The sequence below is a fragment of the Bidens hawaiensis genome, unplaced genomic scaffold (assembly GCF_021521415.1).
Source record: "Bidens hawaiensis isolate Kalapana, Puna unplaced genomic scaffold, B.hawaiensis_p1.1 tig00012785_1, whole genome shotgun sequence".
NCBI classification, from domain to species: Eukaryota; Viridiplantae; Streptophyta; class Magnoliopsida; order Asterales; family Asteraceae; genus Bidens; species Bidens hawaiensis.
Window position 1 is genome coordinate 383,156 of NW_027492061.1, and position 72,089 is coordinate 455,244.

At 35.8% G+C, this 72,089-nt stretch overlaps 1 pseudogene; it reads left to right on the top strand.

Moving 5' to 3' along the window:
• The first annotated feature begins 33,386 nt into the window (after nt 1–33,386).
• On the top strand, nt 33,387–34,769 carry LOC143542136 (BTB/POZ domain-containing protein At4g30940 pseudogene; annotated as a pseudogene).
• The last annotated feature ends 37,320 nt before the right edge of the window (nt 34,770–72,089 follow it).

Sequence of the window (72,089 nt, forward strand, 5' to 3'; positions counted from 1 at the left end):
ATTATGTAGATTTTGGGCAAAATTCCCGGGTTTTTGGAACTCATTTACTTATTTACGTTTTTCGCCGAATTATACTCTGTGATGCTTATTTTAATGAAAAGAATTGTTTATAAGTTTAACTATTTTTTCGAGTGTTTTGAATGATTACCAACTGTGGGGTTCCCGGGGTTCGAGGCCTTACAAGTTGATATCAGAGCCTTGGTTCGAGGGATCCGAGCATCCCCGAATGCTTGGACTCGGACTGTGAGAAAAGAGATCAGTATGCCCACCGCGAGTAGCTGCACGCCAAGAGGTAACTTTTAATTATTTAGTCATTCCTTTAAATTTAAAAGTTTCCGGTATGTGATTAACTGTTTAAGTGTTAGATAGAAGGCTAACGAGGTTAGGGGCAGGGGGTGGTTAGGACGTGCGGGTAAAGTAAACGACTAATTACACTTGATCAACGTCATTAGAAGTTTACCCTTACCTTATATGTTCTAATTACCGCTTGTACTTGACCGTGTTAAAATTCTGTCTTTGTAGGGATAAGTCATGGTTAATACTCGAGCTGCTAAGAGAGATGGTCCTAGTGTTCGCGACCATGGTCGTAAGCCACGTGCCGAAGCCGAGAGAGAGATTCCTACTCCCCAGCGGGAGAAGACCCCGATTCTTGAGGAGGGGGATAACCCCGCCTTAGATCCTGCTATGCGCGCGGCTATCGCCGAAGAGGTTTACCAAGTGCTCCATAGCGCCATTCCCGAGATCGTTGCTGAGGCCGTTAGGGCCATGGAAGATTCTTTGGTTGGTAAAGGTTCGGATAGAAGGAAGAAGGGTAAGGAGACACTGGTCGAGGAAGAGGAAGAGGTGTATGTACCGAGTGAGGATGAGGACGAGGTTCGGACTATTAGTGTATCTGTATGGGGACTTCAAAAAGTGTGACCCTCCTTCTTTCGATGGTACTAAGGATGCTTTGGCAGCTCATCAGTGGGTGAGAGAGATGGAGGCCGTTCTGCGGGTTAGTAAGTGTAATGGAGACGACATGGTCACTTATGCTACCTCCTCGTTTCGTTCCGAGGCACTATGTTGGTGGGATAATCTGGTGCAGGCTATGGGTGATAGATCGATTATGAGGATGACGTGGGATAGATTGAAGAAGTTGGTTCTTGATCAGTTCTGTCCTCCGCATGAATTGGATAAAATTGAACAGGAATTCTTGACCTTGGATGCGGGCAGTATGACACATCGGGAATACACCACAAAGTTTAACAAGATGGCTCGCTTATGTCCTGATCTGGTTACCCCTGAGGCAAAAAGGATTAAGAAGTATGTGAAGGGCCTCCCGGTGGATATTCGTAAGGGTGTGGTGACCACCGACATGAACTCCTTTCACTCGGTGGTTACCTTAGCATGTACATTGTATGATCAGAGGGAGAAGTTACCGCCGACCAAGGCTAGGAAGACTTGGAACACTAATTCATATGGTAAGCGGCCTGGGGGAAACAATTTTAGTTCGTCTGGCAAAAGGGTGAAGACTGAAACTTCTGAGCTTAGGAGGGATGCGGCATTCGGTAATTGCAAGAAGTGCGGCAAACTACACAAGGGGGAGTGTAAGAGTGGGTCCGGCACCTGCTTTCGTTGCGATAAGGTCGGCCACTCCCATTACAAGTGTCCGACTCTGACTTGTTTCCGCTGTAGGGGTTCTGGTCACTTGTCATCAAACTGTCCTACCAGTATGGTGGGGGGGTCCGGTCAGGGGACTTCCTCAAGAAGGAAGATGAAAAAGAACCCGAGGGCCAGGGCAAGGGCCTTCAACATCTCCAAGAAGGAAGCAAAAGAGGATGCGGATGTCGTTTCAGGTACTTTTTCCTTATTTAGCTTTCATTCCACCGTTATAATTTCTTGTTCCTTTGAAATCTTATGTGTTGACCGTGTAGCTAAGCAGTAGTATAATATCGTCCCAGGTACTTTTCTACTTGATGAGTTACAGGCGTCAGTTTTATTTGATTCGGGCGCCAGTAGGAGTTTTGTGTCTACCACTTTCTGTTCCTCGTTGAATAAATCACCCGAGCGCGTAGTCGATGTGTTTCAGGTTGAGGTTGCCGTAGGAAAATCCATGTCCGTGTCTAGGGCTATTCAGGGTTGTTCCATCGAGTTGTCTGGGTATAGATTTCCGTTGCGATTGTATTTGATGCCGCTTGGTTGTTTCGATATGGTGCTCGGGATGGATTGGCTCGCGAATGTTGATGCTCAGATCATTTGTGGTCAGAAACTCGTTCGTCTAAGGGCCCCGGATGGGACTCAAATTATGGTCTTCGGTGATCGGAATGTTGCGACACCACGTATTATATCCATGCTTAAGGCGGGAAAGTTGATGCAGCGGGGGTGCGGGGTGTATCTGGCGTATGCTATGAATGTGAATACCGAGGTGGCTACCGTCGGTGATGTTCCTATTGTTCGGGATTTCCCGGATGTATTTCCAGATGATTTGTCAGATGTGCTGCCGGATCGCGAGGTCTTGTTCCAGATAGACCTTGTACCGGGCGCCAAACCCGTTGCCCGAGCTCCTTACCGCCTAGCGCCGAACGAAATGAAGGAACTTATGGATTAGTTGGAAGACTTGCTCGATAAGGTCTTTATTCGACCGAGCATCTCGCCTTGGGGTGCCCCGATCTTGTTCATTAAGAAGAAGGACGGTAGCATGCGAATGTGCATTGACTACCGTGAGTTGAATAAGCTCACTGTTAAAAATTAGTACCCGCTCCCGAGGATCGACAACTTATTTAATCAGCTCCAAGGAGCTAGTTGGTTCTAGAAGATCGACCTTAGGTCCGGGTATCATCAGTTGAAGATTCGGGAGGAAGATATTCCTAAGACTGCTTTCTGCACTCGTTATGGACATTATGAATTTCTGGTGATGTCTTTCGGTTTGACCAACGCACCGGCTGCGTTCATGGATCTTATGAACCGGGTGTGTAGACCGATGCTCGATCGTTCGGTTATTGTGTTCATCGACGACATTCTTGTGTACTCTAAAAGTAAATCCGATCACGCCGATCATCTCGTGGAAGTGTTGGAGGCTCTGCGGAAGAACAAACTGTATGCGAAATTTTCTAAGTGTTCCTTCTGGTTGCGTGAGGTTCAATTCTTCGTTCATGTTATTAACCCGAGTGGTATTCTGGTTGACCCTGCAAAGGTGGAAGCCGTGAATGAATGGGAGTCTCCTAAGTCTCCATCTGAAATCCGTAGTTTTCTGGGTTTGGCGGGGTATTACCGCGGCTTTATTCCCGACTTTTCGAAAATTGCTTCTTCTCTAACCAGGTTGACTAAGAAGAGTGTTAAGTTCGTTTGGGGTACTGAGCAGGAGGAGGCTTTTCTCGAGTTAAAGAATCGGTTGACGCATGGCCCGATTTTAGCTCTACCTGATGGCACCGACGATCTGGTGGTTTATTCTGATGCCTCTTACCAGGGGCTTGGGTGTGTTCTGATGCAGCGAGGTCGAGTCATCGCGTATGCCTCGCGGCAATTAAAGCCTCACGAGGCGAATTATCCAACTCATGATTTGGAGCTTGCGGCCGTTGTGTTTGCGCTTAAGTTGTGGCGGCATTATTTGTACGGTGTTCCTTGCGTTATCTATACCGATCATAAGAGTTTAAAGTATTTCTTCAATCAAAAGGAACTGAATATGCGCCAGCGTCGATGGTTGGAATTGATTAAGGATTATGATTTGGAGATTATGTACCACCCAGGTAAGGCTAACGTGGTGGCTGACGCGTTGAGCCGGAAGGAGAGACCGAAGCCGATTCGTGTAAAATCTTACCAGCTTATCCTTAAACCCGATATTTTGAAGCAAATAGCCAGCGTTCAGATAGAGACTTTGCAGGTGGAATGGATTATGTCAGAACATGTTTGGGGTCAAGAGAAATTGTTGGAAGACGTCGGTGATGGGGTGAAATATAAGGATGGTCATTTATGGGTACCGAAGTTTGGGGGATTCAGAGATAAAATTTTGGATGAGGCACACAAGTCGCGCTATTCTATTCACCCGGGCGCGACCAAGATGTACCAAGACTTGAAGAAACATTATTGGTGGCCTACGATGAAGTTTGAGGTGGCTCAGTATGTGAGCAAGTGTTTGACATGTCTACAAGTTAAGGCCGAGCATCAGAAGCCGTTTGGGAAGCTTCAACCTTTAGAAATACATGAGTGGAAGTGGGAGCATCTTACTATGGATTTTGTGACTAAATTTCCTCGTACACCTAAGGGTAGTTATGATACCATTTGGGTAATTGTCGATAGGTTGACCAAGAGCGCACATTTCTTGCTGATCTGAGAGACTTTTAATTCCGAGCAGTTGGCCGATGTGTTTATTCGTGAGATCGTTTCCAGGCACAGGGTGCCGGTATCTATTGTTTCGGATAGGGATACGCGTTTTACCTCCAGGTTTTGGAAAAAGTTTCACGAGGAGATGGGTACCAAACTCTTTATCAGTACTGCCTATCACCCGCAGATGGATGGTCAATCTGAGAGGACCTTTCAGACTCTTGAGGATATGTTGCGGGCCTGTGTAATCGATTTTGGGGGCAGTTGGGATCGTCATTTACCGTTGATAGAGTTCTCGTATAATAGCAGTTATCACGCCACGATTGGGATGCCACCGTTTTAGATGCTGTATGGTAGGAGGTGTAGGACTCCAGTCTGCTGAGGTTCCATTGGACAGAAACAGTTGGGTAGTTTTGAGGTAGTTGAGGCCACGACCGAGAAGCTCGATAAAATTTAGGCGTTTATGAAGGCCGCTCAGGATCGTCAAAAGTCCTATGCGGACAAAAGGCGAAGGCCCGTTGTGTTCGAGGCTGGGGATCCGGTTATGTTAAAAGTTTCTCCTTGGAGGGGCATTATTCGTTTTCATAAGAGGGGGAAGCTTAGTCCAAGGTTCATTGGTCCGTTTCGTATAGTGTCCCGTGTTGGTGAGGTAGCGTATAGGTTGGAATTGCCTGATGAGATCGCGGGGATTCGTCCTACCTTCCATGTGTCCCACCTGAGGAAATGCTTAGCGGATGATGAGGCCCATGTGCCTCTTGATGAAATTGAGCTCGACAGTAAGCTGAACTACGTTGAGCAACCAATTGCTATTCTTGACCGTCAGGAGAGGCGTTTGAGGAATAAGGTGGTTAGACAGGTGAAGGTGCAGTGGAGGCACCATAGGGGTTCCGAGGCTACTTGGAAATCCGAAGATGAGATGATGAGACTGTATCCGCAGTTGTTCCTATCGCCTCGGGAATCGGGAACGAATCCCATTGTAAGGGGGGTGGACTTGTAACACCCGTCAAATTTCCGGTTTAATGATTTAGCGCGTGTAAAGTATGTATGACTCTCGGGACTTAACCGACGTTTCTCGAAAGCCTTTACGTCATCCCGGTACGTTAAAGAACCTAACTTTTCCTTCCATTTTTCCTTACACTTCAATCTGGAGGGACTAGAGTGTAATATATTATGTTATAACATAAACTAACCCTAGCCCCCCCCCCCCCCCCAATTATTGTGATCGGCAGTAAGAGGAGACCCAAATCCCTCCATTTTTCTTTTTTGCAGCCAATTCTAAGCCTTAGAAGTTCAATTCAAGGTATGTACTACGATTCCCCAAGCCTTTTACACGTTAATTGATACTTATATTGCGCGTATTGATCGAAAAACGTCTTGTTGTAGGCTAACCGGGTGGCTGCCCAATTGAGCTTTTCCAGGGCTGTTTTGAGTGAGGTTTTCGCATCAAAATCCCACTAGGTATGAAAAGTACATAATATTATAATTTCATGGCCAATGGAGGTGTTTAGGTCGGTCAATCGATTTTAGTTCGAAAACTAGGGTTTACCGGGTGTAGGATTGGCAATTGTTGAGTTTGATGCGTTAATCGATCGGATGACCGACCGAATCAGTTTGTACAGCCCTAGGGGAGTTTAAGGGCTGTGGGAAAATTAAATTTTTGATACTCGGGGCTGTTTTGGTTGGTGATTGGTCAATCGATTCGGCGGTGCGCGAATTTTCGTTTAAATGTTAAATTGAAAGTTGTAAAAAGAAACCGTCAACCTATCAACTCGGGTGACATAATTATGATGTAAGAAAAGGTTAAGATGGGAATTTGGTCCATTTGGGGCTGATTCGTTTGACAATTGGTTTTAAGATTTATTACGCGCGTATTCGACTCGATTTGATTACCGGCGGGTGAGTTGTGCATCATGGTTAGCCCCGGCCATAATCGTAGGGTGGATTTGGTTAGTTGAAAGTTTTAAGGGCTGAGGTAAAGTAATTGGGTTTGGGTTGGGCCTCGGCCCAAAGTATTGGGCCTTGGGCCAAGTTGTTGGGCCTTGGGCCAAGTTGTTGGGCCTAGGGCCAAAGTATTGAGCCTTGGGCCAAGTTGTTGGGCCTTGGGCCAAGTGTTGGGCCTTGGGCCAAAGTGTTGGGCTTGAACGGCCCATTAGGCAAGAGTGTTCTTACGGGCTAGTTTAGTAACGCGTTGTGTATAATTTACAAGCCCTTGCTTATGATTGTGCACTTAGGGATCTCCTAGCTCATTGCAGGTGTTCGATTGATTTCAGGTGAGTTCTCGATGCCCCGTTTAACTCTTTTTAAGTTTTGGGCTAGCATGCACACCTAAGCGATTTGCTTGATGAAATGTTTTAAACGATTTTACATAGGCTTGCTAGTATTGGTAGGCCTTGGAATGTTAAAGAATGTATGTATGTATGTATGTATGTATATATATATATACATATATATATATATATACATATATATATATATATATTTATATTAGAATGGCCAATATTTGGCGAATGTTGTAGTCGTCTCGACTACTGAATGTTGTGTGTGCCTACTTTGTGTTTGCATGCGCTGAATGTTACGTGTTTGGGTTGTACGTTTTCTCGGCCCTGAATGTTATTATAGAATGTTATATATATATATATATATATATAGGAATTCACGTATAGAGATGCTCATACGTAAGGATGATTATTTATTTGAATGTGGTGACCTAACCGATGTACTTTCGTTTACCGTTTTAAAACCGTTGGAATGATTATTAAGACTTTTGTTACTTATTTAAAACTTGAACTCACTCAGCTTAAGCTGACTTTGTGTGCATGTTAGTGTGAGTTTCAGGTTAGGAAGAGGATGCCTTATCGCTTGGACGTGCACGAAGCTACTTGGACGGTGAAGGGCATACGGGAATTGAAGATTTTATTATTAAACATTTATTTTTAAAAATTTTTTTATTTAAATATAATTGTGTATATTTTGGGCAAAATTCCCGGGTTTTGGGAACTTATTTACTTATTTACGTTTTCCGCCGAATTATACTTTGTGATGCTTATTTTAGTGAAAAGAATTGTTTTTAAGTTTAATTATTTTTACGAGTGTTTTGATTGATTACCAACTGTGGGGTTCCCGAGGTTCGGGGCCTTACATAATCAACTACTCGCTTGTCTACATCTGACTCATGTAAGTACCTGCAACATATAAATAATTTATCAACATAAGGTTGGTGAGAAAATACATAATTTAAATATTTAATACATAAAATAAATAAAATCAATTACCATGCGAATGCATCATCACAACAATTAACTTGTAAAAATAATATAAAAATCCGTTCATCATGACACTAGGTCAAGCTACTAGAATGGTGTAAGATCTTACTAATGAGGACGAGGATGAGGCCACCAACAATTAACGTTAAACGTTTAAGCACTTTACATGTTAACAAATAATTGAGCAATACACGAAAACGCATATAATAGATTTGTATTCGAGGTTGTGAAAACAATAATATTGAGTTTATCAATACATGGTGTCCCCAAAACATAAATAATTAGAAAGGGGATGTGATCTACTCACCTTAAAAATTGGCAAGCGAAAGAAGATAAGAATAAGGAAGAAACTGACTTAAACGAGCTGACCAAACCGAACTTGATGATTTCCTAAAAATTAGGTAAATAACAGAAAGTTAAAACAAAACCAAAACAAACCAAAATTAATAATAAAATCTGAGTTTAAACTTAAAATTAAAGAAAATGAACATTAAACGAGTGTTCGTTTCGTAACCGGTCTGAATTTTGTTATGAGGCCAAATTTGGATCCAACACGTCCAAAACTTAATTATAAACATAAAATATTGAAAATTCAGAAGCTAATTCGTGTCAATTCTTAGTGTAATTGAATAGCCTCAATTTAGTTTCCAACATAAGCCCTAGATTTATTTTGAACAAACTTAACATGAAATCCCTTAATTCCTTTGAAATTGATTGAGGGCTTTCATCTAGGGTTTATAAAAAATCATAACAACCAAAACTTACCCACTAATTGAAAGAGAAACTAGTTGATTATGATTAATGAGACCTGTTTAACTTTATGTGGTTAACTCTTGAAGAACACTTATATTTAAGCTTAAATTCGTGATAGGGATTGAGAGCAGATGAGTTTTGTGGCAAGAAATAATAAGAACTTTCGTTAGTTTATATAGAAAACGAATCTAGTTCTTGTTTATCAAGAATTATGATATAACCCAAATTGAATTAAACATATGATAAGATAAACACAAACTAGAGATAAAACTTGATGTATTCGGGATAAAGATTGTTGATTTGAGATAGGATTTCATCTAGGAACATTCTAGCAACTTGAATTTAAATTGAAACATGTTTAGGATAGAGTTTAGATGATAAACGAGTTGAAACGAACCCAAACGAGCTGAAAATCAAAGTTAAACGAGCTGATGCGCAGCTGCAGCAACAATGATTAATAAATACACGAACTAAAATACACTTTTATTAATAAATCAATACCCGAATTATAGTACGGTTCGGGTACAACGAAAACGAAAAAACAAATGTTACATTTATCATCTTCCATTTTAGTGCAAAAAATCTATATTCAAGGGACATTTTCAAAATTTTTTTAATTTCTAATTTTTTTTATCATAAATTAAACTCTTGTGTCTCATCCTCACACTTAAAATTTGTATTGTCCCCAATGAAGGAACGGAAACACGACTCAAAAATTAAAATAAAACCCTAAAAACATAAAACTTAAAAAAATTAAAACCTAAAAATAAATAAAAATACAGCATACTATGAAAAAGACTTAGCTGGTAATATGCGAGACTGTTAATATGCCAGTATTTTTCCATGAGTGCCCTCCTTATCGAACGCTCTCGATACTCGTAGCTCGTTCTCTATTACAAACGGGCACGGCCACTCCTTTCATCATATCTAAGTAACATCATAAACAAACAAAATATCTAGAAAATAAAGTCACTTAAGAGTTTTTAAGTCACCAACACCCACCCGTCATCACAACCAAACAATTCAGAATATAAGTATTTGTACAGGCCGTTTAGAAAAAAAAACATCAACAAAAGGAAATAAAACATAAAGATACACTCCCACTCCTGCTGCATCCCCACATTTTTCTTCATCACTCTCCTCCTATTCTTCCTCACTACTCGGCACATAGTATGGCTCCACATTCTTAAACCCGCTGGTCCCCAACTCATCTGGCTGCCGAAGAAAGGAAATAATATCTAAACTCAACCCAATCAACATGTATCTCAAATTATCCTCATGTCTCCTATGACCATCACGCATGATCTGCCTCAAATCATTACTTTGCTCTGTCACATACCCCCTCATCTGATTGAAACTCATCTCCATCCGGTCATATAATGAATCTAATGCAAGTGGTTCCGGACGGGGCTCCCCCAATGGGGACTGCAGAGCCGGCCACTATGAACGATGTAAAGGCCTCTAATGGTTAGTTACGATAGCAGCCTGCATAGCCGCAGTGGCCTCGGATTCCTCCAGTGGATTAAACTGTGGACCTGCTCTTACCTCGGCCCAAGCAAGTGGATCACTCATTTTCAGAATACCAGCCAACCTTAACTCTTGAATCCCCATAACCTGAACCGGTGGCCCCAAATTCATGTACTCGGGCTTATACTTATTAAACACCATGTAACTCTGAGAAATCAACGTCACATATGGACTCATATCAAGATTTGAACGCGGGCCACCCCTTCTATATCTGTGAAATAACTAAGCTAAAACACTCGTTAGATTAGCTAGCCTCTGCTGAACCATAACCAATAAACAGAAAAGATCAATCCAATTGATCTTATTCTCTCCTGAACCTCTTCCAACCAATGTAGCAGTTAATATCTTATGAATATAACGAAGAACCGAATATAGAATATCTAAACTCAACATGCAACCTTAAACCAGTGAACTTGCTACCCCAAAACTCAACCAATCAGTGTTAATTAAACTTATCGGTTCCGGGCACTTAAATGCACCCCTCAAACTTGTATGAAAATCCGGTGACTCAACCTCTTCCCTCGTGTAAAACTGACTTGCCACACCGAATTCAACTATGGTCATCTGGTGAATCTCTATAGCAACGAAAATGAGACCGCATTACTTTCCCCAAAATTTCCTTCTTTGTACTTAAAAGTGCACAAACAATCCATTGTCAACTCTTTGTATTGCAGGCCCTACAACACAACATCGCCATTAACTTTGGTCCCAACAATCCTTCAATTCATTCCCTTTGACCGATAGCATTCAACAAGTTTGAATCAATTGTCCTGAACATCAACAAATCTGTACTTATCAAATCCTCTAACCTTCCATACTCTTCAGTATTCGTAGAAAATTAAAGCAACATGCAACATCTGAGTTATTTAATATTGTTGGAACAACCTCTTTTGTATGATAATTTATTCTTCTTCTTTTCGGCCTAGCGATCACTTAATCTGCCGGCCCGCCTTGTGGACATGGAACCGGTCGTCTTCTACGCTTAGCAACTCCACTTGAGGATCCTTCACCTAACATCCTAAAACACACAGGAAACAAACAAGGAGAATTATTAGTCTACAAAGTGAAAAAAAAAATCTTTTTTAATTTTTTAACTATATATATATATATATATTAATAAAATAAAATCTAAAAAACAAAACTTTAAAAAAAATTATAAAACCACGGAATTCTGGTTACAAATTTTATGGACCGAAACAGCGTAATCCCAAATCAACCCAACGACCAAATACACTCGATAATACCCAAACCAGCCCATCTGCAACCTATAAATTCACTCACACTACAACCCATTCCAACCGCAACCTTAAACATCTACCCAAACAACATATCTAACAATCTAAACAAGACCCGACAACCAACTACTACATTGACTCAAAATTAAAACCTAAACTACAACTAAAATTATAGAACATGAAAAATAGTACAAGAAATCATACATGATAATAGATAACACAAAGGAATACTAAAGCAAAATAGTTAATTTTGGAGTCCTGTGTAACGGTTCATTCATGTGACATTCGTCAATTTTCGATTCATGTTTGTATTTGTAAACCCAACGCGTTAGGTCGTTTCGATGTATTGTATTATTTGTTTATCATTAATAGAAGCGTTCCCGACATTTCATACTCAACGTTCGTTCATTTATTTCTATATACAATACGTTCTTCCAATTTAATTATGAAATCCCGAACTTTATCGTTAATCAAGCTTATGGGTTAAAAATGTAATTATCCAAAATCATAAACATTCAACATAAGATATAACAACTACAAGTGCGAGGACCATTTCCGTTATTTAGAGTTCAAGTTAGTATTATAAGAAGTTACAAAGTCCAAGGGCTAAACTGTAAATTTATTTAAATTATAATAATATAAAAATCAAAACCCAACCCTTTCCCCCTGATCCCGTCTTTCCGGCCAGCCGCCACCGGAACGGCGCCGGAAGTCCCAAAACAACCCCAAAACCTCAAACTTTGACCCGAAACTGTTGATTAACGCGTTATATCGTCAATATTATAGTATGTCCAACTAACTAATTGTGTATTAACGTCCTAAAATCCGTTATTTGCGTTCGTGATATCCGCCGAAATTTTAGGAAAATCAATCAACCAAATTAATGCATACACACTTCGATTCGTGGTATAAATAGAACCCAAAACTTCATAACAATTTGTTCATTCTTCTTAATCCCCCTCTAATACGCGGATTTTCTTTAATTGGAAGACTTCTCTATTTTATTTTCTGGCAACCGGGTTTCGGTCAAAATAACACATTCTAAGGTAATTGTTTTGTGCATATTAACATCGTTGAATCAATTAACGAAACCCCCAAAGTAATTTTAAAAATCAATGAACAGAAACCTTGATTTGAAATTAGGGTTCATAATGAAGAAGATGAACCTAGGATATTATATTTATATATCGGATTTCATTACTTAATCGAATAGCTTATCTGGTCCAGTGGTTAGCGTCTGATCTTGTTAAACATGAGACCCGGGTCGAACCCGGGTCACGCATGCTTTTCTTCTTTTTTTGTTAACCTGTTATTATTATTAATCCAAAACCATTAGAAACTTTTAATGTATTTAAATAATGGAAACCATAACCTTAACGGATATGAGACGCAGACCAGGTGGTTAACACCGTAAACCTGTATCACCGAGACCCTGGTTCGAAACCCGGGTCAAACATATTCTTTTGATTATTAATTAATTCAGTTTATTATTAATCAATTAACCATTTTAATCATTTAAAAATCATAATAAATTTATAAAAACTTTTTTTAAACTAAATAAAAACTTTTTTTTTAAAACCCAAGTTTCTCGTTTTCTAAACCATTATTAAAAATTGCTTATTAATTGTAACGTAAACTTTAATTTTCTAAAAATCATTTCGTTAAAGAAATAATTATAATTACGACTTATAAACGATAGTTCAAGCATTTCGGAAGTATAAACTCCATATTCTCGCCGTTAAGCTATTTACATCTTATTAATAAACAAGTTACCGTTAAACATAAATAATAATAAAATAATAACTAATTTCTAAAATTATTCATACAATTAGTCAACCGTAAACTCCCGTTGGAATAGTCGTTAAAAGTCGTGTTTATTCTTATAGTTCGTACGGATTGACCGCTTCGGTTTCCTTTGACGCCGTTGAGTTATTCTTAATCCTTTTTACTTCAATTACTAAGGTGAGTTTTCACAACCCCTTTTTAAATGTTTTATGTTTTGGGGTAGCATATGTATCCATTATAAAATTCAAGTATTATTACTTCGATTACTTACAAACTATAATTCAATCATGGACTTGTGTGCTTATTTGTTTAATTTTTATATACGTGGAATTCAAGTGGTTGTCTCATTAAGTATGATCATACGCCCCCCTTTGCACTCAGGTCCATTTGTATCGAGTGAAAAAGGGACCTCATTATCCGAGTACGTTGGTAGCCCCAACTGGAAAGGACCTTCGTTTGTTCTTTACACTCAAGTCCATTGCATCGAGTGTAAAGAACCCTTATGTGCTTTTCACAAGTTTTCATGGAATTGTATGGATTTTACATAGTATTTAAACTGTGGAAATCTCACCAGCTATATGTATAGCTGACCCTATTTTATACATATGTTACAGGTGCCGTGATTAGAGGATGAAGGACTAGAAGACGCTTAGAATACCTAGGTTATTTTATAAACGAGACATTTGTTTTTATTATGATTTGATTTCAATTTATATTCTTACTTGAACTTGTGTTACATGATGCTTTAACGAATTAATGTTATTATGGTCACAAAATAGTGTCACGTGTGTTTGAACAATCTGTATGTCACACTCGGGCGTTTCCACTTAAGCCGGGGTGTTACAATTCAACGATTTTAAAAGTGAAATCTGGAAGTGTGAAGGATTATGGGATGATTTGGGTGGATAATGGTGGTTTAATTTGATGAATGAAGGTATTTTAATGGAGATTTAGTGAGGAAAGGGCTAGGTTTTCGTGGATGGAGAAGAGGGAATGAGCATTGTGCAGATCTGGCGTTTTAAAACAAACCTTGCTAGATTCTGGTCTTCGCCGTGTCACGCGACCGTATAACGTGATTGATTCGGGGTTAAAGCGGGGCGTCGCATCACGCGACCGTATTTAGAAAGTTCGCCGTGCGACGCGACGTACTCATGGGTTTGACATTTGGTTTAATTTCTAGATGTCACGCGGCCATGGGGGCTTTCCTTCCTCGTGTGACACGATGAGGGGATTTTTCCAAAGAGTTTCAAAATTTTTAGGCCTTTCATGCCTTAGAATTTTTTAAAAAGATTTCAAGCCCCCCAAAAACCTTTCCCACTACATTTCTAATTATGATACTTACATGGAACTTCGCTTTCTTGATGATTCCTTCTCTTCTCCATGATGATGATGATTTCCTACAAAAGACTCAAAGACAAAAAATAAAATAACAAAACTACGAAAAACTTATTGTTAGTAACCCGACAAAAACTAAAAAAATAATAAAAATAAATATGGTACAAGAATAAAAACTTTACACTTGAGTTTTCACTCAAGAATCTAATTTGGTATGAGGTGATGGTTCGAGAGGAGTTACCTCCATCTCGGTCGAATCTAAAGGCCCTTCTAGATAGTGCTTCAAGCGATGATTATTCACCTTCCATACATTTTCTCTTCGGATTCTCCAAGTCCACCACACCAGACAGAAAAATCTCCTTCACCACATATGGCCCGGTCCATTTTGATTTCAACGTGCCCACAAACAACTTCATTGAAAATTAAATAACAACACCTTATCTCCCTTCTTAAACTCCTTACCCCCTTACAACCTCTGGTCATGCAATATCTTTGTTTCCTTTTTGATGTTCAATGACCGAGCATATGTCGTATCCCGAAGCTCCTCCAACTTATGAATCAAAAATATCTCTTCCTATCAACTTTGGTAAGGTCTAAATTAACGGTTTATATGGCCCAAAGAGCATGGTTTTCTAACTTTGCGGGGAGATGACAAGCTTTACCGTAAACAACCATGAAGGGCGTGGTTCCTAAAGTTTTCTTTATATGCGGTTTAGAATGTCCACAACGCACCATCTAACTTACCAAACCAATCCTTCTGACTGTTCCCTACGGCCTTATCCAGAATTCTCTTCACTCCTCAATTATCATTTTTGACTTGACCGTTCAATTTTAAGGATGGTACGCGGTGGACACACGATGAGTGACTCCATAGCGTGCTATTGCCTTTTCCATGAAGGCGTTGAAAAAGTGACTGCCATGGTCACTAATGATAGTTCTCGGGGTACTAGAATGAGTTACCAACTTCTTAAGAAATTTCACGACTACTTGGGTATCATTAGTGGATAAAGCTTGGGCTTCAACCCACTTAGAGACATAGTCAATCGCCACACATATATACCAATTCCCACTAGAGGCGGGGAACGGTTCCATGAAATCAATGCCCCAAACATCGAATATTTCAAGAAATTGGATTGGGTCTTGGGGCATTTCATTTTTGGAGGAAATATTGTCGGTATGTTGGCACGCGTCGAATTTCCTAAAAAACTCTAGAGCATCCTTTACAACCATTAGCCATTAAAACCCACAATCAAACACTTTCCGCATGTTCACATGAGGACCATGGTGACCTCCCATCAAACACTCATGAACATGCCTAAGGATCTCTAAACCTTCCTTTCTCGTTTCACACCTCCTAAATATCCTATTTCCCCTACCTTAAAGAGAAACGGGTCATCCCACACATATCGATTAACATCCTGGAAGAACTTCCTCTTATGTTGAGTAGTCATCCCCTTCAACACAGCTCCACTAGCCAAACAATTTGCCAAATCAGTGAACCATGGCATACCTTGCTTCTCCGCATCCACAAAATCAATCGACTCATGAGGGAATGTATCTCATATCACCTCCTCATAAATCTCCTCCCTCTTCGAGTCCTCTAATTCAGAAAGATGATCTGCTGCAACATTCTTTGCTCCTTTATTATCTTTAATCTCTATGTCAAACTCGAAAAGAAGGAGAATCCACCACATGAAACGAGGTTTGGCGTCTTTCTTTGGGAAGAGAACATGCAACACGGAATGATTGATGAATATGGTGGTTTTCGAAAGCACGAGATAGGAACAAAATTTATCAAACGCAAATATGACGGCTAAGAGCTCCTTCTTGGTAGTAATGTAGTTATTCTAAGCATCATTGAGTGTTTTGCTAGCATAAGAGATCTGATGAAAGTGTTTATCCCGTCATTTCCCCAAAAACGCTCCGACTGATAGTGGCTAGCGTCGCACATGAGCTCAAAGGACAAGCTCCAACTGGGTGACACAAGAATGGGGAAACTAACGAGTTTCTCTTTCAAGAACGTGAACGTTTTGAGACACTCCTCATCGTAGACAAAAGGGATGTCTTTCTCTAGGAGTCGGGTCATGGGGCGGGTGATTTTGAAAAAATCCATAATGAAATGCCTATAGAAGCCCGCATGACCAAGAAAACAGCGGATAGCCTTAACACTCGATGGTGGTGAAGTCTACTAATGGTATCTATCTTAGCCCTATCCACCTCTATACCATCCCTAAAGATCTTACGCCTAAGAACTATCCCCTCCATCACTATAAAATTAAGCATCAACTTCGTCTCTACACGCCTCTTCAACATCCTCTCAAGATTAGACAAACACTGATCAAAGAGTTACCATAAACCGAAAAATCATCCATAAAAACCTCCACGGATGTCTTTATCATATTCTGATATATGGCAACCATGCAACGCTGTGAGGTATTCGGAGCGTTACATAACCCAAACGGCATGCGGCGATACGCATAAGTGCCATAAGGGCATGTAAAGTTCATCTTTTCTTGATCCTCTAGTGCGATGGGGATCTGAAGGAACCTAGAAAGTCATCGAGGAAACAGTAAAACTACTGCCCCGCTAGACGCTCCAACATCTTATCGATAAATGGTAGAGGAAAATAGTCTTTCCGGGTGGCTTCGTTTAATATAAAATAATCAATACGCACACGCCAACCAGTGACCGTACACGAAGGAATAAGCTCGTTCTTCTCATTCATCACAACTGTCATACCTCCTTTCTTTGGGACGACTTGGGTTGGGCTCACCCAAGGAGAATCGGAAATATGGTAGATCATCTCGGCATCCATCAACTTCAACATCTCCTTCTTCACCATTTCCTGCATGTTTGGGTTAAGATGCCTTTGGGGTTGCACCACTGGTTTATATTCATCCTCCATAAAAAATCGGTGAGTACAATAGGCAGGACTTATGCCCTGAATATGTGAAATTCTCCATGTAGTCGCTCCCTTATGGAACCTCAACACCTCAAGCAACTTTGACTTCTCCTCCCCCGTCAACTTAGAGGAAACAATTACAGGCAAACTAGAACCCTCTCCTAGATAGGCATACTCTAAATGTGAAGGAAGTACCTTAAGCTTTAACTAAACGGGTGTCTCTATGGGAAGTGCATCTCTCTCACAACTAACCTCACTCACCTCCATCACCTCGAGAAACCATGGCATATCCTCCAACTCATCCTCCTCTAGCTCGTCAACAACTCCACCTCCAACAAGATCAACTCCATAGATGTAATCAAGACATGCATCCACACCCGAAATAAATGAGTTACGAAAATACACGGAATGGCATGGACCACTGAAGTCATTTTGATCACTAGGATGTTGCATAGACCTCGCAACATCATATGTGATGTTTTCATCGCCTACACGAAGTGTAATCTTCCCGTCAAAGACATCAATGAGTGCCTTCGCTATACGTAAGAATGGACAAACTAGAATAATGGAGACCCTCTCGTCAGCCTCCATATTGAGAACAACAAAATTTACGAGGAAAACAAATTTGTAGACTTTAACCAGCTGATTTTCTATGATTCCCCACGAATACTTAACTGAGCGGTCGGCCAAGGATAAAGACATGCGGGTAGAAGTGAGTTCACCTAGGTCTAGCTTTTCGTATAGAGATAACGGCATGAGATTAAAGCTAGCTCTTAGATTCGCCAACGCCTGGCTCATGGTGTCACTACCGAATAAACATGGACTAGTGAAAACGCCTGGATCCGACAACTTTTCTGGTAGCCTATTCAGAACTACCATAGAACAATCTCCATTCACTGGAATGGTCGAGAGCTCCCCCAGTCTATCCTTTTGTTTAAGAAGATCTTTCAAAACTGGCCATATTTGGGCAAATGTTGGAGAGCCTTGATGAAAAGGAGGTTGATTTGGAGCTATTTGAACATGTTAAGTAAGTTTCCGTATTCCCTAGCGAATTTATGATTCTTAACGCGGGCGGCATACGGAACACGAGAATGATCTGTAAGTGATAGCGGCCTAACTTCTATTGGTCTCTTCTCCACACTTCCTTCCACTTGGGGATTACTGGTTTGTGCGATACTTGCTTGGCCTAGCCTGGTTTGCACCCTCCCAGGAGTCTCCATCTCAAGCTCCTCATATACCAACTCCTCTTCATTCTCAACTTCTTCTCTTCTTAACTCGGGGCCTAAGACTCTACTGCTGCGTGTGATGACTGCTTTTAACTGAGCGGCTGGATTAGGCTGAGTGGAACCCGAAAACTGACCTTGAAGTCTCTCGTCTAAACGCTAGGCTATGTCACCAACGGATCTCTGAAGGTTAGGAAGTAATAACTGATGATTTTTCAAGAGTAGATCATGATAGGATAAAGTTATTTGGTTGGCTTGATCCTTAACAACTAGTTGTGACAACAACTCTTCTATTTTCTCTAGCCCACTACTCGAACCCTTTCCACTACTCAAATTTTTATTATTCTGACCCCCACTATCGAACTGACCGTACCCCCAGTTAGAATTGTAATGGGATTGGAAACCAGGGGCTCCATTGGAGGAACGACAATTTGAGTTATTATTATTAGGGTTTTTATAATTGATCCAACTTAAATTGTTATTATAACTACCATTAAACGCCTTTAGAAACCTATTTTGACCAGCTATGAACTCCACCTCCTTTTGATTTATCAACTAACACTCTAAAGTACCATGTCCCCTCTACACAACTCACATTTGTCTACCTTAGCTTTGAGCTCTTTCATCACTCGGGCCAGGTTTTCTAGAGCAGCAGCCACACTAGTATCCAGTGTGACCTGGTGCACACCTTGAATGGATGAGGGTGCACTAGTGACAAGAGTAGAATTCCCATCGAATTGATTTTATGCACATTCTTCTTCCCCATAAGATGACCTCCTGCTGACGTATCGAATTGGGCTTTAGTTTCACAATTTAGGCCTCTATATAATTTTTCAACGAGAGCCCGTAGAGTGAGACCATGGTGAGGCCATCGAGATAGCAAATTTTGGAATCGCTTCCACGCTTAGTAGTAGGGCTCGTCTGGCTCCACGTGGTAAGGTTTATCGAACTGGCTCGTTCATGCGGGTTATAACCGTTAAAAATAGGATTCGAGTACTGTTAACATGTCGGGTACATAACCAGCACGTCAACCCTGCTAAGATTCATATTTTTAAAGTGTGTTTCAAAATTAGTGGCGTTAATGTGGACATGACATTAGGCTATTCACGAACCGAGCCTAACCGAACGCATGCTTGCTCAACTAGGTTTGGTTTGAAAACGAGCCGAAACGAGCAAATTGAATTTAAAAAACGAGTGATATTTTTATTCTTGAACTTGGTTTGCTTTGAAACCGAGCGGCTTGGTTTGGTTTGATTTTGCTTGATGTCATACAAAGTTTTCAATTTTAAATTTTTAAAACTCCAAAATATCATTAATTCACGACTTTCAACTCTAAAATGTCTAAAATTCAAAGTTAACAAGAAAACATATATAAAACGAGCGGCTAAGGTTTAAATTTGAACTTTGAAGTCAACACAAAAAAAAGGAAAATTTTAAAAAATAGTATATTTTTATATATATATATAAAAAATATATATAATTAATAAATAGAAAATAACTCAACCAAAACGAACCGAACCGAGCGAGGCTTTGCTCGTGCTTGGCTTGTTTTAAAACTGAACTGAACAGCTCATTTTCACATCGAGCCAAATAAAACGAGCAATTTTCGAACGAAAGCGACCAAATGTCGAACGACAAGCAGTTTGGACATCCCTAAATGACATGTGCCAAGTAATCTGTGCTAAATAAACAGGATTTTATTAAAGTGTATACAAATATATTAAATAAACACAAGCTTCTTTAAATTTTTGTTTACTTTTCATTTTGTTATTATTATTATATTTTTATTTTTTTATTTTAATGAAGGGAGGAAAGCAAAATGATTTGAGGAGTCCATTCCTCACTTGGAATGCAAGATATATCCAAACAACTTTCTCCCTCCTAACTAACCTAATCAAGTGCAAGATATATCCAAACAACTTTCTCCCTCCTAACTAACCTAATCAAGTGCATGGTACTCTTTCATTTTCAATGTTTATTTCAAGTATATAATATTTGAACAAATATATATATAGGCTAAGTATAAAATGAAAACTCACTTAAGTTGTAAAAACTCTAGAAACTCATTCTCAACCATATGTTTTTAATTAATGTTTAAATCTTGTGGTTCACAATTAAAATGAATAAAAAATGTAAATATAAATATAACTTTTTCTCTCTCCTGAAAACATATATAAAAATTAGTAAAAAAATGTTAAAAAATAGCAAAACATTTTTTTTATGTTTCGATGTTTTGTATTAAATGTTACAACATATATTACATGTAACAAAAAAAAAACGATGTTACATAGGGTTTTCGCGGGTTTTCACAACTCAAATGGGTTTTCGTTTTAATCTTACCCTATATATATATATATAGGGGAGGGTTAACGTACAAATGAAATTAACGTGCTAAACATGAAAATCAAGTAGAGTAATTATATATTCAAGTAGAGTAATTATGTAATTACACTATAGAGTAATTACGTAATTACTCTATGATGTAATTACATAATTACTCTACTTGTATATATAATTACTCTACTTGATTCTCACGTTTAGCACGTTAATTTCATTTGTATTTTATCCAAACCCTATATATATATATATATACATATATATATATATATATAGGGGAGATTTCAAATGAGAACCCCTTTGAGTTTTAAAAACTCGAAAGAACTTAGTGTAACAATTATTTTTTTTCGAATTTTTTTTTACACATACGTAATATATGTAGGTTACATATACGTAAAAAAAATTACATATTTTTTTACGCACCGAGTCGACTTATTACATATGTGTAACGGACGTTTAAAGTTGTGTAATCACTGCACATAGTTATTCTCTCTCCTCTTTGACTTTTTTGCCAGATTTAATCTCAACCACATATTCTAATCCATTTAATTAAATGTGTGGCCTAGAATGGAGTTTTTAAGACTCAACATGGTTCTCAAAAAATCCCTCTCATATATATATATATATATATATATATATATATATATATATATATATATACAAAAGAGCACATATGAGTCGCACATTTTTAAATTAAAAGGTGGAATTTCAATTGAAATACATACAAAATTTTCTTCAATTGCATTCAAATTTTTCATCACTTTATTTGGAAAAAAGAATTAGTAGGGAGGAGAAAACCTCAAACCCGATGAGTAAAACCTGATACATTTAGAATGAGTAGGCAATCAAATTTAAGATGCATATTACAAAATGTCTACGACAAGTAAGGTAGTAAGTGATACCTAATTACCCATCCAATAATCATCCACATATCTCTTTACCAAGATAATATCAAAATATAACATAAAAATATAGTAAAGTATTTTGAATAATAGCAACAAAAATTATCAAAAAATATAATTAATATAATTTTTAAAAAGGTAATTAAGTATTTGAAATTTCAAATAAGTTTTAAAAAGTGTTTAAAGTTAAGTTTCTCGAATTTTTAATGTATAACATATTGAATTAGTATGGTAATGTTTGACACTTCGTGTATCAGTTGCATGTTATGTTGTATTGGTGTGTGTGTGTTTTTTACTATTATTATTATTTCTTTTACATTGTCAATATTCTAAGCCTACGTGCATGCACATAATATAATTAATGTAAATATGATGTTCGTTACTTTATGAACATAGTTATAAATTGAAATTAAAGAAATGTTATTTGTATTGTTATCTCTTGCTTATCGTTAGGTACATGACATTTATTTCCTTTGTTTTTTAGGATAAGAATAATTGACTTTTGATCAAACTTCTTTGATATTTATAGCAATCTTAGAAAGCATACACTTTAGCTAATTAATTTCAAATACAAAATTAAAAACAATCATGATTTTTTTTTATATATCCGGAGAGGGTACGATTTAAATCAAATTTATTGTAATTCATCTGCTTATATTTTAAGTTAGTGTATAACACCATAAAACTTCCGTTAATGTTTTGACAAATATCTACCTATACTATTAAAACAATCAGTTTTAGAGCCCGTGTCACACACGAGATAATTTAAATTATAAAATTACAAATAAAGTAAATAATTACATAGCATAAATAAAAATATATATTACATCTATGCTTGTATCTATACTATGTGTACATAAATTGATTTTATTTATATCAAAAAACGATTTTTTAAATAAACTTAATAAAAAAATGCACATGCAAAAACATACCCGAGAATGCTTCTTTCTATTGAAAATTTTATTCTTAATGTCATATATGTAAAATTGAAAGAATTTTGGTTATGAACCAATTTCGAAATAAAACTTCTCATACGATAGTAGTTCTAACCACTCAGCCTAAATACAAAAAGGGCGTTACCTTTATTGTTATATTTATCAATTTACCACCCATAAAAGGAAGTGAGAACATTAAATTGTAACGACGGATGTTCTTCAAGAACTATGGTAGCGTTTGGTATGCAGGAATGACAGTAGGAATGGAATGATTCATTACGTGGGAATGAAAAAAGTGGTGTTTGGTTGCTTAATGGAATGGAATCATCCATTACACATGGAATCTCATTCCATCAAAACCATTCATTCCCACCCCCTTCTTTTTTTTCATTTCATTCCTTCTTTACCCTACTTTCTCAAAAACACTACCACCTAACAACCACCACCACCATTACCATTGGCACCACCACCAACTCCGCCTCCACCACCACCGCCGCCGCCACCATTTTCGTCGCCGGAGCTACTACCATCGCCATTATAGGGTTTTTTTTTTGGTTAAAAAGTATTTTGAGATAGGAGTGTTCTTATTATTTGTATTTCATTTCTATAATTTTTTTGGATACCAAACAATAAAAATTAATAATTGATTTCATTCCTATAGGTTAACCAAACAAGACAAATGAATGGTAATGATCCATTTCATTCCCTTGTCCATTCCATTCCTTCTCTCATTCCATTCCCCCTTCATTCCATTACCTCCAACCAAACATACCCTATGTTTTTCTGAACTATACCATAAAAAAATTTTGATAAGTTTCAGAGGGCTTCTCCACTTTGTCATAATGACGACATAAAAATAACATGTTAACTCGTTCAATTTTGTGAATATTATGTTTCATTTGAGCATAGTTTTGCATGACATGCTTCCCATATAATGTTCCGATCACCATTGAAGGAAAAGTTAATATTGACATAAATATTTCAAATTTGATAAAAGTTAAAAGCATTGATAGCATGGGGGTGGCATGTCGAAAGTGTTCGTCATCTTTTCTTAAATTTTAATATTCGAGGGAAAAATAGTCAATTTGTCAAATCTCGAATCTTTTGATTATTTCAAAAAATGCCCTTAAAAATAAATTTGAAACCCGAATCATATTTGAAATTCTAACTTTCATTCTTTTGACATTTTCAAGTCAACACTTTGAACTCATAACAAACTTGACGATAAATCTATTTTCATTCTCAAACTTTTAAAAATACTCAAAATTTTCATTTTTCACCCATAACAAATTTTGACATAAATGTAGTTAACTTGTACCAAACAATCTATTTACCTACTTTTGACCCATAAATTCAAATTAAAATTCCACAAAAAACCCAAAACAATCGTTGATAAAAAAAACTAAGAAATTAAGTATGATATACTTTGTTATGTCTGAAAGTGATTCGTATATAATATCCTTACATTTTAACATATATATAGTTTACTAAATTAACCGAAAAAATAAATGGATAGATTTAAAGCATATATTTATAATTTATAAATTTATATGACAATTTACAATAATAATAATAATAATAATAATAGATTAATGGATTGATTTTTAAAAAAAAATTAATCAACTTTTAAGCATATATTCATAATTTAATAATTAAAAAATTACTTTGTAAAATGAAAGCATATTTGAGTTTTTGTTTTTCTTTACAATCTTCTACAATATACATATTACAATATGTTAATAATAACATTTGAAATTATATTCTTTTCAATCTTTGGGAAACATGATTTGTTGTTAATTTTTGAAATTCACCAAGTATTTTGATATGTATAGTAAAATAATATGTTAATATTTATATTTATAAAAATATATAGATATAATATAAATAGAGTATAAAAGAAAAATCAATAATTAGTGATCTATTACATATATATTTTTGGAGGGAAAAAATTGTGAGAGTTAACCAAAAGATGACAAGTGTACGCAATTATTTTACTTTATTAGAATAGGTAGATAGACTTTTTGAACAAATGGTTTTTTCTTATTGGTCAGTCTCTATTATTTTCATATATACTAAGGCCTTCTAAGAATTTTTTGATATTAAAATATTTCAAAACTAAATTATTATATTTTTTCAATAAACCTTTTTGTTTCCTTTATAATCAATTAAGCACTTAATGACAATATTAATATGGACCCGTTTTTTTATTTCAAAATCATAATTCTATTTCTCTCATGTCGCTATAATAAGAAACTGGATTTCAGAAATCTCTATATCAAATAGTGTTTAGAATGGATAATCAATTTAGGTTTCACGAATCGTCACCAACAAACAACCCTAAAGCGATTTAGAGTTTAAAATAGCCAACTTCTCAAACCTGGATTCAACTTTCGTTCCAATTGCTTCCCACCGTCAACACGAATTGTCGCTCTATACTATTACAAAATCGAATGCATTTCAGGTATGAACTCTAATCGATGAATATTAAGAATTCCTATAATTTCTTAGTAATATAATAATTTCAAAAATAAATAAATATTAAATTATGATCATTGAGGATGTCTTGATTTAAGGAAATAGTTTAATATGATAATATCATTTGAATAAGTTTGACCACTATTTATTTTGCCAACTATTTTACTTGGTAGTCAAATGTTTTAATGGCCACATCAATTGGAATCATTCGGTTTCAATTCTTTAAAGACATATGTATAACTCACCAGTCATCTCCCTCAAGTAAAGTTAACCCTGATTTCAATATGGCCGTTCAAAATCCAATAGATTATGCAGATGTTGTTCTCCCTATGGTATTAGATTTGTGAATAGTGTCTCTGTTGTTTGTTAATCTAAGTTTTACTTTATTTAGGGTTTAATAAATCGGTTGATTGTGTTTCGCGCAAGATTTTGATTTCGATCTTTGTGTTCATTGTTTGATCATCATGGTAAGGTTTGATTTTTATTCGTTTATTAATGTTCTCTGTCTAAATATTTGATTTTTAGGGTTTTTGAATTTATATACAAGTGTGTTAAAACTCTTCTTTGCTTTATGTTGATTATTTCTGGTTTTTGCAAGCCTATCGCTCATACAAGGTACAATCTTATTCCTCTTTAGTATTGTTTGTGAATTTAATGATTAAGTGTACGTTTGTTTGTGAAATTAATGATTGAGTGCAGGTTTACTTAGTCATGCTAAAGTATCAAATTCCCAACCAAAATACTTTGATAGTATTGACCAAAATAACACGTTTAGACAAAATGCTCTATTTTAATGTATTTACATCGTTTGACCTTGAAAAATCGAATAATCATAAAACAATAAAATTTGTTTGTTATTGATTTTTAAAAGTAAACATTCATAGTGTAATAAAATGAAATTTAGTTACTTTATAAATACGAAAACGTATACACACGGAGTAAACTATATAAAGTTTGTTGAGAACTAAAATACTATGGAACATGATCAAGTTTTATCAGTGTAAGTTTTATTATTATGAGCAAAACCTTTTTATTAGTTCATTTAATCATTGTTATTTATTTCAAATATTCTAACAACCAGATATAATTTAGTACTTGTAATTGTGGCTGCAGTCTGAAGTACTATGCCATATATGAAAGCAAAGATATCATTTTTAGGTTTCATATATTTTATGCATTTCTAAGTGTTCATACATTTTGTTTTGAAGATAAGGGGTTTACAACATTCTCATTAATCTAAAATTAAATTTTAATAATGAATTTTATTATGTTGACCAATAATTATTAATTTGGCCTATAGTTATGCTTTCTATATATGTGAAGCTCTTTGAATTTAAGCTTTTGCATTTGATTTTGACTAATAATTATATTTCAAATAAGACTTTAATTATATAATATATTTTTTTTTAAATTAGACTTTCTATATTTGTGAACTAGGTTAGTGTAACATCCCGAAATTTCTAAAGTAATATTTATTATATTATTTTGTCGGGTGAAATAAACGAGTTAGTGGAACGATAATAATAATAGCAAAATATGAAGACTTAGTAGGATAATTAGATGGGATTAGATATGGACCAAAAGGAAATATGGGCCTTCGGTCCATGGGCTTAAGGGAGTATAAATACCCCCTTAAACCCCAATCCTTTCCATTCCATCCATTTATCCATCCTAATCTCTACACACTCCAAAACACACACAACCCGAACCAAGATCCAAAGGCGAGGACCCGAGCTCGTTGGTGCTAGATCGTCGTGACGAACCAAAGCAACAAGACCAGCGTGTTCGTAGTTCGACTCATTTACGGTACGTTTATATCGAGAACTTGTTCGTTTAGGTTTGGATTAGTATAGAAATGATAGATCTGTGTTTGTATGGTAAAAACGAATCCAACAAAGCTAAACTTACTGAAAATGGATATGATTTGATGGGTTAATCGATTGATAAAAGAACCCGTAACCTATATGCCTAAATCGCACCCTTTAAACATCGATGTTAGGTCGATTTGATGGTTGGGGTTTGTAGGCGCTGGTCAGACGATTCCGTGGATACCTAAATCGAGTTATTTGGTTAAGAAACGAAGATGATTAAGGGATTTAAGGACGAACAGTACCTGCAGCTGGACAACTTCGCCTGCAAGCGAAGTTCGCCTGATGAACTTCGCCTGCAAAGCTAAGTTCGCCTGATGAAAACTTCGCTGCAAAGCTAAGTTCGCCTGATGACAACTTCGCCTGCAAAGCTAAGTTCGCCTGATGAACTTCGCCTGCAAAGCTAAGTTCGTCTGATGACAACTTCGCCTACGGCCAAGTTCGCCTAACTGGTAACTTCGCCTAAGGCCAAGTTCGCCTAATTGGTAACTTCGCCTAAGGCCAAGTTCGCCTAATTGATAACTTCGCCTACGGCCAAGTTCGCCTGACTGATAACTTCGCCTAAAGCTAAGTTCGCTTAAGGTTTAACTTCGCCTAAAGTTAAGTTCGATTAGAAAATAAATTAAAAACGATAAGTAAAAGTAAGCTAATACTAGGCCACCAGATTAAATCAGGCGAGTATTGATACGTGTAACTTATACAGTCAGCCGAGCTCAATTAAAGAAGGGATTTACAACTATCGGAGGAAGAAGCAGAGTTCAGGTGAGTTTCTAGCCCCATTCCTTGTTATGTTTTCGGGGCTGTGTGCATACTCGATGTGTTGTTAATACATTTATCCTAAGTGATAAGTGTAAGCCATATGTGATATATGTGATGGATATGAATGATTGCTTGTCGGTACGCGAACGATCTTCGGATATTGCGCGTACTGTCAGGTTAAAAATAAAGGTACGAATATTATATATCGAAGATGTATGAACATTACAAATGAATACTTGTCGGGGCGTGAACGATCTTCGGATATTGCACGTATCGACAAGGGGTATGGTTGTTAAATGAATGATGTAAAGAATGCCTAGAGTGTTCTTAAGCTATAATGTAATTATTGTATATGTGAAGTATGTGTATACAGGTACACGAATGGTATGTGAGTTCTACGTTCGACATAGTAAGTTAGGATGGCAAATCCCTCTAGCTTCTGTCGGACATAGACTCGGCTGGTGATGGCGTAGTTAAGGACTGCGGGCCTTATACGTAATGTAGACGATAGATGTAAACGTAGATAGGGACGGTGGGCCTTATACGTGTTACAGATAATAGACGACAACGTAGTTAAGGACTGCGGACCTTATACGTATTATAGATAGGCATCAGCATAGGAAAGGACTGTGGACCTTATACGTGCTGTATTTGTATTGTGGTAGCATAGGGGAGGACTGCGGACCTCGTACGTGCTATGGTTTAGGTTGCAACATAGGGAAGGACTGTGGACCTTGTACGTGTTGTGGATGTAGGATGGCATAGGAAAGGACTGTGGACCTTATACGTGCTGTATTTGTATTGTGGTAGCATAGGGGAGGACTGCGGACCTCGTACGTGCTATGGTTTAGGTTGCAACATAGGGAAGGACTGTGGACCTTGTACGTGTTGTGGATGTAGGATGGTATAGGGAATGACTGCGGACCTTGCACGTACCATAAATGGTGAACATAGGTAAGGACTGCGGACCTTTTACGTGTTCACGACCTTGAGTACAGGTATAGACGGCGGACTATGAACGTACTCTCGGTAGACTGAGGTTAGTGATTGTAGATATGTATGTATGTATGGTAGTAAGTATGTATGTAGAACAGAAGGGTAACTAGTTAAGTATGGATATGTATCTTCGGATATGTATGTATGTGTATGTATTGTATGGCGTCCGATTAACTAGAACTCACTCAGCGTAGCTGACTTTTAGTATGCACGCATGTGAGTAGAATGAGACAGCTAGCTTGAGCGGGCACATGGTAGGCGAATAGGAGACTGGCATCTGAAGACTCAAGATGTTTTAATGTAATTGACGTTTATTTTAAAAGACAAGAATGTTTAATTAAGGCAAGTTTTGGATTGTTGTAACGTTTCATGAAAGTTTTTATATTCCGCGAAAGTTTTAATGAACTCTGATTTGTAAGAACTGTGTTTATGAGTAAATCCGACGCTAAAGTAAGGCTACCGGGTTCGGGGCCTTACAGTTAGTATCCCGTGTAATACACGGGCTGAATAAAGAATATAACATAAATACAAAAGATGTTTATATACGTGTTATAATTTAGGAATGTATAAAAATTTCTTATATATGAAATTAAATATTATATTATATATAAATTTGAAAAAATATTAAATACAAAAATTGTTCATAAACCTTCAAAAATATCTCATTGTACACAACATATATGGTTTTCCCATATTAATAATCAATGGTATGAAATGATAACTTTAAGGTTTTAAAATAGTAAAATAAATCAAGAGTCAAACCAAGTTTAATTAAATTTTCACAGAAGACAAATTTTGGGTATTTAGATGTACACATGCTTGAAAAAAAAACACAGTTAATAGTTTAGGCATATGTTAGTTGATTTACGCAAATCAAAATGATATTTATAATCATAATATTTAGAAATAAAGTATTTAAAAAATTAGTTTAAAAAACGTAATAAATAAATAAACATTAAACGTTTTTTTTTATTTATGAAATTCACCATTAAATGAGAGTAATATCTGGAATTTTAATAATAATAATTAATGTAACATATTAATTTAATAGATTTAAATAGGGTTTAATTTTGGAAAATAACTTATGTGTCATCCTATGTGGACACTTTAGAAAGATGCCATGTGTCTATGTTATTTTGCTTTAATATATTAGTAAGATATGTAAATCCATTTAAACTTAAGTTTTTTCAAATCATTTTGAAACTGTTAATATGTATTTTTATACATATTAGTGAACTTCATTTTCATATTGTTTTATTTTGGATTATCATCATGTTCATATTCTTAAATGTCAAAATGAAAATATCACCTCATGATGCAAAACCTAAAATCAATTGTTAATATTCAAGTTTTGTATTCTATATGGTTTACTAAAGCCATTGCAAAACATATCCTACATTGTTATATTCAGAAAAAGCTTAAAATTAAGATCCTTTTTTGACTTTTCTTAAAATGATTTTTAGAAAGAATTTAACTTTTTAAAAGATTAGACTCTTTACCTTTCCATAATTCTTAGCACATAATTGTTAACCGTTTTTTTATTCAAACAATTTTTTTAAACAATTTATATATTTTTCTTATTTATCAAAATCAAATACTTATTTTGTATTAATTATATTTAATAAGGTTTTGACCTTTCCTTAAGATAGGTGTTCAAATTGTTTGTATTAGTTCATATTTGTTTTAAGTTAAGTAGTCAGTGAGTAACATCCATTCATTTTTATTTTTCTTCTCTAATTAATTACTTTGTAAATTTTGACATAAAGAATTCTTGTTTGTTTTGTTTATTCCTGCAGGTTGCGGTATGGGTTGTTGGGTATAGACTGCGTTTTTTTTAATTCAATTCAGTATTGTATTCTAATATATGGTGCTTAGGTAAATGTTAGTAACGATTTGGTAAATCTTATATGTAACCAAATCTGAATTCTTACTCTTATAGTTTATTGAGTGATCATAACGAAAACATAAAAATGATGGAGTGCCAATTCTTTTATTTTGTCCGAGACATTGGTTCAATGTTTAATTTTGTTTAGCTTGGTCTACGTTTGATGAGTTAATAATTTTTTGAACACTTGAACTGATCAAGTTTATGGTTAGGCTACATAACACAATTCATGACATAACTTTTCATCTATGATAAATTTTTTTATTTCAACATATTTATATAAAATAATCCGTTACATTTCTTCAAATATAAATATGTGTGTGCGTATGTGTTTAATTAACGATTTTTATATTTCCGCCTGTATAGTATACGAGTTAATAACCTAGTATTTCTTTATATCTCAATGACACTTTTAATTAAAACAAAACTAGCTCATGTATTTGCCGTTCCGAAATAGGAATTAAAAAAAAAAAGTAATGTTTTTAACACCACCTAACCTTGGTAGCATGACCAACGTCGCGCCGTGCCACACACGATCTTTTCAATATAAAATTTTAGTGGACGAGTATTGTGAACTTTTTCTTTTTTAATGTTTTAACGTTTTCTTCGATAATTTTATTTCGTAAACTTGATGTTCGATAAATTTTATTAATTCAATGTATCAAAGCTAATTTTATTTTATAACGACGACTTTCTTTTTGTGATTAGGCAACCGTACTTTTTAATTTGAAGAGTTCCGTTGTCCCATTCTAGTTAGACTATGTTGTTTTAACCGGGCACACGTTAACTACGAAGTTTGGCTTGGGCATTCTTTCGGAAAACCATACTGTCGGCTGCCACTTAACAATCATTTTGTCATCACAATAACAGAACTTTCTAACGTAACATATGGTGAGTTGAAAACCCAAATAAGCTCGGGATTTTAATATAAACCATATATAATTTGAATGAAATATATGTATCAAAAATAAATGGCTATGAAGAATTCAAATTTCAAATATATAAACTACAAGCCTATATATAATTTGAATGATGAAAAGGACTATATATTAAATTAAACTTTTAATTGATAAAGTAAAAATGTCTAGTGTTCCCACTGAAAGCTCTTCTTTCTTTTTTAGTTATTTAAAAATTGGCATATGGCATCCGTCGAGTTAATTTAATAGTTAAGGCTATTAGGCTGGTTGGATAAAAACCTATTAAATTGACATTAAATAAAAATAAAGCTATATATTTGATATTTTTTTTATGAATGACGGCCTTGCATTAATCGAGACTAGCAACTACTAGTCCTTAAAAAGCAAAAATAAATAACTTACATGTTTTACATGTTCAGTGTATCAAATTTACATCAACTATTTACTTACCTGCTATTTTCTTCGATCTTGAGACCTCTCATAAGAAACTTTGTATTTTTGTGTTCTCTTCTGTTTTGACTAAAATTTAACAAGTGTAATTCCAAGATTAAATTCGTTATTTGAGGTAGTATGCTTATAACAAATATGATAATTAATATAAAAGTGACACATGTAGTTAGAAGGAAAGCCCTTGATCAATTTAAGATCTCCGACATAAAACCTTAAAAGACGACTAATCGTTCACCTGTCTTAGAAATATTACTAAGTGAAAACGACATACAACTCGAGAGCAGAAGAAGATCGTAGCTAGGGTTACAGAACGAGTGTATTTCAAGTGTGTGAAGCGAACTTAACGATCATTTCTGTCTCATTATATAACAAAATGAAATGAACTAATATCCCGAAATATGCGGTCTCAATCTTGTTTAACACTCCTAGCCGTTGTAGCCATTCCACACGCGAGTCATTCCAGTCAACTAGAAAGTAATAAATGGTGACTACATCCATAGCCGTTACCTATATTGACAAGTCAAAAACAAAAGAGAAAATATTGTTTAGTTGTTAATAATAGTATTCAGGATAACGTATTCTGTGAGGATCAATGATACGTGTTTACTCCACAATTAGGTTAAAACTTAAAACTATGATTAGGTTTATTAACCAATATATAATCATTTTCTTTTATCACACATAGGGATGACAATGGGTCGGGGTTAAGGTATTCTCAAATCCATACCCGATTATTAAAGCTTGTCTCAGACTTGTCAGGTATTTGTCGAATTACTCGGTTATATAATCGGGTAAAAGGGATATGCTATCGGGTTATCGGTTTAAGTCGGACACACGTTTAACCGTCCCCAATCCACAAAAATTTCAAAAGTAATCCTAAACTTGTGTGATACCCTAATAAATATTTTGAGTTTTCTAATCAGGTTCGGGCCATCCTTAATCACACATCCACACAGGTACTTGTTACATTTCTTAAGCTCATGTCCGGTAGCATTTATTTGCATCATATTTCCTTGTTTTTTTTTTTATTTTTATTTTTAAGTTATTAATTTGTAGGATGAACTTTAACAATGTTTAGTGATTTTAAAGTAAAGACAAATAATTGGGGCCAGTGTTTGTTTTGGGTTGAGTAGAGAATAAAATACCTAAAAGAGCTTCCAGGGACAAAAGGGGAATTAGCAGGATAACAAATCCATCAAAATAAATATCAAAAACAAGTCAAATTGATTCTGTTATATATATTTCAATTCCCTCGAAATTCTCTCCACCTATTACTCCATTTCCATCTTCATTTCATGTTCAAAAACCCACGTCTTTGATCAATACCCATATGCCAGTTTCTCACAATATTCATCATCTCAATCTCAGTTAGTCAAACCCTTCACTTCTGCCCTCTTTAACCTTCAAAAGTGATCGAATCGTTTGACTTCTACCCTACGAAATCTGGGTTTTAATTATTATTATTATTATTATTATTATTAGCCGTTATTACACTTCCCCTGTTTCCAATTTTGAACTTTTGGAAAAAATTGATTGATTTATGGCCATTCAAAAAGACAGGGTGAGATTTAACGTTGGTGGTAAGATCTTCGAAACCACCGCCACAACGCTTGCAATCTCCGGCCGTAATTCCTACTTCGCCGCCTTGTTTGATGAAAACTGGGACCTGCAACCCAATCCCGCCGGCGAATACTTCATTGACCGGAACCCAGATTGCTTTTCAATCCTGTTGGATTTATTACGAACAGGCGAGCTTTACATTCCACCACACGTACCGGAAAAACTTGTATACCGAGAAGCCCTGTTTTACGGCCTTACGGACCATGTCCGATCGGCCAAATGGGGTCAATTCGACGGCAACCGTCTCCAGCTCTTGAAATCCGTCACCGGCCGGGCGCCCGGTGACGGCACCGCCATCCGGGCCTCACCGGACGGCGGGTGTTGTGTTGCACATGGAAGTATGGTTCATATTTATGATTGGATGCTTGAAGAGCACCCTCCGATTAACCTTGATTATCAGCGGGTTAATGATGCGTGTTGGGTTGACCCGACCGGGCTCGTGATCAGCACGTGTGAGCGGCTGGGGCGTGGGCAAGGCGGGATGGGGTTGTTTAATTCGACCACCGGGGATTTAAGGTATAAGTTTAGTGTCACGCATGATGGCGTGGTTAAAAGTTATACCGCGGGTGCGTTGAGTTTTAACGATGGTTATAAGTTGTTTTCGAGTTGTAAAGGGAGAAGTAACGAGTATGGTGTCGGTGTTTGGGACCAAAACACGGGCCAGCAAGTTGACTTTTTTTACGAGCCGCCTGGATGGTCGCTTGGAGACGCGGATAAGCTGCAACGGTTAAATGGTTCGAATTGTTTGTTGGTAGCCACATTGTTTCCTAGAAAGGACAATTGTTACATTAGTTTGCTTGACTTTAGGTCAAAGTCAATGGTTTGGTCTTGGTCTGACATGTGGTCTCCCGCCAATGGCGATGACCGGCGGGTTCGGGATGCTATAGCCATGGAAGAAAATAACTCGATATGCGTGGTCAATGAGTTTGAGGATTTAGGGTTTATGGACTTGAGGCGTGACTCGGGTTCGGTTAGATGGAGCTCAAGGAGCCGGTTAATGAAAGGGAAAATGCCCGATGAGCCTTGTTACCCGAAACTAGCGTTGCACGAGGGTCAGCTGTTTTCGTCTATGAATGACAGTATTTCCGTGTTTTGTGGGTCTGATTGGGTTCTAACCACGAGGTTTAGACGGAGTTTTGGTGGCTCGATTTGTGATTTCTCGATCGGAGGCGATCGGCTTTTTGCTTTGCATAGTGAAGAAAATGTGTTTGATGTTTGGGAAACCCCCCCTCCAAGTATTGTGTGAATTTGTTGTTCGGGTGTTTATGTTTTCTTTTTTTTCAATATATTAAGTTATAGTTATTAGTTGATAATCATAGAGAATTATATATGATTCAATCTTTTTGTTTACTCTTACATATCCAAGTTACCTAAAACAATAGTAGTTTAAATATGATGATTGATGAGTTAGTATTTTTTTTGGATGATATTTGCTTCTTTTTATCCAATCTTCTTTTTGAGCATCCACTTTTTGTAAGGGGATTCTTGGCCATGTGGTTGTTAACTGACTCTAGGACTTGAATTGGTGACTCCGTTGTAAATTAAGAAGCGCATTTATTAGGATATAATTATATATCATATGGCTTCTGATACCTTCACTCTTAAATTAAGAAGCGCATTTATTAGGATATGTGGACGTTTGAGGATTGGACACTGCAGAAACATGTTACCCTAAACTAGAATATAAAATATTATTGCAACTACTTGTACTTGTGAAACACTCAATTGTACCTTCACCTTCTTCACCAATCTCCCATCATGCCAATTATGTTGTGTGACCACTAAGGGTGTAGATAATCCTGGCTGAGTCGAACTCGGCTGACTCTTTTAGTTCGTCTAGCTAATGAGAGCGTGAGCCGTTTATTATTTATTAATTAAATTATATTCTTTTGATCTATTTGTGTTTCTAAACTACTTTTATGTCTTTCTACATTATAATTAATACATAATATATATGATTTAATTACTTTTATCATAATTTTATATTCAAAATTACTATTCTATTATATATAAATTTAATATATTAAATAAAAATTATATAAATAATATGTTTGTTTTGGAAGTGAAGCTCAAACTTATTTTTAAACAGAATTATTCTAAGGATCAAGTTTGGGCTCGATTCAAAAATGAATTCTAATAGCTCACGAGCCAGCTCAACCGATTACATCCTTACTTCTATTGGTTCTTCTTATCATTTACATTCTCGGGTTTAAAATACAAGAAAAAAATGATAAGATTGGATAAGAAAAGAAAAGAAAATAAATTATATTCTTGAAAGAAATTTTCAAGTTAAAATAAAAGAAAATAAAAGAAAGTGTTAATTACATTCTTGAATTAGATAGAAAAGAAAAGATAAGAAAAAAAATTGTAACTTTGTAATTATGTTCTTATTCTTGAGTTAAATAGAAAGGAAAAGATGGGTAAATTAGTAATAAATAAACTTTTCCTTCACAATCCGGCCATATTTGGCAGGAAAGTTTTGAAAGAAAAAAGGTCTAACTTTTCTTTCCATTCTCTTTCTTTTTCTTTAATAAAAAAACTCAAGAATAAAACAAGAAAAAATTTCTTATTTTTTCTTTTCTAAACCTTTAAATAAAAAACTCAAGAATGCATCTGGTTCTTCCAAATAACTTATAAAACCCGAATCTCTATTAAATTTTTTATAAAGATTAAAATTCTTGAAATTAGACTTTTTAAAACTTTCGGGGAGAACCAACTAGCTCTGGGTTCGAGTGGCATTTCACCCCTAACTACAACTCATCCACTGATTCTTCAACATCAGTCGGTTCGGACCTCCACTTAGTTTCATCCATGCTTCATCCTGATCATGGATAAATCACCCAGGTTCAGGTCCATAACCGGTTTACATCCTCACTTCTATTGGTTCTTCTTATCATTTAAATTACAATACTTATGCTTCACTCTAGATGTGTTCCACAGAATAAAGTTACCAGCTTTTTGCCTTTTAAGAGTTAAATCCTTATCCATGACTCGTACATAATGCATTATGGATTTGTACTTTGCCGGTAAAAGAGGGTCAGTTCTAAAGAGCATATGCTCCAAGATTTAGAAAAAAAAAAGTCTCATAAACCTTTTCCCAAATTCTAAAAATTAAAATTCCCTAATCCAAATGACTTATACCATATGCATTATAACTTGTACAGTGGTCCCATAAGCCATTTAAGATCATGTGCTTCAAAGTTTTAAGAATCTTGGGTAACTATCTATAACCACTAAACCCTGCACAGCAGATGGAGTAAAACACTCGCTAAAACCACTGACCCTTGTCTTGTTTGATGTTTCACCTGAATCTGGTTCTATTTTATAATCTATTAATCATTAATTAACTTTCGAAAATTGCATCGTTTGACCGAGTTTTAAATAAAGATAGTTCTAGTAAGGGGATCATCGGGGCCAAACATGAATAACTATATTTAAAAGGTTATGGTTCCAACAACGATTGACAGAAACATGAGATTAAGGATTTATTAAACTAGATGGTTGCAGGCAGCTTGCATTTGTCCAACTAATATATGTTTGGGATCATGTATAAATTGGGCCGGTTGGTAGATTCAATTCTTGTAAGACAAAAGGGACGATTTTTTTTAATAAAAAACTTCCTAATGAAACTTCTTTGAAAGGGAAATACATAAATTAAATTTACATATGAGATGATGTTAAATTTGGTTTGACCATCTTATATTAAATTAACTCTATCTATCTATCTATAATATATATATAAACGAAGACACTAAAATCCTACGTGTCGCGATGTGGTCGTTCCCCCCTTTTATGAAAGCCACCAGATTGCTTGATTTTTAAATGGAGGGCTCTCATTGATTTAACGCAAATTCATGGGTATGGGTCTTACCAAAACCAGATAGCTCTTAAACGGGTTATAACATCTCATTAAATTAAAAATTAACCTTACCAATTATATGATATGAAAATCCTATAAAATAGAGATATACTAAAATTTAATATCCAATTTAAAAAGAAAAAGATATTATTTATAATTAATAAACAATTTTATAGTAAAAAACATAAGCGGGTCATGGGTCACAAACTCCAGATAGCTTTTTGGGTTATAGCATATCATTTATTTATAAAACCCTTTTATCATCAAACCCTTAGTATGTTATTAACTTTTTTATAATAAAGAAAATTAAAATCCAAAGAATAAATATTAAAAAACAAAAAATGTAAAGCAACAATTCTCTCAAGCCATCAGATTGTTTTATTTGTAAATGAAGATTTCTCATGCATTTGACCCGAATTCAAGGGTAAAGGTCTCACCAAACCTAGATAGCTCTTAAACGGGTTATAACATCTCACTATATTAAAAATTCATCTCATCAAATGATTGATATGAAAATCCTATAAAATATGGATATACTAAAAATTAATATCCTATTTTATTTAAAAAAAAGATATTATTTATAATTAAAAAACAATTTTATAATAAAGAAAATAAACAGGTAATGGGTATCACCAAACCCAGATAGCTTTTAAACCGGATTATAACATATCATTTAATTTGTGAAACCATTTTATCATCAAACCTCAAGTATATTAATTATTAACTTTCTTACAATAAATAAAATTAAAATCCAAATATACATATATAAATATTAAAAGCGAATAATGTAAAACAACCCCCGTAATACGGGGGATAAAATCTAGTAATATATATAAATGAAACCCCTAAAATCCTACGTGTCGCGACGTGGTCGCTCCCCCTTTTATTGAAGCCACCAGATTGCTTGATTTTTAAATGGAGGTCTCTCATTGATTTAACCCAAATTCATGGATATGGGTCTTACCAAACCCAGATAGCTCTTAAACGGGTTATAACATCTCATTAAATTAAAAATTAATCTTACCAATCATTTGATATGAAAATCCTATAAAATAGGGATATACTAAAATTTAAGATTCAATATAAAAAGAAAAAGATATTATTTATAATTAATAAATAATTTTATAGTAAAAAACATAAGCGGGTCATGGGTCACCAAATGGGGATAGCTTTTAAACGAGTTATAACATATCATTTATTTAGGAAACCCTTTCATCATCAAACCCTAAGTATATTATTTACTTTTTTACAATAAAGAAAATTAAAATCCAAAAAATAAATATTAAAAAAAGAAAAATGTAAAACAACCATTCTCTCAAGCCATCAGATTGCTTTATTTGTAAATGAAGGTTTCTCACGCATTTAACCCGAATTCACGGGTAAAGGTCTCACCAAATTCATATAGCTCTTAAACGGGTTATAACATCTCATTATACTAAAAATTAATCTCATCAAATATTTTTGATATGAAAATCCTATAAAATAGGGATATACTAAAAATTAATATCCTATTTTATTTAAAAAAAAGATATTATTATAATTAAGAAATAATTTTATAATAAGGAAAATAAACGGGTAATGGGTATCACCAAACCCAGATAGTTTTTAAACCGGATTATAACATACCATTTATTTGTGAACCATTTTATCATCAAAACTCAAGTATATTAATTATTAAATTTCTTATAATAAATAAAATTAAAATTAAAATCTAAATATATATATATATATATATATATATATATATATATATATTAAAAAGAAATAATGTAAAGCAACCCTCGTAATATTGGGGGATAAAATCTAGTATAATATATTAGTTAATTGTAAATCTTAGATCAACCAATCTGGCATCGATTCTAATCCAACTCCAATACAAATGAAAATTAAATAATAACAAAAAGAATGCAACTATTACAAATAGCCCAACCCATTAATAATGTGTAAAAATTTATAAATAGGCGGGTTTTAGATGTTGCTATTCTAGAAATATATCATGTATTGTTATGATCAAATGCATCTCTAGTTTCATTGATTAATGCTTGAAGAGTTCAAGTTCGTGATGGATCTCGAATACAGGACAACAACCACCCCCCCTTTTTTTTTATCAAAATCCAGAATAATTCTCGTTATTACATGCTCCGAAGTGAGTGCCATATCAGCATGGGGTAGTTTTGTGTGAGCATTCCTTGACGCATATTGCAAGGACATCACATATAATAAATTAATACTTAGAAGCTGAAAAATAAATAAACGTAAGAGAGAAACTCATTCTTATTCACATCTGAATCATCACATATACAACGTGCATATTGTCATATGAAACCAAAACTCTCAATATGGTCATAATGTTTACACTAACGATAATTTATAACACTTCCTCAGACATATCACCGTTTGGCGTTTATTATAAAGATAAAATCATGCATCAGAATGATATTAAATGGGTACTTCAAGACCTTGAAGGTAAACTGATACTTGTTGATCAATTATATGTATTGTCTCATTAAAACCTAACTAAGAAAAACCCAATAGGACAAAATTTAGTTAAGATAATAAGAGTACAACGTATATAATGCTCTCTCTCTCTCAAACTAATAAAAATATTCAATATGTAGAATCTGATATTCTATAATAGGTGCTTGACTTAATCTTTGTTATAGCATTCTTTGATCTAAATTATGCAAGCCGCTTGTCTTCATTGGTGATTTTTGTGTCCATGATTTGTTCTAAATCACATGTTTCTAATATGATCTTTAGTTGCCTGCATTCTTGACCAGTATTATTATTCTTGTAATTTAGTCATGATTTGATAATGTTGTTGTTGTGACTTGTGGTTTGCTTTGTCGACCTCTAAGAAAATGTTATATAGACGTATGTGAACATGTACCTTATTGGAATTATATTTTATTTTTATGTACATAAAATCTATAGTCACCATAAGCATACCTAATAAGATAAGGCTTATCATTCTTTTTTTAAATGAGGCAATATTCTCGTGTCTTGTAAATATGTCAGAATATTTGTTTTATTTTGTGTTTAGTGTGTGTTGAGTTTGAACTACATTTCTATTGCATATGTACTAAGAATGAAATATCATTTCAAATATCTTAGTGCACCGATCACATTTAAGTACGGTATTTCTAGATCAAGTACTTCTTCACTCTTTTCTTGGGATGGTAAGGATCTTTGTGTACGTTTATTGATTGGGCTACCATCAGTGTGCTTATCAAATAAATATTGTACATATCAACATGTGTTAACATCACTTACAGAGAAAAGTTAGATTCGTCTGAGGACTTGTTAGTGCAAGAAATGCGATAAGAGATCCCAACACTAAATAAAGTAATTAATGGTCAAAATAAACGATGACATATTTATGGGGGTTTTATATTTTCTTTCAGAATTGTATTAGCATCTTCTAGGGCAACTACATCTTCTGAGGTCTTATTAATAACCTTTCATCAGATTTTATCAATAACATCATTTAGATGGTTTGTATGTAACCTCTTTTGCAGTTTTATCAATAGCATCTTCTGGATATTTTGCATGTAACTTCTTCTATGATTTTATCAATAACGTATTCTGGATGTTTGGCGTCATGTAAGCTTTTATGGGGTTTAGTAATACTATCTTCTGAATGTTTTGCATGCAAAATCTCTGTTGGGGTTACACCGACTGCATTATGACAAGACCCAAGCTCCAGTGTGGAAGCGTGAATAATCGGTATTAACGGAGGAACTCGGATCTGAGCAAGGGTCGAATCGTATTCACTCTTGAAAGGGGTTTTGGACGGATGAGTGGTGTTTAGGAGAGAGCCTGAATTGATTACAATGAACAATAAACTGGATGAACAAATATATGTAATCGAAACATAAACATAAAGATGTGGCAGCATGATTTCATTAGTCAAAGATTGTCACAAGGAGCACTCACACATACACACATACATACAATAAGAGCAGCAACCTTCGGGAGAGCTCATCCCGGAGGCGAAGGCTCTCTCATAGGGATAAAACCCTAGATCTCACAAAATACACAATACACTCATACTAGACAAATTAACAAATACATCTATTTATACTAGTCTAGCATGACTTGGTCTTCAAGCCATCCACCCTTGGTTGAAACCAAAAATATAATTTATTTTTCACCCATAATAATAATAATTCGATGCGTCGGTCTAAAATATAAGTCCCAACAATCTCGCCCTTAGACCGATGCCATCGAATTTCTTCCATGATCACCTCAAACACCCGTTGTCTTTCGTTGAAATTCTCCCCCTCACGTTAAGCTTCTCCCATTGTTCATTTCGAATCATCTCTCTTATATCACTTTTGGATACAGTTGTATAGGCATATGAACGAGGCTTTTGAACTTCAAAAATCAACTTCAAGTAGCAAGGTCATCACAAAAAGAAATAAACTCAATGTGATCATCAAATAATCTTCCATTCTTCAAGCCCGTTTCTTCCTTGTAACTCATCTTCAAACCATTCCCCGAATCAAGATAGCATTCAAGTCAACCATAACCCGTTCTTGATTGTCAAGTGACTGTTTTCATAGGAGGTTAAACTCTACTGATCATCCGTTCACCATGTTACTAGTGATGACTCTATCTTCTCAACCATACTTGGAAATCTGAAAACTCACAAACAATGAAACATCTCTAAAGAATCTTGGATTATTGATCTTGATCAACTTTTCCTTAACTTGAGTCTTTTCACTTGATTTGAAGCAAGCAATTTGCAATAAAATTCAAGAATTTTTACTCCCCCAATTTCGTTGCAATTATCTTTAAAAATTGTGTCTTCAAATCAAGTGTGTGTGAAACAATCTTGACCATCCTTATCAAGATTGTTGATTCTGTAATAAATAAAGATAAACAAAACATTATGTTGGTTGACACTCATAAGTGATTAAATCCGTAAGCTTGGTCAACGCTTGTTCTTGTAAAGCTCTTTGATGAAGTCATGAAAAATTGATAAGGCTTGAGTTCCTTTTACTTGTTGATGATTGGATAAAATTTACCAAAATAACCCTGGTATATATCTTCTGTAAAGATCAGCTTGGTCAAACGGTCAACGGCACCAAATATTTCAAAAGTTTCTTCAAAACTTGTAATTCATTCACGAGCATGGATTATCTGTTCACGAGAACACATAAGTCCTTTAAATCCTTTCACGAGCATACTCATTTTTTTATATCCTAGCATGCTCGAGAGCAAAGGTGTGCTTGAGAAAAACACTTGTACTTTTTCGTCTTTACTCGAGCATGGTTAGTGTGCTCGAAAGAGAAAAACACTTGTATTTTTCTTGTCTTTACTCGAGCATGGTTAGTGTACTCGAAAGAGAAAAACACTTGTATTTTTTTTTGTCTTTACTTGAGCATGGTTAGTGTGCTCGAAAGAGAAAAACACTTGTATTTTTCTTATCTTTACCAGAGCATGCTCAGGAGCAAAGGTGTGCTCGAAGAAGGTTTTCTCGAGTAAAACAAAGTGTGCCCAAGACCAAAAGATAGATTGTTTTGCGATAAACAAAGATGTTCTCGGGGTTCATGTGCTCGAATCCAAACTTGATGTGCTCGATATAAGATATGCTCGAGATAAGCTATAAGATATGCTTGAGATAAGCTATGCTCGAAGCAACACTTAGTCATTTTATATACTCAAGACCATTCTTATATGCTCGAAACATCCAGACTTCTTTCCGCATCATCAATCATTGATTTTCCAATGCAGAACCTGCTTGAATACTCACTTTGCAGCTTCCATCTGCTGCTACAAACAATGATTATATTGCTCCTAGTACATATTCATTCTTGACTTTTACATATTAGATTGTACCAGTAGCAATATTTTTCAATATTACCATTTACTTTTTGAGCAACACATTTATATCAGAAACAAATAATAAACACAGAAAACCCTTATCTTTCAGATCGAGAAGCCAGCTTCGGAATGTGAAAATAATCGTTGTAGCAATATCCCAGTTATCTCGATATCAACCATCTATCTTCATGTAAGGCCCTGAACCCCGGGAACCCCACAGTTGGTAATCATTCAAAACACTCGTAAAAATAATTAAACTTAAAAACAATTCTTTTCATTAAAATAAGCATCATAGAGTATAATTCGGCGAAAAACGTAAATAACAAAATAAGTTCCCAAAACCAACATAATTATCTTTAGTAAAAATTTTTAAAAATAAAATCTTCAAATCCCGTATGCCCTTCACCGTCCAAGTAGCTTCGTGCATGTCCAAGCGATAAGGCATCCTCTTCCTAACCTGAAACTCACACTAACATGCACACAAAGTCAGCTTAAGCTGAGTGAGTTCAAGTTTTAAATAAGCAACAAAAGTCTTAATAATCATTCCAACAGTTTTAAAACTGAAAAACGGAAATACATCAGTTAGGTCATCACATTTAATAAATAATCATCCTTACTTATGAACATCTCTATACGTACATTCCTATATATATATATATATATATATACATTCAGGGTCGAGCAAACGTACGACCCAAACACGTAACATTCAGCGCATGCAAACACAAAGTAGGCATACGCAATATTCAGTAGTCGAGACGACTACAACATTCGCCAAATATTGGCCATTCTATAATATATATATATATACACATACATACACACATTCTTTTACATTCCAAGGCCTACCAATACTAGCAAGCCTGTGTAAAATCGTTTAAAACATTCCATCAAGCAAAATCGCTTAGGTGTGCATGCTAGCCCAAAACTTAAAAAGAGTTAAACGGGGCATCAAGAACTCACCTGACACAAGACGCGGATTCACCACGAGCTAGAGAATCCCTAAGAAATCCCAAAACTAAAACACCTGTCGGTTTACATTCAATCAATACTAATGACATCAAGATGACTCGTTTATCCTACGAGACGTTCTAACATGGTTCGAGTTACCTAAACCCTCGACCTCATTAAACTTAATCACAACAGCCCCCGAGGTCTCACATTCACCAAAACGACCCTTAGGTACTCCCGGGAATAAAGAATTCCCAATTTGCCCCCGGGAGCACTAGGTGACACCAACACGCGCGTTTAGGTCGTTTAGGCCGTTAACATCCAACTCAGCCCTGTGTGGACCCATTATGATAAAATCACAGCCAACAAGTCCACATGACGCCACACGAGTCAAATGGGTCGGTAACTCGCAAGTACAACGCACCAACTATTCAATAAACACAATTGCGCGTTGTACCGACCCGTTGGAGTAATCGACAACCAATTCAGCCCCATAACTTATAAAAATGAATTTTGAACAGCCCGTACATCAAACCAATTGTCCGCGAGCCGAATTGGTCGTTAATCACTTCAACCCTCGCGTTAAATGCGCCAAACTACAATTCTAGACAACCGAACATAACAATCAAACTACAACTAGTTGATCAACTTAACGAACACCTATGAACATGATCTTTAAGTATGATATACGGGACATACCTAGAAAGATTGTGGTGCAAAAACTCACTTCAAACAGACCTGACAAGAACATAATAGAACATCCACCGGTTAAGCCTAAAACGAACTTATCGATCAATAACAAGTAAAACGTGCAGATTTTAGCATGCGAAGATGAATTTAATTATATAAGATAACCTTTGAAAAAAATTATTAAATTTTTACCAGACTTTAGTAAATGTCTTCGGTTTATAAAAATATTTTTATTATATTTTTCTAGTAGACACAAAATTCATAAAAATTCCTCCAACACATAAAGGTATGTGCAGCTATTTCAGTGCGCAACAAAATGGTTTTATTTTTATAAAAATCATTACCTAGCCAAATTAAATGATTCCAATTGGGTTTGGTTCCTAACTCAAAATACTAACTTTCAGAAGTAGAACCAACCTATTTGGACCTGTCGAAATGGGTTATGACGTCGGGAAGACAGACCAGAATCCGTCATCCCGCATCAGCTTTGACACTCGATTTTATAAATTCATAAAAACCATTCAAATCTCATCCAAAAATTACGTATTATACCTTTCTGGAAACTAGACTCAAATTAGAACATCATGGACTAAAGAATAGATCAAAAACAATGGATTATCATCGCGTTACAGACCCTACAATAAACGTATACGAATCTGTCAGCAAACTGATATCATCAAAACTCAACCTTAACGACCAATAAGTGCGTTAATATGATCAATTAAGGTGCAAAAGACATGGGGAATCATAAAACCGACCTTGAATTGAAGTTTTTATGGATCAAACTTGGCTGGACAGAAGAATTTCGAGCAGGGGGGGTCTCTCTTCCGATCGGCCGCTAGAGAAAGGGTTTTAGGGTTAGGTTAATTGTTTTATGATATAATAAAAATAGTTACATCCAAGTCCCTCCAAATTGAAGTGTAAGGCAAAATGGAAGGAAAAGTTAAGTTCTTTAACGTACTGGGATGACGTAAAGGCTTCCGAGAAACGTCAGTTAAGTCCCGAGAGTTATACATACTTTACACGCGCTAAATCATTAAATCGGAAGTTGACGGGTGTTACACTGAAATCTATCATTAGCCTTTACAGATCTAAAAATCATCTTCAAGAACAGTTTTGCCCCAAAATGAGCTAAAAACAATGTTACATCAGATCTGGACCGATATCACCAAATAAACATGAAATCGATGTTGAATATCCAAACGAGTTATCAACCTAAACAACAATCCACTTAAATTTTACCAAAATCAACAAATAATTTCAAAACCCTAAAAAAAATTTCAATAAACTTCATCGGTTTAACGTCCATGGTGAATTCAAGAGCGAGATGAATCAGATTCAGCGGTTAGTCTGAACGATTCGGTAACCTCAGCTCTGATACCAACTGACAAGACCCAAGCCCCGGTGCGGAAGCATGAATAATCGGTATTAACGGAGGAGCTCGGATTTGATCAAGGATCGAATCGTATTCACTCTTGAAAGGTGTTTTGGACGGATGAGTGGTGTTTGGGAGAGAGCCTGAATCGATTACAATGAACAATAAACTGGATTAACAAATATATGCAATCGAAACACAAACATAAAGATGTGGCAGTATGATTTCATTAGTCAAAAAATTGTCACAAGGAGCACTCATACATACACACATACATACAATAAGAACAGCCACCTCCGGGAGAGCTCATCCCGGAGGCGGAGGCTCTCTCATAGGGATAAAATACTAGATCAAACAAAATACACAATACACTCATACTAGACAAATTAGCAAATACATCTATTTACATTAGTCTAGCATGACTTGGTTTTCAAGCCATCCATCCTTGGTTGAGACCAAAAATATTAATTTATTTTTCACCCACATTAATAATTCGATGCGTCGGTCTAAAATATAAGCCCCAACACATTATTTAACGCACCGACTATACTATTGTTTTGCAATAATAGTATTTTGTTAAAAGATGATGTCCTTTGGCTTGAAGAATGCGTGAGCCACATATCAACGCCTAATAGATCGTGAATTTACGGGTCAAACTAGAAGCAACCTTGAAGTTTACATGGATGGCATTGTGATTAAAAGCTTAGCAAAAGATCATATTGACATACATACTAAAAAATTCACATCATGCCTATCTAACAAAACCCAAAGAGAATCCATATCTCATGTATCATTAATTAGAAAATTTATCTCTCTCGTTCAATTCGAAAATACAATTTATATGGACTCTACATCTCATAAAATATATCATGTCTTTTGTATAACCATCTATCAATCTAGATTAAACTTTTTAAGGCTCACAATTTAAATATTCCCGTATGCATTTCATCAAACTTGAGATTGTAGATTTGTCTAGCATACAAAAATTGGATGTTGACCGGTAATTATGTTCTTTTCTAAATGTTGTTTCTATATATCTTGTTTATATGATCACTTAAAAGATATCGAGTCTTTGTAAATAAATATATTCTATATTACATAAATAGAAAATATACGAAGATTCAAAACTCTTTTGGCATTAATAGAATAATTGCTTCGGTACATACATGTTAAAGGAGGGACTTATCCTTACAGCCATATCATTAACATTCACTTGTTATAATAATTAAATATACATGAACATCTTAAAGAACTATCGCACAACATCACCACCATCCACCCAGATCACCATTGTCACACGTCACAGCTACACAACCGCAAACTGCACACAACAATCATTAGTATCATCGTGCACAACCGTAACCACCACACTTAAACCCGATACCGATGAGTATAACCCAAATTTCAGTAACTTGGTTTGATTATTTGTCTTAATTTTGTCTGTGATATTTTTTTTATTTGATTGGTTGTGTACGTGATATTATGTGTATTAAAAGTGTCAGCATTACATATATGACATTATGTATTATGTAACTTAAGTTGATAAACTAGGGGAAGATGTGTGATGGGTTCGGTAAATTGATTTTGATCATATTTAAACTTTATATGCGAAGAGGTAGGGTCCTAAACCCTTAAACTGAGTCATGGAAACCCCTAAAAAGATCTTAATTTCCATCCGCGGAACAACCCACACCACCATGGAATTAACCTGCAGGCGAGCGGAAGAGTAGACCCTTCCGCGGTTCAAAAATCATCACCAACGGATGCTCAACCATCAACTTATGGAAGCCCAGTAGGCTTCCATACGTGGACAGAAGGCTTGTCACCAGCCGATGGAACAAATAGCTTTGGGGGTTAGTCTTTAAGCCATCACAATCCAAGGTTTATGCAAAAACCATGACTTCATGATCAACCAACCACACGATGCCAACGTTGTACCCTCATGTGACAATCGTCGCTTTCCACAAGCTGTTACATCCAATCAAAAACCTTAAATGTGCCCCCCCCCCTCCACAAGAATACAAGGTTCCATTGATAGTGACAGCTCGCCACATATAAGGATCCTTTTCCTCTCACTTTTACAATTATTCTCTCAATATTCATACTGACTGACACGCCAGGGGTTGGTTACAAGAAGAACCCATATTCCTTTTCTTGTAACGATCTCACGTTGTTCTGTTTTTCAGGTTCGATCGATGTCAACTCGTGGTGATCATATTACATTTAACCTCCAACTGAGATATTGTAACATCAGAGATTTTTCGTATTTGTATTCGTTTAAGTTTAAACCGATTGAGGAATGTAATTCGGATCTTTTGAACTAATTAAAATTTTTTTTTAACTCGGTTTAACTTATTTTATAATTCTATAACTTTCAGGTATGCGAAATAGCCCTTAGAAACTCTTAAAATAGCTTAAAACGGCTAAAACTCGCATTTTAAAAGTACAGGGACTATTTTTGATCAAAATCTCCAAATTTATGCCCCAAGATAAGTTATATAATATTATAACATGTCCATTTTCTTACCTTAAATATTAAAACCGAATTTTTATTATTAATTGGTTCAATTTTGTCATAATTGATTATTCGGTTTCATAAACAAGCTTTTTAACTAAAATTAACTTGTGCTTACCTATCCTATATAAAAAAGACATAAATCATCTGCCAAATACTTCCCTAAACCCTAATAAAAGTCCTCTAGCCTTCATCCTCATAAAATATATGATTCCACCTTCATTTTTGCTATTTTACTCAAGATTGTTAGTGTTCGTGTTGACTTTCAAGCATTCTCAACCTTTGACTTCCGTTTCTCATCGATTTGGGCATTATCCGGGTAAGTTGTCTTCTGTAAAGTTATTCATTATCATTCACTTGTCAATAATCCTCAATCAATTTCTGAGATTGAGGGGTATTGACGGGTCAATTTGACTAAAGCCCGTTTAAGGGCATAATAGTCAACATCTTTATCTAATCGATTTCTCATGCTTCTGGTCGGAACCGGCTTTCGGTCCAAAAGAATTTTGTTTTCTTAACGAGATTTTAAGGCTACTGACAAAAACCTGACTTCTGACTCGCTGTTCGGATTCTGGTCAGTACCGACTCGCTTAAACATTTAATTTAACATAACAGGAGTTCTAAACATCCGTTTGGAATGATTCTAGCGGCAACGAGTTTTTTTTACTCATATTTTCTTACCTCAAAGTTTCAGGTTTAGCTGGTTTCTTTAATTCGACGCATTGGAAGACGATCTATTTAATACTTGACTTGTTTATCATGATTATTATTCACTTGCCTTTGATTTAAGGTGAGTTTTATCATTCCCCTATTTTACTGAATTTTCACAAGTTTTGGGGACATATGCGTATTATCCATATTTTGTATTATCTATATATCACAAAATAACAAATGTGTAATTGTGTGTAATCTATCATATATACTTGCTACATGCTTACTTGTTTACTTTAACGCATTCGGAGAGGTCCAACATATTCACATTCATAGTATGATCATACTATTGACCCATGCCCGATTTGCTTGACAACGGTCTTATTACTTGCTCGTGGTTGATTTACCAAACGCCCGATTCGCTTGGCACTAGTTAATTGACACCTTATTTGCTCATGGCTTGATTTATTTACCGTAACTTATTACGTTTTGCTTATTTCTTATATTATTATATTATTATTAATTGCAAAAATTGGTGATAATCTCACTCAACATGTGTTGTTGACAAACTCTATTTTCTACGCATATGCAGGCTGCCTTTGAATTGAAGTTTGACCTGAAAGGACATCTAGAAAAAACCATAGGGAATTTAATGAAGATTTTATTTATCTTGATTGGATTATTTGTTTTAAATTATTTATTTGTGTTGTGAATATTTGTGCACTGTAGTTTGAATGAAATCATTGACTTAATAGATATTCTCATTTATGATAGTACCTTTGAGCTGTGAACAATCGGCTCACGCCCCGGCATTTCTGCCTTAGGTTGGGGTGTGACAGGTATTAAGTTAACCCTCCTGGTTGAACTAGTGTTTCTTCATTGGTGTCATCCAAATAGGCTAGAATAAACAAAAACCCTTTGTTTTTGATCGAGCTAAGTTCCAATCAACCTCCTCCATTCACGCCTCTATTTTCATCCAGAGAAGGACCTGCCACCAATGTTCCTAGTCCCTAGGATGACGAGCGAAGAACTGGGGAACAGGTGGCCACAACAATAAGTAGGGTGTTTACCCACAAAGAGTACGCAGGTGGCCAGTGTTTAGTGTAACCGGTTTTAAACATTATGAAGCTGTTATTTAATTTATGAAGACACAGTCTGAGTGCTGAACACACTAGCAATGACTGATTTGAGATTAATAAGCACTTAAACAAGTTGTAACAATGAATGTAAAACAGATCACACCCGGGTTCAGATACATATCAAACTAGATTAATCTACATAAATGGCTTGGGTTCAGGTGATATCTAAAATTTACCAACATACTTTCCGAAGCATAGGTATAAAATCATTTATCATATGTAATTGGTGCAAGAAAACCTTCACTCTATGAATTATAAACAATTGTACACTTCATAAACCAGAAACAATCAACAACCCATAGTATGAATCAGTCTTAATAGCAATCTTAATTTCACAATGATACTGATGCAAGAAAATCTTAACAAATATGAATCAAAGACATTACTAACAACTTAATTCAAATTGTTCAATCAATTACAAAGGATTAAATCAAAAGAAATGTGCAGAACAATAAACCTAGATTACATAATCTTACTCCAAGGTATGACTCGAAGAGATTAGCCACCCATGTTGTTGATGAAATCTTTAATCTTCATGGAGGCCGAAGTTTTTTTGATGAATAATAGTTTTTTTTTCTCTTCAATAATAGTTTCCAGCCTCCAAAGATATGATATCTCTCAAAATCCTAACTTTATGTATATATAGCGTTTTTAGTTTGCAACTCCTATAATTTAATTTGGTTCAACATATGGTACTCTAATTTCAGCAAATGGCACTCTGACTTAGAAAATGGTATTCTAACTTTAGAGTATGATACTCTAATTCAGCAAACCATACTTTAAAAGCTCCTGATGTATACTCCTCCTCAGCATATGATACTCTATTTTAGCAAATGGTATGCTAAAACCAACTTTTACCGAGATTCTCCAGTTTTGGTCATAGACTATTACACACCACCCTGGGACTTCGAATTATCCAATTATATGCTTCCAAAATGTATCTTTAATGCACTAGAACCTGAAAATCAAAAGCATGTATGAAGTATCATCATTCTAACGAATAACACAATAAAACTAATAAAATAATACAAAAAATACATGATTTATACCGAACCATCACCCTTATCGGCACAAAAAATAGTAGAGGGGATTTCATCCTGTGAGGTGGGGAAGGAGCTTTCTCCTTGAGAACAGGTCCGCCACATGGACCACCACTGATAGATTTTTTCAAAAAATCTAAGGAAACAAAAAAAATGATATCAGAACTTGTAGAAACAAAAAATAAAAGAGACATCAATAGTCGTACCAGGAGAGGTTACAGATTTTCTCGACAAGGCCTCACCAAGCTTAGTTTTCTTCTTCACGGTCTGCAACATGCCCCAAATCCGCTGATCCCTCTGAAACAGCAGGTTTCGAAATCATGAAGATGGGGTTAGCACCCGTCCAAGGATTAGACTCATACCCGACATAGTCGTCACCAGTCCTTTTCCTCTTTTGCTTCTCACCACACGAGCACGCTTCCGCTACGCGAAACGTTTATGGAAGTCTCGCGTAGCTTTACCACAATCTGAGTTGTTTCACTAATTGAACCGGAAACATGGGGAGAAGTTAATGAATCAAGAGAAGTAGCAGTAGACTCCTTGCTAGAAAGCAATACTAGTTCAACCTCGTCCGGTAAGGTCTTAGAGGTAGGGATGGGCTCACTATCACCTTCTACTAAACTAGAGGGAACAAAAAATCTTCCCGAGTCTGCTAAAAAATATGGGGGTTCGCCCGCCAATAAGTCATGACTCGTCATCTTCCTAGTCGCATCACTCAAAAGTGTCTGAAATACACTTCCCATTGTTGTAAAAAATCCAACGCATAAAAAACGAAGAAAGTAAGAAGTAACATTTACGAACACCATCCCGCCCGTACACAAGAGCTTAGTTGGCATCCACCAAATGCGGATCGTTAATACTAATTATTGTACTCAACAGTGGCATATCAATGATTTTCACAGAGGGGTCCCGAAAGATCATTTGAAGAGGGATAACTTCACTATGGATATAAAAGAATTTATTTTTCCAATCATGCAGGCTCCATGGAGCTTCACCCACAAACTTTACTTCTTTCACCCACAAGTGGAAGCCAAACCAGCTATCCCGAGAGTATTGCTTATGAACACATTGAACTTGTCGATGTTAAGAGTAATACCTTGAGATTTATAGCAGAATTCCAAGTGGCGATCCCTCATCATGGTTATAGGGTGCAACTGAGTGATGTGTAGGCCATAAGTTGTCAAAAAACTTGCCGATAAATTGATAATAGGTAACCTGAAGTTCCTAGCACCAAAAAATCTGCTTATAAGGCAACCTTGCCTTCTGGGGGACTCGTCGTCATGTTACCCTCTGACAGGTATTCTGGCTTTCACTCTGGCGATAAGTGGTACCCAGCAACCAGTTTTTTAAACTCAACTCCTTGCATTTGATCTAAGCATTGTCCATTCTAGAACCAACCCTCCTCTTCTCCGTAGCAGAGGACGATGCCATGAATCTATGGTAAATATCAGAGAAAAACTTGGAAATCTGGAGAATTTTGAAGGATTAAACGAAAAACTTTGAAGATTCAATAGAACATCAAGGAGAATGTGGGAAGGAGGAGAAGAAAAAGAAAAGAAAAGATGATAGGGGAAACCTAACCCTTTGCCTATTTATAACCATCGCAGTTAATGCACTAGGTAGAACGTGCAAAAGAGAGAGAATTGGCGGACCAATCAATGGCTACAACGTCAAGCGGAATAGATTTAAATGGTGCATCAGGTGGGGGCTTGGCCGCCATGCGCTTGTAAAAAAAAAAAACAAAAAAACAATCCCTACCACTGCAGTTTGAATCCTCAAAAGTCCCCTCACCTTTTTCCTAAGCCTTACCTACATCAAACCAAGTTACAAAATACTTGGAATTCAACAACCAAAAAATATCTACTAACAACCCCAAGAGAAAAATATTACAAGTCCAAAATTCCTCCTGCGGAATAGTGGACGTAAAAGAAACAACGGGCTGAGGGGGCTTTAAGAGGTAGGGTCCTAAACCCTTCCACCAAATCAAGAAAAACCCTAAGAAGATCTTATTTACCATCCTCGGAACAACCCATATCACTATAACATCTCGGGTTTTTCAAACGGTATTCATGTACGTTTAAACCGACCCGAAACATTTTTAGATCTTTATTGTTATTAAAAACCAAATATTTATGAATAATCAAGTTTTCCTATGTTCACTTTAGGCCCCTTTTACTTTATATATTGTTCAAATCTTAAACTATGTATAAAAAGTTCATTAAATGACCTAAACCCAAACTACAGGACCAATTGTGACAAGTTATGAAAAACCACCCTATGGTGACCGGAGCGCCACGTGGGCAGACACCCTATCCCCGCCGCACGGCGCCATGGAGGTGCTGCACAGATTTTGTTGTTTGATTTCATTCCTAGTTCGTTTTTTGGCATAAAATCGATTATATTAGGCATATTTGAGAGAAGTAAGGACCAAGAAATCATAATATAACTAAATACAACTCCTATATTCGTTTCTTACTGATCAAGAAGCAATCTTTTGGTTTATTTCAACGATTCTTTCATCAAAACCATATATTCTCTCCTAAACGAGTAAAAAAACCCATATTTAGTTCGTTTTTGCTATTCTTATATAAACAAGTCTCATTCATCTGCCATGAAACTTTACATTAACCCTAAGAAGCATTCCACAGACGTCACACCCTCTGTCCATCATAATTCTCTCAGTTTTTTGCTATTTTGTTGAAGACATACTCTTAGATGTTTGACTTTGCATGCGTGTGGATCGTTGACTCGTCATATCTCCTTATTCTTTCTTTGTCCGGGTAAGTTGTAAACTGTAAAATCATTCATATACATTCCCTAGTCAATAAGCTTCAGCCAATTTTGGTAGTTGAAGGGTGTTGACTGGTTAAATAGTTTAAAAACTCATTAAAGGGCAAAATAGTCAACTAGTTTGACTTACGTTTTCTCATACTTTTGATCGGATTCAACGTTCGGTCCAGAAGACTTTTATTCTTGTAACAAAATTTTAACGCTACTGACCAAAAACCGACTTTCGAATCGGTGTTCGGATTCTGATCAGTACCAGCTCGCTTAAATCTTAAAACAAACATAACTTGAATTCTAAACGTCCATTTGGATTGATTCCAACGGCAACAAGTTCTTTTTTATTTATATTATCATATCCTAAAGTCTCAGTTTCTGAATTGTTTATATCGTTTGACATGTAGTGGACGACTCGCTTGTTCGTTAGCTTGTTTATTCATATTTATATTCGTTTGTCATTAATCTAAGGTGAGTTTTATCATTCCCGTATTTTACTAACTTTTCTAAACGTTTTGAGGTCATATGCGTACATATTCGTATTTCATATTATATATATATATATAGGGTGGAGTTATAATCTGTTCCGTTAGATTTGATGATCTGATGGTCTAGATGGAAAGTGTGTTTTTTATGCGGTGTGTTTTTTTTTTAATTCTTGTTATATAACACTCTAAGGGCATATTCGTCCAGTGTGTTATATTATATATGGAAACAAAATTAAATTACAACACCAAAAACACATCGTAATCTATATTACAGTGTGTTTTAAACCACAACACCAAATATTAATCCATATTTAAAACACAACATCAAGAACACCAAGAACACTAAGAACACCAAGAACAAAAACACACATAACAATAATATTACAGTGTGCTTTAAATCAAACAATAATCAAATTTTAAAAACAACACCAAATTTTAATCCAAAATTAAAACACAACAACAAGAACAAAAACACACTATCTTATACATTATCAACTATACCCCGGTGTGCTTTTGATCCAAGAACAATGAACACAATTATATAAAAAACACAACTATTCAAAATCTAAAACACGCTTTATTTATAAAAAATAACAGCACGACCAACAATCCACACCAAAAAAAATGTTAAAGATGACAATTATTTAAATGTTTGTTATTGAATAAACCCTGTGATCTTTTTGTTTTCTTTTACATTAACATTAGATATTTAAATAAAAAATTATTAAATAAAAGTTTCACATATATCAAGGGTAAATCATTTACTCATCTTTTTATTTAACATCCTACCATAACTGATGGACTCGCCGGAAAAAAAAATCCGGTCACCCCAAGTTACATCTTGTCTTTTATTCTTATGCGTTTTCTATTCTGGTCTCTACTCTATAATCGACAAAATAGACCTCGAATCAGGTCAGCTGTAGGGGTAGCAAAAACCATATAATTCGGACCAGAACCAGAGGGGCCGCTACCCTCCCCGTCCATATTAAGCTCCACCCGTGACGGTGGTGACGAATTTGGAAACCAAATATCTTCTCCATCGTTCATCTGAACCCGAAATCATTAGCGTTGCCCGCGGATAACATGTCACCGTCGTTGTGTAAGAGGCGGAAACCCTTGTCGTGAATGTTGATATTTTTTCGTCGCCGACCTCAACGCCATTAGAACTGAACGAATCGGAAACCGTCACAGAATTCTAGAGTTTGCATAGGCAGACCTCTTGATTTCATGGCTGGATTACCGGATGATGGCTGTTGACGCCTGATCTATCTGTGAAGACGAGATATGTGGATCTGTGATGAATAACCAAAACGTTTTCTAAAGTTCTAGAGATAGATTAGTATTATAAAAAATTGAAATGCTTTCTATTTTTCCATAATATAATTTTGAACAAGTTAATTTTCGTGTATCAAAACTAGAGTTTCTCAACCATTTTCTTTATCTTCTTTTTATCATCTTATTATACTAATCTGACTGTCTTTTCTATTAAATAATATGTGAAAAGTCAAAATTTGCATATGGCTCGTAGTGTAGTACGCACGTGTGTATCTGGATGTTGCCAGGTTATGAGGACGGTGGCAACGCCCGTGCAGTAGGGTTTGTGTTGGCGGAAAAGATTTAGGTGATAAAAGATGGTGATATTAAAGAATTAAAAAATCATATCCACATAATTAAGAATATATATCACTTACATCTTTTCCTAAATTAACTAAAAATATTTGGACCATCCTACCCTTATGTGCCATATTGCATCTAACGGTACAGATCACTTCTTACACTTTTTAGGAAAACACTACTTCTTATTCTAACCTTACTATATATATATATATATATATATCAAACAATAGCATACGTGTAATTGTGTGTGACATAATCAAATATACGTGTTACATGCTTACTTGTGTTAATACATTCATTTGTATATTCGGAGGGTTCCATCGTATTCCCATGTATTGGGTGCTCATGCCATTGACCAATGCCCGATTCGCTTGGCAACGGTCTACATACTTGTTTATGGTTTGATTTATTTACCGCACTCACTACGCTATGCTTATTTACTGGTGATATTTTCACTCAACATGTGTTGTTGACAAACTCTTTTATACTCTACGCATATGCAGGTTGGTTTGTATTGAAGATTGAAGTTGGACACATAAATAAGACCTTAGGATTTAACAAAGAAAATCATTGCTTAAGTTTGTTTGGAATCATATTTATCTATTTGGAATATTTTGTTATATTTGGATATTATGTGTATTGTTGATACATGTTTTGTTATATTCGTTACGGAGTAACGAATGTGTCACATTCGTCCTAATGTAAGTACCATTTGTTAACCAAGATTAACGAATGGAACATAACGAATGTAGGCTGTCCTTATCATTAAAGTATTAACGAATAAGGTTGTTTATTCGTTAAGTAAGTGTAACGAATGACTCATTCGTTAAGACTATCTTAACGAATGAGGTCATCTCCTATATATATCCCCTGTAAGTTATCTAAAGTAATAGTTCTGATTATTCTGATTTTCCTCTCGTTACTCTGTCCATTTGTCCTCTAAACACACACACTACACACACTAAAGTAATCCTAATCTAATCGTGTTCATACTTAACAAGATCATCGTTGTAATCACAAGATCTAGATCCTATTATGCTCTCTCAAGTGGTATCAGAGCCTTGGATCTGATCTTCGATGATTCTTGTGGTATTAATCGTATAATTGATCATGTATTGGATTCATATCATGACGAATTGATTGAAATTGAAGTTTAATTGATTCAAATTGAAAACAGAGACTCAGATTTGATTGAAAATTGAACTGTTCTAAGTGTATCGAATCATTGTTAAGGTATTATTGATTAAGAAATGGAGGTTTGAGGTTAAACTGAGTTTGAATTGAGTTTTGGATTGGTCTGTTGTGAGTTCGGATTGTTTGGTTGATCTGGACTGATTAATTGACGAGTTTGATTGTTGTTCGTGAGTTCGGACAAGTATAGTGAGGTTCGGATTTAGTTTACGAGTTGATTGATATCGATTTCAGGAACTTCGGACGAGATTGAACAGAGATATGAGTTTTTAAAAGTTTGAAGATATGAGTTTTATTCGTTAACCGATGAATACTGATTCGTTATACTGTAGCTGCTCATTCGTTAAGTCCTAACTGCCCATTCGTTAAGGCTTAACTGTTCATTCGTTCAAACTTTGCTGTTTATTCATTAAAATGTTAATCATTCGCTAAATCTAATTCCTTATTCGTTTCAAGCTGATTCGTTATTCACATTCGTCAACCTCATTCGTCTATACTCATTTGTTATCCACTTTCGTTTCATTTCTTAACGAATATTGATCCATTCGTTAATCAGTTCATTCGTGAAAATCATTAACGAATATCATTCATTAGTTAATCTTTGCAATACACACTCGTTACTGTTCCTTCATTCGTGTGAACAGTAATCCATAAGTTTTAAAGATTGACAATTTTGGTCCTTGAAATTTAAAAATTGTCTAATCATGGCTTCACAAAACGTTTCTTACTATGCATTAGCATCTCAAAATGCTTTGATGCAACAAATGCTAACAATGGACAATGAAATTGGCACTCCCAACAAATGTCCCAAATTGCTAAAACTTTCAGATTTTGCTCGTTGGGAACCGAGGTTCCGTGCTCACTTGGGATCCGTTCATCCAAGTAGCGTACGATTTCTCGCTGATGTGTATGCGGCACCTCTAGTAGGAAGTGATAATATGGGTTGGACTCCTAAGGAATTCAAGGATTATGAAACTCAATAGTTGAAAGATTTTGAGAGTGAAACTAAAGCTTATTCAACTCTCACTATGGCATTATCTGAACAAATTTTTCATCAATACAGTACCATTACGAATTTGTGCTTCATTGTTCACAACTTTGAAAACAAGAAGTTTGGGGAACACTCTCGAGAGTAAAAAGACTCTTGCAAAATTTCAATTTAGAAATTTTATTTTGATGAAAAATGAGACGGTTGAAGAAATGATTAACCGATTTAGTCATTTGATTGTTGAGATGTCAAGTGCCAATCTTGAGCCAACTGAAATAGATAAGATTGATACACTAGAGAATGCCTTGCCTCCTTCATATTCGACTTTCCTGTTTGTATTGAAAGAAAATGGTTTCTTTCGAAACACCGAGCTTACAGCTGTACAATTCATCAATAAGATTGAGGAAAGAGAGTTTGATATCAAATGTCTAAACTCGTTGAAGGAAAATCAAAACCAGCAGCCCTCAAATCAAAATCCTTCACTCTATGGGGGTGCTATGCCAGGAAATCATTCTTCAAGTTCTGTACCAATTAATGCTTTCTTTGCACAAGCTTAAGAAGAAACTCCTAATGTAAACTGTCCTCCTAATGTATGCTTTATGGCCAATGGAGCCAATGCAAGCACAAATGCCCCAGCTTCAAGTCTGCCTAAAGTAAATTTGCAAGAAGTTGAACAACAGTTTGCATTCTTGTGTGCTTTCATGACTTCATATGAACAGCTTGTTGGAAGCAAGATAGCCACAAGTGAACTAACAGATGAAGACTATGATCAAATCGACCCGGATGATCTTGAGTTAATGGATCTCAAGTGGAACATGGCTATGATTGTTAGAAAAGTCAAGAGATTCATGCAGCGAACTGGGAAAGATCTTCCTACTTTGAATAAAAGGGCGGGATTTGATAAACTGAAGGTGAAATGTTACAATTGCGGAGACTTTGGCCATTTTGCCAAAGAATGTGATAAGCCAAGAAAAGAATATTCTGGGCCACGCAATTCAGATAGATCTTCAGGAAAGAATTCATCTGGTGGGGATAAAGGTAAGACGACTTCAGCGGGTTGTAAACAAGATAAGTCTCCAGCAACTCAAGCTCTGGTGGTTAATGAAGCTGTTGATTAGTCTCAACGTTTGTTGGGGAATCAAGCTAATATGGCGATTGTTGAGCCCGTGGAGAAATTCGAAGATGCTAGCAGTGAGAACATATCTGAGGAAAGTTATTCATCTGACTCTGAGACTGATACTGATCAAAGTTCATCATCTCAAACCGAATCAATTCCTGATCAAGTTGAATCTTATGCATGTATGGCTAAGATTGATGAGGTATGTCCTAAACCTCAAATTAATGAATATGAATCCTCAACTGAAGTGATTGAGTGTGCTAAATATGTTATACTCAAAGCCAAACTTGAAACAGCTTTAAATTAGAACAATACTCTCACTAAAGATCACTTTATAATCAATGAATGCTACAAACAGAAATCAAAATTACTAGAACAGTCAACTCTTAAAATTCAAAAACTGTTTGAAAGCAATCATGATCTTAAAGCTAAGATTCAGTGTAAGATTATTGTTGTTGATCAACATTTTAAGGAAATTCTTCGACTCGGAACCTGTATTTCTAATCTCGAAAATGAAGTAATGGAACTTAAAAATAAGATTGGAAAATTTAGAGATTCATCATTTCTTTTGAATGAAATCATTGAAGTTAACCATTCACATAAGAAAAATGGAAAAACAGGTTTGGGATATGTCGAGATTCCTCCTCCTTTTAAGGGAGATTACAGTAGCATTCCCGATGTGGAAAAATGCTTAGATATGCCTACTGTTAAATCTGAGGATGTTGATTCAACCAAAACTACTCAAGAACCAATTCATATCAAAAGTAACACTGTTTTTATCAAAAATGAATTGGATGGTTCAATCGAGGAGTTGACTGAATCAGATGAGATTGTCAAAAACAAAAATATACCTATTGACAATCACATTCTGTGTGAACCTGAAGAGTTTGAGCAAGCGGTTTATGGCTCAAAGTCATCGGGAGTTTCAGTGAAAAGGTCTAATGTAATTTCTAACTCGAAGAAATCAGATAAACCGACTGTCACTGATGAGGAGTTGATGAATGTCAATCCTCAGTCTGTTTCTTCGAATGGGAAAGTATTTAAGTTAAAGGGTTTATCCAAAGTTTTTTCAGACAAAGAAGTTCCATTGAACCTTCTTAAACCTGAAATGATTGAAAGTGTATATCAGGATGACACTTCAAAAGTTATCGAACTTGAACAACAATTTAACAAATCAAAATCTAAACATGTTCAAGAAAAGACAAAGAGCACCACATTTAAACCCATAAAATTTGTTAAATCATCTGGGATGGAGAATTCATCTAACTCTACCAACCTAGAATTTTTCCAAAATAAAAAGGGATTTATATCTGCTGGTACTAAGAAAGTGTCGTTTGAAGAATCAAAATCTCAACATGTGATTGACAGTCAAACTAGTGGTTCACTACATAAGTCTTTAGACTCACGTTTATGTTTTAAGTGTGGAGAACCGGGACATGTTGCTAAAAAATGTAGAGCAAAGGTTGATGAGATCAAAGTGTCATCAAATTGTAAGATTGAACTGAATGTAAAACCAAAAGAAAAACAAATTGATGAAAGTGTTATAATGTATTCGAATATTAATCCGAAGAAAGTTGTTCGGGTTGATTCGGATAATGTAACAAACAAATGTGTTGAACGTGCTCAACCAATTTGTTCAAACACTGATTCGGGAATTATACGTGACTGATACTTAAAGAGAAAAACAAGAAACCAGTCACCTATTCTCAAGTACCGAATCCGAGTGTTAAATTATCCTTTTCTCTGAAAGTATCAAAGGGAGAGCTCAAAACTAACGCTTGGGCTGCCTTTTTGAACTAATCATTTACTTGTTTGTGCAGAATTCATCCAGGTCCGGGTCTACACACAAATGGATTTTGAATAGTGGATGTTCTAGGCATATTACTGGCAACCTAAATCTTCTGATGAATGTTAAAGATATTCAAGGGGGTTATGTTGCGTTTGCTGGTAACAACGGGGGAATGATTACAAAGGAGGGAGAAGTGTCAAACGGGATAGTGACGTTTGAAAAGGTAAATTATTGTGAGAAGGTGGATCATAATCTGCTAAGTGTTTCGCAGATATGTGATAAAAAGTTTACCACCATTTTCACAGACAAGGAATGTATTATCCTTCAACCAGGATATACAATTCCTGAAGATATGGTTGTATGAGATCACCTCGATCAAATGATATTTATGTACTGGACATGAGTAATGATGTACATGTTTCACCCTCAGCTACTTGTTTCGTGTCTAAAGCTAACGAAAAAGGACTCTATCCTTTGGCATCGACGCATGGGACACATTCACATACGAAAGATGAACTTTCTTGTTTCAAACAATTTGGTGGATGGTGTGTCCCTTAAGAATTTCAAGTTCAATGATCATTGCGTCGCGTGCAAGAAGGGGAAACAAAAGAAGAAATCACATCCACGCAAGTCACTCAACACGATTGTTACACCACTTGAACGACTTCATATGGATCTCTTCGGTCCAGTGAATCGTGCCAGTATTGCTGGAGATTTTTACTGCTTGGTAGTGACTGATGATTTCTCACGCTACTCATGGGTGTTATTTATGGGATCGAAAGATCAGACACCTATCTTAATTCAGAATCTGATTACAAAAATCGAATCACTTTACAAACTGAAAGTGAGACGAATTCGTAGTGACAACAGAACTGAATTTAGGAATAATGTATTGGATTTCATCTGCATACAGAAAGGAATTCATCGGGAATTCAGTGCACCTTATGTTCCTCAACAGAATGGTGTATCTAAAAGAAAGAATCGTACACTGATTGAAGCTGCAAGAACGATGCTCGCTGATTCAAAGCTACCCGTTCAGTTCTGGAACGAAGCTGTGAACACAGCGTGTTATACTCTGAATCGTGTACTAACAGTAAAGAAGCTCAAGAAGACGAGTTACGAGCTTCTGAACAATCGTAAACCGAACTTAAAGTATTTGGAACCGTTCGGGTGTCCATGTACTGTTTTGAAGAGAGAGGCTGGCAAGTTTGAGGAAAAAGCCTTTGAAGGGTATTTCTTGGGATACAATTCTCCTAAGAAACGGATCTTCAATATCTCTTCGGGTTGTGTGGAAGAATGGTATCACGTTGATTGCCAAAGTTATACCATTCCGCCAACTGGTACAGGTCCCGACTGGATGTTTGATTACGACGGCTTATTTAATTCATTTACGTCAGTGGTTGAAGAATTATCTGAAGATCTCGTTAGATCTTATTTGGAAGAACAATGTCTTCTGAATTCAAGGTTTTCTTCGGTTGATGTAAATGACTCTCCTAATGTATCAAAAACATCGAATGAAGTTTCTGAATCTTCCGATGATGCTGATTTTGTAGATTCATCGTCTGTTTTGTTAGATGAAGCTCCAGCGACAACCAAGCCAATTCTGATTGTTGATGATTCACCGACTGTCTCATTAGACACAGCGGAGGAAAATATCACCAATTTGGGTGATAACGTATTTGTCCCTACCAATCCTACCGTAAGGATTCATTCGAATCATCTACAGGAACAGATAATTGGTGATGTGAATGATAGGGTTCGCACAAGACACAAATTAGCTAATATATGTGATGATCAAGTTGATGGTAATGTATCTCTTACCGAGGATTCGATAGTTTGTGCTTATGCGGATTTGCACTTTTCAGGTATCCTCAGTATTGCACAATACACCTGCTTCCTATCACAGATAGAACCTACAAGTGTCACAATGGCACTCAAGGAACCGTCTTGGGTTGAAGCTATGTAGGAGGAGTTGCAACAGTTTGTTCGACTGGGTGTATGGGACTTAATAGATAAACCCGACCGTGTGAAAAAGGCTATTCCGACCAAATGGGATTTTAAGTGTAAGAAGGACGATCGAGGGGTAATCGTGAGGAACAAGGCACGATTGGTCGCTCTTGGTTACAATCAACAAGAAGGCACAGACTACACTGAAGTATATGCACCGGTGGCACGACTGGAGGCTATACGTATCTTTCTTGTCTATGCAGCCTATAAAAACTTTAAGTTTTATCAAATGGACGTGAAATCGGCATTCTTGAACGTAGCTATTCATGAGGAAGTGTATGTGAAGTAGCCTCCCGGTTTCGAGGATCCAGACTTTCTAGAGCGTGTTTATCGATTAAACAAGGCTCTTTATGGTTTACACCAGGCCCCGAGAGCCTGGCATAGCACGTTGGCTGACCATCTGATCGAAAGTGGATTCACGAGGGGGACTGTGGATTGTATGTTATTTTATAAGAACGTGGGTGATAATTTGCTTCTCGTTCAAATCTATGTGGACGACATCATTTTTGGTTCGACAAACGACAGGCTGTGTAAAGAGTTTGAAAAAACAATGCAGACCAAATTTGAGATGAGCTCGATGGGAGAGATGAAATTTTTCTTACGATTGCAAATTCACCCATCTGATTTCGGGATCTTTATCCATCAGACGAAATATGTGAACGATGTCTTGAGCCGATTCAAGATATCGGACGACAAAATTCCTTCAACACCTCTTCCCGTGGGTCACAATTTATCACCGGATGAATTGGAGGATCCTGTTGATCCAACCCTATATCGAGCCATGATTGGTTCTCTCATGTATTTGACTGCATCGCGACCTGATATTATGTTTGATGTTTGTTTGTGTGCTAGGTACCAATCGAGTCCCCGAGTGACTCACCTGGCGGCAGTAAAGCGTATCTTACATTATCTGAGGGCAAATCCAGACATCGGGTTGTGGTACCCCAAGGACGATAAGTTCGATCTCACCGCTTTTACTGATTCGGACAATGGAGGTTGCAAAATCAACTTCAAATCTACAACAACGGGATGTCAATTCTTAGGAAACTGGCTTGTTTCCTGGCAGTGTAAGAAGCAGACAACGGTCTCAACTTCAACAGCCGAAGCGGAGTATGTGGCGGCCTCGAGTTGCTACTCACAAGTTCTCTGGATCCAGCAACACTTGCGGGATTACGGTTTGAAGTTTCTTACTACTCCCATTTATATTGATAATTCTGCTGCAATTTCAATCACCCAAAATCCGGTTCACCATTCGAAAACCAAACATATTGAAATCCTTTATCACTTCCTACGTGATTGTTTTGAAAAGAAATTAATATCAATTGATAAAATTCACACGGATTTTCAAAAGGCTAACCTTTATACCAAAGTGTTTGATGAAACACGTTTTTAATATCTGCTGGGTATAAATGGTTTAAAAACTTTAAAAGATATTCAAAAGCTTGGTTAAATCATGGTTTAAAAACTTTAAAAGATATTCAAAATCCAAAAATATTGTGTTTTCAGTTTGTACAGAGAAAATTAAAAACTCCAAAAATATTCAAATATTGAAAAAATCAAACATTGAAATATGCTCCTCAAAATGAGTTTTGAAGCAAAATGGGAAAATGATAATACATTGACGGGATTGATCTAGTACATGAATAAACTAGATTAAAAATTACCGTAAGGCCAGCAATATGATGCAAAGATAGGCTTGACAGACTATATAGGAACTGATAAGATATAAAGATAATGAATACCGAACCTAGTGGAATTACATCTTGAAAGATTGATACTGTATCTGATTTAAGAAAAGTCAAAAGTCGAAATGATTACTGTGTGTGCATGCTTTCATTTTTGAAGAAAATTCTGCTTTGTTTTTATTTTTTGTGCAAAGAAATTCAACTTTATTTTTTTTATTCAAATATTGGATCCTCTCCTGCGCGATAAGATTATCCGACCTGAGGGTTAATATTTGAGTATTCTGCTTTATTTTCTTGGTGTTTCGTACAAGCCTTGGACCTTCTCCGCGTATACTATAAGCACAAATGTGTGAAAGTCATGTATCAAACTGGGGGTTAAGGCCTGTACAACTTCAACTTATTTTTATCCTTTTATTTTGTTGAAATGGAACCTTATCTGCGTGTAGTAATACCGATCTTAAGGGAAAATTTTGACGTTATGCTTTATTTTCTTTTTATTATTTTTGCATGAGTCACAATTAATCAAATTTGGAAACATAAAAGAAACGTACATGTGAAAGTCACTGTATAAAAGATAGAAATATTATATCTGATTGATGGGGTCCACAATAGGTTTCGGGCCTAATTGAACTAAATTAAAGCATATTGTAAAGTTTCCGGCAAGTCTGTGAAAAGTTTAAGAGGACAATTATATCTGCAATCATCTCTGGGTTACATGTATAATAATCATCGAAATTGAAGTGTTACTTAGTGACATTTTCGTCAATATGATTCCCTGCTCAACTCACAAAAATATGTACTGTTTTGATAGTTTAGTAGTTTAAAGTTTTTCGTTATTTGTTCTTTGAAAATTTTCGAAAATCGAAAAAGATTTTTCTTTCTTTTTCACTTCTGCTTTAGTTTCGATTTACCGAGCTAGCGAATACATCAAAAGAAAAAGGAAAATTTGATCCCCAAAAGTTTAAGTTAATCGTGCTTAACATATTTTCAATTAGTTTCAATTGAAGTTTAAAGTAAAAATCCGTTTAAGTTAAACATTACCGATCAGAGGTTGATCGGGTATTTTAATGTATGCAATTAAAATCTAAAATGGATTTAATCGATTATTTAATTCATTGTTAAAACACTAATTGGTTTTAATGAATATTTAATTCCTTAATGAGATTGATTCTCATTCGCTAAGGAAATTGGTGATTCGTTAAATGGTTTAACGAATGTAAAGCCATTCGTTATTTAAACATAACGAATAAGTTTCTTATTCGTTATATCTTCATTCGCTTCCGTTGTGCATAACGAATGGAAGACATTCGTGTGACCATTAACAAATGAAATGAATTTAATGTATCATTCGTTAAAAGTTTAACGAATGACACTCTTATTCGTTAGCAAAGTTAACGAATAACGTATATTCGTTAAAGTTTAACGAATAAATCCATATTCGTCTAAAAGATTTGACGAATCAGGTTAATAAGTTAACGAATGAGGCCATTCGTTAATTCAAAATTTAAACGAATGACCTCGGGGTGTGTGAAGTCTGAAGGTTTATAATCCCAAGGACAGACGAATGGGATCTCATTCGCCTGTTCCTCTTCCTTCATCTTTCTAACCAAACTCTTGCAAATTTTTCTCAAAATCTGTTGATTGAGATTTAGACCAACTTATTAACATTATCGTATTCTACAGGTAGATAAGATCTCAGGCATATAACTTGTATGGATATTCATTGCATATTTACAGGTTAATCGATTTAGTTGCTCAATGCATGCTAATCGAACAGTTAACCATCGATTAAGTATTTGAATTGATTCAATTCTCGAACAGATAATCTTTGATTGGTATTTGATACGTATAATTAGGTTATATTGGTAATGGTTAATTGATGAATGATATTGAAGATTAAATGTTCAGATGATGTTCATCGTCAGGTTTGACTTGTATTAGTCAAAATCGATTGAAGATTTGACTTGGGATAGTCAAATAATTCATTAACCAAGATTCGTTATCCTGATAACTAATGAAAGATCAGATTCGTTAACTTTATAACGAATGAATGTTTCAGAATGTGTTAACGAATGATTACTGTATTCATTAAAATTGTTAACGAATGCATACTTTATTTGTTAACGAATGAAGCATATCGAATCAAGTTGATTCGTTAAATATTTGATATTTGATTCGTATGACATATGTTAACGAATAGGGTTGATTCGTTACAGGTAACGAATGAAAGCTTTTAATGTATAACGAATGTCTTATTCGTTTAAATCACTTAACGAATGAGATAGCCATTCGTTATTCAGATTTTAATATTTAAATATTATTCTAATGTTTATATTATTTTTTTTAACAGAAATGGCTGACGAAAACGTTCAGAATCCTGCTCAAGCTGAGCCTGAACAAGCACCTGTACTGTTATCGTGGAATGAAAGTCATAATATCTGTGCCTATATCGAGCCGAAATTTGATGATAAACCTATATTTGGAGGAATGATTAGCTTTTTGACTCGCTCGAGAATCTACAAAGCTATGTCTACTCGTTCGGTGGTTTATCAGAAGATTATACGTGCTTTCAGGGATACAGCTAGGTTGAATGAAGAGGATAACCAGATAGAAGCTGTTATTCAAGACAAATGAGTAGTGATCGATGTTGGAATGATTCGAGACTCGTTGGGCTTTATTGATACTATTGACAATCGATGTGAATTCGAGAAGGTTTTGATTAGAGGATTATTCGGTCGTATAAAGTATAATGGCGATTTGGGTAGATCGATGTATAACAAGGAGAACTTGTGTGAACAATACAAGTACTTGTTGCATGTGTTGATACACTGTCTTGGAGGACGTAAAGGTGGATTCAATGAATGCCGAACGATGCTTCAATCTGCTTTCGTGGCCTTAGTGTTAAATAAACCATTCAATTACTCTGAAATGGTTTATTATCACTTGAAGGAAAACTTGACGAGCCGCCATAAGTTCCTAATGTATCCAAGGTTTCTACAGATGATAATCAATGATCTCCAACCTGATTTGATTAAAGATCAGGACGATGTGATGAAGTTGAAGCACATGGATGACGAAACAATGAGACGTTTGAGATTGTACCGAGGTCAGAGTCTTGCAGATAGACCAAAATTCAAGCGTTTGATTGGTCATTTGGTGAATATTGATTATGTTGCACCACCTAATGATCGTTAGATTCATGATGACTCCGATTCCGAACGTGAAGGTGGTGATGGTGGAAATGATGATGATGGTGGTGATGGTGGTCCAAGACCACAAGCTGCTTTAAATTATGAGCAGAAACGTAAACGAAAAGGGAAAAAACAAATGGTTGAAAATAGTGATAAAGTAAAGAAACAACGGGTTAGACGTGATTCAGGGATTGAGATTCCGAGTCAACCGTTTGTTGGTTCTACTCCTCATGTATTTGTTTCAGATCCTATTTCCACATCTCCTATGCCTCCACAGATTCCAAGGTCACCTACTTCGGTTCATATGCCAGTATCTCTGGTACCTCCTTCTATGACCTTGATTACTACTGCACGACCAGATCCAGTATTTGGTGATGTTCTTCAGACAGTGTTGGCTCGTATGCCTACACCGCAGCCAACCACTCCAGTGACTCCTGTTACACCTACACCGTTGCCAAGACCTGAGCATTCGTTTATGACTTTCAATCGTCCTTAGGGTCCGATGCAACTACTTCATCCACATTTTTATGAGTTGTCTCCCAGTGCCTAGTGGTTTAATCTGTTGAATCTAGTTCATATGCAACAAACCCAGATTCAAGAAGATCGTTCATTTCAGGAACAGATGCGGGCAGAGCAGCGGAATATGTTTAGACATATTCAGTTTATTCAACGAGAAAATAGGGAACTGAAAGCCCTAGTTGCTGCTCAGGGGGAGATATTGGATAAGCAGGATGAGATCATTCTTCAGTTGACGTGTAAAGAAGATGAGCAAAAGAAGTTAAAGAACAATGAAGATGATCAGGATGGAGCAGGTGGTGGGGTAGATCAGCAACCGGGCGGCCGTTCTGCTCCGTCGGCAGGTAATAAGACTGATACAAGTGCTGGTGGTGGGTCTGGAGATAGTCAGTTGCAGATTGTGCCATACAAGGATTACACGAGAGCTAAACCGATTGATATCATTCCAGCAAACATGATTTTATTTGTGGGAATGAATGGAATAGTGTATAGTATGGTGAATGCGGACAAGATCGATGAAGGTGAATTTGTTGATCATTCATTAACAAAAGAACAAATTGCCTTGCTTCTGGATCTAAATGAAGAAGAGGTGGATGTGTTGGGAAAGTGTGTAGACGTGGATGTTGAAATCGAGGAAAGTACTAACACAGGCATTCCACAAGGGAATCTGCCTGATTTTGATGAGGTAGAGGTTGAAGACGTTACTGCTGAGGAGTACCCTGAGTTCTATACCGACAACAACAACGAATCAGGTATTCCGTTCTTTACTACAGAACATTTTGATGCGGCAAAACGTCGTTTAAGGGAAGAGATAGAGAAGTGGAATAAAGCTGCAGAGACCAGTCATTTATCAACGACAGAGAAAAAGCGCAAACGTGCTTTGGATGGTATGTTCGAGCATAATGTGAAGAAGATGAACAAGATGATCGAGACTTTTCGTTATCATGAACGGGAGGAAGTCAAATTAGCAAAGGCTCGAGCATCGGCATACCAAATGAAGAAGTGCAAGCCTTCAAAAGATGTAAAAGGTGATTTGGTGTCATGGCAGTTTGATTCTGAACTTAAAGTATACATCGTGAAATGGGAACACGATATTTATTACTTCAAGCGACCACACGATATCTTATCTATGCCTGGATGGGATGTGAGAACACTAGCCAACAAACCGTTCGTGAATCGAGGTGATGATCAGTGGGCTGTATGGTTCTATAAGCAATTATTGCATGATACCCGTTTCGGTTTCAAGTTTTTCAAGCCACAGGTGCCTACTCATAAGTACATTGATGAGATTGATACACGCACAGGCTGGAGAAAGATGATATTGCAAGTGAAACAACCAAAGACAATGAAGATATTTCCTCTGAGTCTATTCACCTCGTTTAATTATTGGTACTACGACAATCATACAGGTGAAGCGGTTATTGTTTATGGATCTGAGTCAAATATGAAGACTATACGTATAATTGATCCAATGTGGTTGGTTAACTTATCTGAGTCTGACAACGATGATTTGTTTACAAGTCAGATCAGGTTTGCTAACGTATGTGACTACGAGCTTGCTATGCAGTTTCAGAAGGTTGTTAGAGTCTGTTACGTATACAAGATTCATAGTTGTGTTGATTGGAAGACCAAGATGTTCCAGAGATAAAAGATAAAGAGCTCGAGACGAGGGGGGGTGTATTGTTGATACATGTTTTGTCCGTCTCGGTCTTTATTGGTATTGATAATGTAATAGTTTAATTGTATAGGGGTTATTAATGTAAATTTTCTTAAATGTGTGTCACATTCGTTACTCCGTAACGAATGTGTCACATTCGTCCTAATTTAAGTCTCATTCGTTAACCAAGATTAACGAATGGAACATAACGAATGTAGGCTTTTCGTTATCATTAAAGTATTAACGAATAAAGTTGTTTATTCGTTAAGTAAGTGTAACGAATGACTCATTCGTTAAGACTATCTTAACGAATGAGGTCATCTCCTATATATATCCCTTGTAAGTTATCTAAACTAATAGTTCTGATTATTCCGATTTTCCTCTCGTTACTCTGTCCATTTGTCCTCTAAACACACACACTACACACACTAAAGTAATCCTAACCTAATCGTGTTCATACTTAACAAGATCATCGTTGTAATCACAAGATCTAGATCCAATTATGCTCTCTCATGTATTCTTTAAATAAAATAAATAATCAGATATTTTCATTTATATTTATGATAGTATCTTCGAGCAATGAGCAATCGGATCACGCCCCGACATTTCCGCCTTAGGTTGGGGTGTGAGAATCACCAGTGAATTAACTCGTAGGTAAGCGATCGAGTAGACCCTTTCGCGTTTCAAATATCATCACCTGCAAATGCTCAACCATCAACTTATGGAAGCCCAGCGGGCTTCCACCCGCGGACATAAGGCTTGTCACCCGTCGAGGGAACAAATAGTTGTGGCAGTTAGTTCTTAAGCCAATCACAATCCAAGGTTCTTGCAAAAACCACGGCTGCACGATGAACCAACCACAACACGCCAACGTTGTACCCTCTGGCGACAGTCGTCACTTTCCATCAGCTGTCACATCCAATCAGAAACCCTAAATGTGCTCCCCTATAAGAATAAAAGGTTCCATTGATAGTGACAGCTCGACCAATCCTTCTCTAACTCTTTGGCTATAAATACCACACTTAGACCAACGGTTCAAGGATCCTCTTCTTCTCACTCTTACAATTACTCTCTCAATACTCATTATGATCGACACGTCAGATGGTGGTTACGAGAAGACCCACCTCCTATTCTCCTTCTCATAACGAGCTCACGGTGTTCTGTTTTGCAGGCTCAATCAATGTCAACTTGTGGAGATCATATTACATTTAACCCTTGGCTAAGATATTAGCTTATCCCTTCTAGAGTTGAACTAGTATTTCTTCAATATGATATGATAGCATGTGTATGCAACTTGGCTTGGTTGTGTGTATTAACTTTCAATTAAAATTGGTTTTAATTTGATTGATTGTGTATTTGGCATTGTTTATATATAGGACATGTGTCTGCATTGTTTAAATGACATTGTGTATTACTAGGATATAACCTGTATAATACACGGGTGGTTAAAAAAAACATTAAAAAGTTAAATTTAATAATATACGTAACAGCATACCTTAGAGTGTCTTAACATATAAATAATAATAAATAAAATTTATAATTCATAA